A 72,089-nucleotide genomic window follows, 5' to 3' on the forward strand; every position below is an offset into this window, starting at 1 on the left:
ATTCTCCACATTACATACCAGAAAGATACAAAATTCACCTGTTTGAATTTTATATAATTCTGCAATAGTTGCTGTTTCCCATCAGGTGTTACATATTGAGAATTCGATGGAAAAATACCCACATTGTTGTAGAGGATAAAACTCTGAAACGTGTAATAATTCCTCAAGAGTAAGCTCTTGTTCATTAGAATAAGCTATTGTTTATCTTTTTTTTAATTGTGAAAATCATCACATAGGAGTTACAATTACATGGGAAAAATAAGAAGTACATTTCTTATCCAGCATTGTTGACTCCTCCTTTGTTTCTCCTTCCCATCCCTTCACATTATCCCCCACCCCCGCCATCCTACTTGAGCATCTCCCCCACCAAAGTTGTGAAGTTCGCTTTTGGGAACAACAAACCCTGAAATATTACTTTTTTCTAAATTTATAAATTAATATCCATGTGTTGGAAACTCTGTCTAGATTCTTCACATTATCAACTCTTACATGAACTATTTAAATTATCTATTAACTAAGTTCGAATTTCTCCTCTCTTGAAAGAAGATTCTAGGCAAATAGCATGCCAGAATCATTTTTGAATTTGTAAATTAAATCTGCTACTTAAAAAGCATTTTGTAGTGTCCTATATAATACCCAATTACAAACAAAACCAAAATATTTATTTAAATCTATATTCTAATTTAGGAAGGTCTACAAAGTCCTACATTAGATGAACTTTGCTTTTTCTCCAGGCTTCAGCTTCTGTAATCCATCATTTATTTAAATACAACAGAAGGGTGCTTAGGTTTTCCCAATTTGGTTGGTAACCATGAGTGATATTACATCTACAAATATTAGCTAATGAAGAGAGCATTTAAAACACAAATGAGGATCACATATGAATTGCATTGCAATAGGAAATTTGACTTCCAAAAAATAATGACAAAATCAACCCAAACTTCCAACTCTGTATCCCTTTCTAGTTGTTTGGTTTATTTTATTGAGACAAAATCATACTACCTTATTCCAGGGAAGGTATCAATATGTAATTCCAATCTCTAATCTCCCGTCTCAGACTCTCTGCTAGAATTCCAGGCTTGTATTACATTGCCTTGCCATAGTTTGTTGCTGTTATTTAATCTAGATACAGTGTAGCAATTCTGAATTTCTCCTATGATCTTATCCACTAGAATGACTGTTCAGGCTTATGTATTATTTTCAAAGATGTTCTAACATTGGACACAGCATATGAATATTTTCAGATGCAACGGCAGAGTTCTCTGATTGATTCCTCCATGGATCTGTTACCTTTAATAACCATTACTCAAATTTCTGACTATCTCTGGTCGCTACCTATGAATTTTTCTGAAACTTTTTGGAGGACAGTTCACATGAGGACTTTCTAGTATTAAAAATTATCAATTGATTCCAGTCTTACTCAGGACATATTTTCTACTGTTTTCTAAAATTTCTAAACATTCGGAGTTGTATCATTTGTGTATGTGTGTTTGCACACATCAGGTCCCTTAGTGTGTATGTGTAGGTTTGTATGTTCGTAAGCAAAAGCCTCAAGCTCTTATTAACCAATTTTGCTCCAGAATAGTATTCCATCATTTGAGCCATTCTTCCAAAGCAGCTTTAGACTTGTTAATTACAGCTTGTGTCTCAAAGACTGTTCTGGCAATGCTGCCTGCAATCTGCATTTCCCATCCCCCTTTATATACTTAGGTTTAATTTTTGAAGGAGTGTCAATTTTTAAACTGTGAGTGTGACATGTAAGTTGTTGCCCCTGATTTTATTTTATTTTATTTTATTTTATTTTATTTGTGAAAATACTGTACAGAGAGGTTACAATTACATGGGCTGGATAATGCGTACATTTCTTACCAAGCATTGCAGCCTCCTCCTTTGTTTATCCTTCACATCCCTTCCCAGTCTCCACCCTCTCCCCCCAATACCAATCCTTCTCCTCCCCCCACCCCCCTCCCGCATATCCCCGCACACGTTGTAAAGCTCGTTTTGGACATAACAACGTGTACTTCTCATTGTTGCAACAGGTCCATCTGTATCCTTAAATGATGTGTTTTTCCCCATCTCCTCCACAAGTTATACTGACATCAAATAGAGTGAAAGCAGGGGTTATACTGTGGGGGAGGGCATACAAAGCAACAAAAAGAAATAATCTTATAAATGCGTTAGAAACACAAGCATGAAAGAAAAAAAAAACATTAAAATACATATCTAAGGGTTCATTTTCCTAACATCACATTATCTGACCTTTTGCGCTTGACTCATCCACATACTAGATATTGCAAATTAGGGAAACAATGGGACCTATGTTTCTTTGGGCCTGGCTTACTTCACTTCACGTAATTTTTTCCAAGTTTTTCCATTTCCTAACAAATGGGGCAATGCCATTCTTTATGACGGAGGCATAGAATTCCTTTGTGTATATATAACACATTTTCTTGATCCATTCATTTACGGAGGGGCATCTGCTTTGGTTCCATATCTTAGCTATGGTAAATAATGCTGCAATAATCATAGTTGTGCTGGTAGCTTTAGTGTGTTTGTAAATATTTGGGTAAATGCCCACAAGTGGGATTGCTGGGTCATAGAGGAGCTCTATGTGAAGTCTTGTGAGGAACCCCCATACTGCTTTCCAAAGTGGTTGAACAAGTTTACATTCCCATCAACAATGAAGTAAGGTTCCCTTCTGTCCACATTCCCTACAGCATCTATTGTTGTGAGAGTTCTTGATTTTTGCCATTCTAACTGGAGTGAGGTGGTATCTCAATGTTGTTTTGATTTGCATTTCTTTTATGGCTAGGGATGTTAAGCATTTCTTCATGTGTCTATTGGCCATCCTACTTTCTTCTTCAGAGAAGTTTCTCTTTATGTCTTTCGCCCACTTATTTATTGGGTAGTTGTTTCTTTGAGGATTTGTTGTTGGGAGATTGAATTTTTTGAGTTCCAAGTATATTTTAGATATGAGACACTTGTCCATTGTATGGCTAGTGAAGATCTTCTCCCAATCCGTGGGCTTTCTATTGATCTTGTAGCTATGTCCTTTGCCATGCAGAAGCTCTGCAACTTTACGTAATCCCATTTGTCCAACCTTTCTTTGATTTGTTGTGTTTCCAGATCTCTATTCAGAAAATTTCGGCCTGAGCCAAGGAGACCTAGGGTTTCTCCTATTCCATCCTGTAATGTTTTCAGAGTGTCTGCTTTCACTTCGTGCTCTTTGATCCATTTGGAGTTGATTCTGGTGCTGGGTGATATATAAGGATCTAGCTTTAGTTTTCTACAAGTAGTTAACCAATTTTGCCAGCACCATTTACTGAAGAGGCTGTCTTTCTTCCATTCTATTGATTTAGCTCCCTTATGGAAGATTAGATGGCTATAGGTCTGTAGGTTCATTTCTGGGTTTTCCATTCTATTCCATTGGTCCTGAGGTCTGTTCTCATGCCAATACCAAGCTGTTTTGATTGCTATGGCTTTATAGTAGAGTTTGAAATTTGGTATTGATATTCCTCTAGCAGTGTTCTTTCTGTTGAGGAGCGTTTTTGCTATTTGGAATCTTTTATTGTTCCATATGAATTTTTGGATTGCCTCTTCTATTTCCTTGAAGAATGAGGTTGGAATTTTGATAGGTATTGCGTTGAATGTGGAGATAGCTTTGGGAAGTATTGTCATTTTCACGATGTTAATCTTTCCAATCCAGGAGCATGGGAGGCTTTGCCATTTTTTAAGTTCTGTGTTTATTTCCTTTTTCAAGATTTTAAAGTTTTCCTCATAGAGGTCCTTCACTTCTTTGGTTAAGTTCATTCCTAGGTATTTTATATTTTTGTGGGGCTATTACAAATGGAGTTGCTTTCCTAATTTCAGCCACACTTTTCTCATTGTTGGCGTACAGAAAAGCCATCGATTTGGGGCGGTTAATTTTTGTACCCTGCTACTTTGCCAAAGTTTTGAATCAGCTTGAGAATTTTGGTAGTGGAGTCTGTGGGATTCTTTAAATACAAGATCATGTCGTCTGCAAAGAGGCAGAGTTTAATTTCTTCTTTCCCTATTTGGATCCCCTTTATGTCTGCATCTTGTCTTATTGCTGTAGCTAGGCATTCTAATACTACATTGAAGAGAAGTGGAGAGAGTGGGCATCCTTGTCTTGTTCCTTAGTTAAGAGGAAATGTAGTCCCAGATTTTAAACCACAGAATTCATCTTAAACCATGTGTCAGTGGCTCATGCTTGTAATCCTATCTACGCAAAAGACTGAGTTTTAAGAGATGGAGATCAAAGCCATCTCCTATAGAAATGTCCTTAAGACTTGTTTTTGTTTTATTATTTTTTTTATTTTTGTTTTTGTTTTGTTTTCCTTGGTCATTTTTGTGGCTAGAACTCTGGGCTTGGTCACTGCCCCTGAGCTCTTCAGTTTGAGTTATCACTCTACCACTTGAACCTCAGTGCTACTTCCTGTTTTCTAAGTGGTTTATTGGAGACAAGAGTTTCACAGAATTTCCTGCCCGGACCAGCTTTGGACAGAGATCCTCACTTCTCAGCCTCCTAAGTAGCTAGGAATGGAGGCATGAGCAACTGGGGCCCAGATCCATGAGACGCTTATCTCCAATTAATCACAAGAAACCTGGAAATGACACTGTGGCTCAAATGGTAGGACTTTGGTCTTGAGCTGCAGAGCTGAGGGACAACTTCTTAGCCCAGACTTCAGGCCCCAGAACCAACAAAAGGAAAGGGAAGGAAAGAGATGAAAAGGAAAGGAAAGGAAAGGAAAGAAAAGGAAAGGAAAGGAAAGGAAAATAAAAAGGAAAGGAAAGGAAACGAAAGAAACTCAACTCATTGCTAGTATAATCCCTGTTTTCTCAATATGGGCTTTTTTACAGTTAAGTGCATGCTCTTATATCTGACTTGCTTTGGAACCAGAATTATTCTTCCTTTCTACTTTTTACCAATTTGTGTTATTAGAAACCGTGATTTAGAGCCAGGAGATGAAAGAGGGTGGCTTCATCCTTCATGTTTCACTTAGTAATGCTTTCTCTATATCACTCCCATAGATGAACATACTGGCCTGGACTTTACTGTTTCAATATTGTCTCATGTATAGTGTCTTCTATAGTGTATTGAGCCCTTATACTTAAAGACAGTACTTCTCTTTCTTTTATTCCTCTTGTTCCCCTACTGTTAATTCATGTACACTTGGGAAATAATGCACAACACACTCACACACTCTCTCTCTCTCTGTCTCTCTCTCTCACACACACACACACACATACACACACACACACAATTTGCTGAGAATCTTCTTCCTACTTAAAATTGGCCTTAATTTGTGGAGCACTTACAAAATTTGAACTCAATGTACTCCTGGTTAATGTTTTTATAAGCCATTTAATTTCACATTTTTTCTTTACTAAGTTGTCTCTGAAACACATGTTATCTCATGTCCATGATATTCTTGTGCTATTTCAGGGAAGCATGAAAACATTCATTGTATGTTATCACCTTTAAAAGTGCAGCACCATAGATTCTTATTGGAAGTAACTGGAAGGAACTGTTACTGGAAGTGGAAACTGATCAAGGAGAGGAATTGAACATAGAGGATGACAAAGTTCAAGGTAATTTGTGTTCTCCTTTTTACTGTACATGAAAAGAATCGAAGGCTTAAAGGAAACTTTGTTCCTGACTTGTTCGAGTGTGTTCATTACTCATATAAAACTTGTCTGTAGCCCACTTATTTATTGGGCAGTTGTTTCTTTGAGGATTTCGGTTTGGGGGATTTAATTTTTTGAGTTCCAAATATATTTTAGATATAAGACCCTTGTCCGTTGTATGGCTAGTGAAGATCTTCTCCCATTCTGTGTGCTTTCTATTGATTTTGCTAGCTGTGTCCTTTGCCATGCAGAAGTTCTGCAACTTCATGCAATCCCATTTGTCCAACATTTCTTTGATTTGTTGTGTTTCTGGGTGTCTATTAAGAAAATTTCGGACTGAGCCAAGGAAGCCTAGGGTTTCTCCTATTCCATCCTGTAATATTTTCAGAGTGTGTGCTTTGACTTCGAGGTCTTTGATCCATTTGGAGTTGATTCTGGTGGAGGGTGATATATAAGGACCTAGCTTTAGTTTTCTACAAGTAGGAAACCAATTTTGCCAGCACCATTTACTGAAGAGGCAGTCTTTCTTCCATTCTATTGTTTTAGATACCTTATCGAAGATTAGATGGCTATAGGTCCGTAGGTTCATTTCTTGGTTTTCAATTCTATTCCATTGCTCCTGAGGTCTGTTCTTATGCCAGTACCAAGCTGTTTTGATTATTATGGCTTTATAGTAGAGTTCATGGTTTCCCTTATTGCAATATCTAGTATAAGTATGAGTCAAGCAGAAAAGGTCAGATAATGTGATGTTAGGAAATGAACCCTTAGATAATGTATTTAAATGTTTTTTCTTTCATACATTTGTTTCTAACTCAATTATAAGATTATTTCTTTGTTGCTTTGTCTGTCCCTCCCCCACAGTATAACCCCTGCTTTCACTATATTTGATGTCGGTATAATTTGTGGAGGAGATGGGGAAAAGCAAGTCATTTAAGGATACAGGTGGACCTGTTGCTACTAGGAGAAGTACAAGTTGTAATGTCGAAAACGAACTTTACAACTTTGGTGCGCGGGGGGGGGGGGGAGATTTCGTGGAAGGGCGGGGGGAGGCTGGGAAGGGATGTGAAGGGTAAACAAAGGAGGGGGCTGCAATGCTTGATACAAAATTTACTCATTACCTTGCCCATGTAATTGTAATCCCTCTGTACAGAATGTTCACAAAAATAAAAATTAAAAATTAAAAAAATTATCTGTAAAATTCTAGTTGAGAGTATTACAAAAGAAACTTTATGCAATTTGAAGGCCAACGTTGAAGAAAAGATATAACTTTTTTTTCAAAGTGTTCTATTGCAGAGAAACAAAAACTTGAAGGTTTTAAAATGCCTTATGCATTTATATTTCATTCCTGAAATGATTCTCTTGTGGCAGGAATCAGTTATTAATTCCTATAGTCTGGCCCTGGCTTGTCCATAGCAACAAGGATTCCAAAAAAGCAGGATACAGTGAATATAATTAGCAAAAGGGGACTCTTTTCAGACTAGTGCTGCTTTAAGAAGGGTCACAAAGATATATCTGATGGGTTTTCTGTTTTTGTCTTTTGTTTGATTTTTTAGGTTGTGCTGGTTCTGAGGTTTAAACTCAGACTGTGGACCCTGTCCCGGAAGAGTTGACTTCTCTGTCCACCTGCCCCCAAAGCTAGTACTCTACTGTTTGAGCCACAACTCCACTAATGGTTTTTTGGTTTTAATTACAAGTATGAGTTTCACAGACTCTCCATCCTGAGTTGGCTGTGAAATGAGATAATAACTAAGACAATTGACACCAGTTGTATCAAGAGTTCTGTTTTGAACTGAGAAATATTAGTAGAAATTTATTATAAAGCTAATATTTGACAATTTTTGAAAGGGAATATATCCAGCAAAGAAGACATAGCTTGGAGCGCTCACACAGAGAGTCCAGTATGAAGGAGCCAGACGCAGAGGGCAAGCGGATTCTACTCAACACCAGCAAGAACCGACAAGGAGCAGACATCTTCATCCTGCAGTTTGCAGACCAGAGATGACCCAGGATCCAAGACTCGACGTGAGTAGAAGCCCGACGTCCTCACTCCTCCTCAGGGAGCAGAGGAGGGAAGGCCACCCCTCCCCCCCAGCACTGGTGATCTCCATCTTGGATACCGACAAAGCTCAGAGGAGCTGCCAGTTCCAACTCAGGCCATGGAATAAAACGAGTCATTTAGCAGGTCACAAGAACTTAACGGCGAATTGACCTGCCAGACTCAGCTCCATCCAGGGAAAAGTCAACCTGCTCAGGCACCAGCCATTGGAGTGGCTTTCCTCACTGGGTAACCAGAGCCAGAGGCTGCCTCTCCCTCTAACAGCCTCAACAATCAATTTCAAAACAGAAACCCTGAGAAAGGCTCCAGGCTGGGCTCTGTAAGTTTTTTTTGTTTGTTTGTTTTTTTGTTTTTTTCACAAAATAGCCCCAGGAAAAAGCTACTGATTGTTGAAAGGCCTCAACTCTACCCAGAACCTAGACTTACCACTGCATCCCCCTCTTTTGTGATTCTCAAAGCAGATCACCCTCCCAGTAAACTAATCTGGGAGGGGGATCTCAAAATCTTGGGTAAAGCAGAGCATTTTTCTGCCTGTTCGAACAAACTGACTTAAGAAACCAATCAAGCCACAGGACCTCAAGCTGACCAGAGACTCCAACAACAGGCTGTTTACAGACAAAAGGGAGATACAGAATTCTTCCCACCCCTCACAAAAAATAAAAAAAAAAATCAAAGAACTTTTTTTTTCTTCTCTTCCTCTTCTTTTCTTTTTTTTTTCTCTTTTTTTTCTTTTTTTTTTCTTTTTGGTTCCTTAAATATATATATAATTTTTTTCCTTTTCTAAAAATTTTATTAATCTTTAATTTTTGCTTTTTTTGAAAAAATAATTGTTTTCCAGTAACTTTTTTTTCCTCTTATAATTTTTATTTTAGGAATACATGGATGTACGTTTTCCTTTCTTTTCTTGTCTTCTTTCTCTTTTTCTTTCTTTCTTAACTATCTTTTTGTTTTTTTGTCTAGCTCTACTGAACTTCTGATCTTTTTATCTCCCTTTCTAATCCTTTTCACCTTTCCTCTCCTTTATCTTCTGTATTGACTTAACTCTTGTCTTGCATATCCTCAGATAAACCCGTAGTTAACTAGTAGACCCTATCCCGCATTGTGTACACACTTAATCCACGAATTTATTACTCAATTCAAAACCTCTGAGACTTAAATTCCTTAATAGCAGTACTACCTCTTTATACCTATATAATATTTTAAGCATTTTCTTAAGTTTTTCACATCTCCTCTATGTCCCTACCCTTCTATTAATATACTCACATTCCTCTCTAAATAGATGGTCTTTTAATCTCCATAATAATATTAATTTTTACGTTTCTATTTTTTTCTGGTGTCTTTTCATTTCCCTTTCCCTTTCTTCCTTTTCTCTCTCTCTCTACTTGCATCTTACCCAATCTATTTCCTTCATTGAGATTAGGACATAGTTAACTCTCCCTGTGCCTCCCCACACCAATCTATTCCTATTTTTTACCTACATCTCTCCCTAACCTTAAAAATTTCTGGTTTTCCAAATTCTTCTCTGCGGTTCGAAACCCATTAACATATAGTTGTTTGATGTTGAATAGATGTATCTGTTGAACGAGATTGTATCTGTAGACTATTGCCTGTATAAATTCAAACGTTGGTTGATGGTTGCCTTAAGATAGTGTTCTAGCAGAAAACTGGTGCTATTTTCATCGCAATGGGCAGAGTAAGCGGGAAAAACACAAGAAAAATGGCAAATCCGGGTATCTCAATTCCCAATCTTGATAATCAGGGGTCAGATCAGATAATGAACAACCCAGAGGAGAGTTCCCAAATACCATACAAACACTGGTTGCAAACATGATAAATGAGAAGTTTGACAATGTACAAAGGATTCTGTATGAGCGAGATAGGGAGAGAGAGGAGGCATCCCAAAAGTTTATACAGGAATTTCATAAGCGTGAGGAAGCTACTCAAAAACTGATACAGGATTTGCGTGAACAACTTGAGAATACTCAAAGAGAAAGGGAGGAATGGCGCGAGCAGGCTGAGAACACTCAAAGAGAACTGCAGGAATTCCATGAACGGGAAGAAAGAGAACTGCAGGAATCCCACAGACGGGAGGAAGCTAATCAAAGAGTAATTCAGGAATTGAGAGACCAGGTAGAGAATACACAAAGATCACTAAAGGCATTCATGGAATCCATTAACAAAGAGCTGAAGGAAGTCAGGGAGACCACAAAGGGAATGCTGAATGCAACCCAACAAAAGGAATGGGAGTCCAAAGAAACCATAACCAATCAACTAAGTGATTTGAGAAGAAACACTGAACACCAAATTAAGGAAGTAAAGAAATTCATAAAAAAACTAATACAGAGCTTCAACAAAGAACTTGAAGCCATCAAAGCTGACCAATTAGAAGGAAAAGAGTTAAAAAAACAAAGTAGAGAGTCTTGACAGCAGGTTAGACCATGCAGAAGATCGAATCTCAAGGATTGAAGACAGCCTAGATATTATAGAGAAAGAACATACAACTGTCCAAGACAAGTCCAAGAAATATGATAGATCTATCCAACACCTGGAAGACACCATCAGAAGGCCTAATCTAAGGATAATGGGTGTAGAGGAGCACCTAGAAACAGAAGTTAATGGTCTAGGAAATTTGTTCAACAGGATCCTAGCAGAGAACTTCCAAAACATGCAAAAAGATAGGCCTATTCAGATACAAGAAGCTTTTAGAACCCCAAATAGACCAGACCAGAATAGGACATAACACCGTCACATTATAATCCACACAGGATCAAATCAGACCAAGGAAAAGATCATTAAAGCTGTCAAGGAGAAAAGGGTAATCACCTATAAAGGGAAACCAATTAGAATCACCTCAGATTTCTGAGCAGAGACAATCAAAGCAAGAAGAGCCTGGAATGACGTATACCATGCCCTAAAAACAAACAACTATCAACCAAGAATACTGTACCCAGCTAAACTCTCCTTCATAACTGAAGGCCAAATAAAAACCTTCCATAGCAAAGAAAAATTGAAACAATACATCTCCACCAAACCATGCCTACAAAAGTTTCTTAAAGATGTCCTACACATATAAAACCAACAAGACCGCAACAAAGGCCAAGAAACTGCACCCAAACCAGGAATCCAAGAACCATAGGAAGAACCCAGTTTTCCCAGCTTCCAAGAAGGTGGATAACATGGGAGGAACTCCCAAATACCTCTCAGTTCTATCTCTTAACGTTAATGGACTGAACTCTCCAATTAAGCGACATAGACTGTCTAGTTGGATTAAAAAACAAGACCCTTCTATCTGCTGCCTGCAGGAGTCACATCATGCCTGTAAAAACAAACACATTTTCAAAGTTAAAGGCTGGAACAAAATCTACCAAGCAAACGCCCCCCATAAACAGGCAGGAGTTGTAATCCTAATATCAGATAAAATAGACTTCAAATTAAAATTCGTGAAAAGAGATAAAGAAGGTCGCTACATCCTAATTAAAGGATCTCTCCTTCAGGAGGATATTACAATTCTAAATATCTATTCGCCAAACAATGGAGCACCCAAATATATCACAAAAACACTACTTTCCCTCAAATCCCATATAGATCCAAAGACATTAATTGTTGGGGATTTTAACACACCACTCTCCCCACTAGATAGTCAACTCGGCAAAAACTCAACAGAGAAACCGCAGATCTAAACAGCTGCATACATCAACTAGACTTAACAGACATCTACCAAACATTTCACCCAGCAGCATCAGAATACACGTTTTTTTCAGAAGCACATGGAACGTTTTCTAAAATAGACCACATTTTAGGCCACAAAGCAAACTTGATTAAATTCAGAAACATTGAAGTTACACCTTGCATTCTCTCTGACCACAAGGGAATAAAATTAGAACTCAACACCAAAAGCCACCAAAGAAAGTCCGGTATCACATGAAGGCTGAACAACACACTACTGAATCTAGAGTGCGTCATGGAAGAGATTAGAAAGGAAATAAAAATGTTCATGCTTTTCAACAAAAATGAACACACAAATTACCAGCTCCTCTGGGACACAGCAAAGTCAGTACTCAGAGGCAAGTTTATACCTCTGAGCTCCTACATCCACAAATTGAAGAGATCTGAAACTAGCAATTTAATAACACATGTAAACCTCCTTGAAAAAGAGCAGCAAGATAAACCCCAATCCACTAGCCGGAAAGAAATAATAAAAATTAAATCAGAATTAAATGAATTAGAATCCAAAAAAACTATAGAAAGAATCAACAAAACAAAGAGTTGGTTCTTCGAAAAACTTAACAAAATTGACAGACCCTTAGCAAATCTTATCAGAAAAAGGAGAGAACACACCCAAATTAATAAACTCAGAGGTGAGAATGGAAATATCACCACGGAAACAACCAAGATTCAGAACATTATAAGGGAATACTTCTCAAAACTTTATGCTAATAAGTTTGAGAACTTGACAGAAATGGTCCTTTTCCTAGCAAATATTGACATGCAAAAACTAAACCAAGATGAGTTAAACCAGCTCAACAGGCCCATATCTGGCATTGAAATAGAAACAGCAATAAGAGACCTCAAAGGTAAGAAAAGTCCAGGACCAGATGGTTTTTCAGCGGAATTTTACAAGGCCTTCAAAGCAGAGCTCACACCAATACTCCTCCAACTCTTCAATGAAATTGAAAGAGAAAGCTCACTACCGAACACATTCTATGAAGCCATCATAACCCTCATCCCAAAACCAGGCAGGGACTCATCAAGAAAGAGAACTATAGACCCATTTCTTTGATGAACATTGATGCAAAACTTCTCAAAAAAATTTTGGCCAATCGACTTCAACAATTCATCCAAAAAATCATACAACCTATACAACCTGATTAAACAGGATTCATTTCAAGGATGCAAAGCTGGTTCAATATACGCAAATCAATTAATATTATTCATCAAATCAACAGGAGCAAGAATAAGAACCACATGGTTATTTCAATAGACGCAGAAAAAGCATTCGACAAGATCAACAACCCTTTATGATGAAGGTTTTGGAAAAATTAGGAATCCATGGAACATTCCTCAATACAATAAAGGCTGTATATGACAAACCTACAGCCAGCATTATACTCAATGGTGAAAAACTAAAGCAGTTTCCTCAACTCAGGAACAAGACAAGGATGCCCACTCTCTCCACTTCTCTTCAATGTAGTATTAGAATGCCTAGCTACAGCAATAAGACAAGATGCAGACATAAAGGGGATCCAAATAGGGAAAGAAGAAATTAAACTCTGCCTCTTTGCAGACGACATGATCTTGTATTTAAAGAATCCCACAGACTCCACTACCAAAATTCTCAAGCTGATTCAAAACTTTGGCAAAGTAGCAGGGTACAAAAATTAACCGCCCCAAATCGATGGCTTTTCTGTACGCCAACAATGAGAAAAGTGTGGCTGAAATTAGGAAAGCAACTCCATTTGTAATAGCCCCACAAAAATATAAAATACCTAGGAATGAACTTAACCAAAGAAGTGAAGGACCTCTATGAGGAAAACTTTAAAATCTTGAAAAAGGAAATAAACACAGAACTTAAAAAATGGCAAAGCCTCCCATGCTCCTGGATTGGAAAGATTAACATCGTGAAAATGACAATACTTCCCAAAGCTATCTCCACATTCAACGCAATACCTATCAAAATTCCAACCTCATTCTTCAAGGAAATAGAAGAGGCAATCCAAAAATTCATATGGAACAATAAAAGATTCCAAATAGCAAAAACGCTCCTCAACAGAAAGAACACTGCTAGAGGAATATCAATACCAAATTTCAAACTCTACTATAAAGCCATAGCAATCAAAACAGCTTGGTATTGGCATGAGAACAGACCTCAGGACCAATGGAATAGAATGGAAAACCCAGAAATGAACCTACAGACCTATAGCCATCTAATCTTCCATAAGGGAGCTAAATCAATAGAATGGAAGAAAGACAGCCTCTTCAGTAAATGGTGCTGGCAAAATTGGTTAACTACTTGTAGAAAACTAAAGCTAGATCCTTATATATCACCCAGCACCAGAATCAACTCCAAATGGATCAAAGAGCACGAAGTGAAAGCAGACACTCTGAAAACATTACAGGATGGAATAGGAGAAACCCTAGGTCTCCTTGGCTCAGGCCGAAATTTTCTGAATAGAGATCTGGAAACACAACAAATCAAAGAAAGGTTGGACAAATGGGATTACGTAAAGTTGCAGAGCTTCTGCATGGCAAAGGACATAGCTACAAGATCAATAGAAAGCCCACGGATTGGGAGAAGATCTTCACTAGCCATACAATGGACAAGTGTCTCATATCTAAAATATACTTGGAACTCAAAAAATTCAATCTCCCAACAACAAATCCTCAAAGAAACAACTACCCAATAAATAAGTGGGCGAAAGACATAAAGAGAAACTTCTCTGAAGAAGAAAGTAGGATGGCCAATAGACACATGAAGAAATGCTTAACATCCCTAGCCATAAAAGAAATGCAAATCAAAACAACATTGAGATACCACCTCACTCCAGTTAGAATGGCAAAAATCAAGAACTCTCACAACAATAGATGCTGTAGGGAATGTGGACAGAAGGGAACCTTACTTCATTGTTGGTGGGAATGTAAACTTGTTCAACCACTTTGGAAAGCAGTATGGGGGTTCCTCACAAGACTTCACATAGAGCTCCTCTATGACCCAGCAATCCCACTTGTGGGCATTTACCCAAATATTTACAAACACACTAAAGCTACCAGCACAACTATGATTATTGCAGCATTATTTACCATAGCTAAGATATGGAACCAAAGCAGATGCCCCTCCGTAAATGAATGGATCAAGAAAATGTGTTATATATACACAAAGGAATTCTATGCCTTCGTCATAAAGAATGGCATTGCCCCATTTGTTAGGAAATGGAAAAACTTGGAAAAAATTACGTGAAGTGAAGTAAGCCAGGCCCAAAGAAACATAGGTCCCATTGTTTCCCTAATTTGCAATATCTAGTATGTGGATGAGTCAAGCGCAAAAGGTCAGATAATGTGATGTTAGGAAAATGAACCCTTAGATATGTATTTTAATGTTTTTTTTCTTTCATGCTTGTGTTTCTAACGCATTTATAAGATTATTTCTTTTTGTTGCTTTGTATGCCCTCCCCCACAGTATAACCCCTGCTTTCACTCTATTTGATGTCAGTATAACTTGTGGAGGAGATGGGGAAAAACACATCATTTAAGGATACAGATGGACCTGTTGCAACAATGAGAAGTACACGTTGTTATGTCCAAAACGAGCTTTACAACGTGTGCGGGGATATGCGGGGGGGGGGGGTGGGGGGAGGAGAAGGATTGGTATTGGGGGGAGAGGGTGGAGACTGGGAAGGGATGTGAAGGATAAACAAAGAAGGAGGCTGCAATGCTTGGTAAGAAATGTACGCATTATCCAGCCCATGTAATTGTAACCTCTCTGTACAGTATTTTCACAAATAAAATAAAATAAAATAAAATAAAATAAAATCAGGGGCAACAACTTACATGTCACACTCACAGTTTAAAAATTGACACTCCTTCAAAAATTAAACCTAAGTATATAAAGGGGGATGGGAAATGCAGATTGCAGGCAGCATTGCCAGAACAGTCTTTGAGACACAAGCTGTAATTAACAAGTCTAAAGCTGCTTTGGAAGAATGGCTCAAATGATGGAATACTATTCTGGAGCAAAATTGGTTAATAAGAGCTTGAGGCTTTTGCTTACGAACATACAAACCTACACATACACACTAAGGGACCTGATGTGTGCAAACACACATACACAAATGATACAACTCCGAATGTTTAGAAATTTTAGAAAACAGTAGAAAATATGTCCTGAGTAAGACTGGAATCAATTGATAATTTTTAATACTAGAAAGTCCTCATGTGAACTGTCCTCCAAAAAGTTTCAGAAAAATTCATAGGTAGCGACCAGAGATAGTCAGAAATTTGAGTAATGGTTATTAAAGGTAACAGATCCATGGAGGAATCAATCAGAGAACTCTGCCGTTGCATCTGAAAATATTCATATGCTGTGTCCAATGTTAGAACATCTTTGAAAATAATACATAAGCCTGAACAGTCATTCTAGTGGATAAGATCATAGGAGAAATTCAGAATTGCTACACTGTATCTAGATTAAATAACAGCAACAAACTATGGCAAGGCAATGTAATACAAGCCTGGAATTCTAGCAGAGAGTCTGAGACGGGAGATTAGAGATTGGAATTACATATTGATACCTTCCCTGGAATAAGGTAGTATGATTTTGTCTCAATAAAATAAACCAAACAACTAGAAAGGGATACAGAGTTGGAAGTTTGGGTTGATTTTGTCATTATTTTTTGGAAGTCAAATTTCCTATTGCAATGCAATTCATATGTGATCCTCATTTGTGTTTTAAATGCTCTCTTCATTAGCTAATATTTGTAGATGTAATATCACTCATGGTTACCAACCAAATTGGGAAAACCTAAGCACCCTTCTGTTGTATTTAAATAAATGATGGATTACAGAAGCTGAAGCCTGGAGAAAAAGCAAAGTTCATCTAATGTAGGACTTTGTAGACCTTCCTAAATTAGAATATAGATTTAAATAAATATTTTGGTTTTGTTTGTAATTGGGTATTATATAGGACACTACAAAATGCTTTTTAAGTAGCAGATTTAATTTACAAATTCAAAAATGATTCTGGCATGCTATTTGCCTAGAATCTTCTTTCAAGAGAGGAGAAATTCGAACTTAGTTAATAGATAATTTAAATAGTTCATGTAAGAGTTGATAATGTGAAGAATCTAGACAGAGTTTCCAACACATGGATATTAATTTATAAATTTAGAAAAAAGTAATATTTCAGGGTTTGTTGTTCCCAAAAGCGAACTTCACAACTTTGGTGGGGGAGATGCTCAAGTAGGATGGCGGGGGTGGGGGATAATGTGAAGGGATGGGAAGGAGAAACAAAGGAGGAGTCAACAATGCTGGATAAGAAATGTACTTCTTATTTTTCCCATGTAATTGTAACTCCTATGTGATGATTTTCACAATTAAAAAAAAGATAAACAATAGCTTATTCTAATGAACAAGAGCTTACTCTTGAGGAATTATTACACGTTTCAGAGTTTTATCCTCTACAACAATGTGGGTATTTTTCCATCGAATTCTCAATATGTAACACCTGATGGGAAACAGCAACTATTGCAGAATTATATAAAATTCAAACAGGTGAATTTTGTATCTTTCTGGTATGTAATGTGGAGAATTTGAAAATAAGTAGTTAGTAGTGAAAGAAATTATGAAGAACACATATATTCTGTCCTCTTAACAACTTATCTACTTTTTAAAGATGAATTTCCAAAGAATTAAACTGTTTTCTGGTTTACAATGAGACAACACTAAATAATCATTTTTTTCTAAATAATGTCAAATGTGAAAATATTGTGCAAATATTTTATAGTTTGATACAATTCAAGTTGATGAGCCTCTGTTAAAGAAGGGGTGATTAATTAAAATTAGATGGCAAATAGTATTAATTTTTAGTAGATAATACCCTTAGAATAATATTTACTAAACCAATAGAGTGAAATTAAATTTTATGTACCTAATTTTTTAACTTTAATTTTGTCAAGTTGATGTACAGAGCGGTTACAGTAAGAAAGTTTGTGAATACATAACTTTTTAATTTTGTTATCCCCATCCTCATTTTTCACACTTTTCCTTCACCCTAAGACCCCTCACAATTTCTACAGTAAATTTCCAACATATTGTCTTCTGAATATTGTTATTGCATTGCTTTCCCCTTTTTCCTTTTTTCACGATTTTGTTGTTCTTCCCTTCTCTAATTAAGATCAATGTATATGCCATACACAGTGTACCAAAATCAAATACAACAGAGGATAAAGCAAAGGGGCAAACACACTCACACACACACACACACACACACACACACACACACACACACACACACACACACACACAATCACATATTACACTAAAAACAACTGCAAAGATACACCTCGGTTAACCTATCTTGGAGTTCATTTTGCTCAGCATTATATTATCGCATCATATATACATAGGTATGGAGCCATTCTGCTAGACTCTCAAACATTTCCTAATTAAGACAATGAGGAAAACCATGCAATCCGTTTCTTTGTGCCTTGCTTGTTTTATTCAATAGGATTTTTCCATGTCTTTCCATTTCCTTATGAATGGTGCGATATCATTCTTTCTGATGGAAGCATAGAATTCTACTGTAACTATATATACCACATGTTCATGATATTCAATAAAAATGAACACATAAATTAACAACTCCTCTGGAACACAACAAAGGCAGTATTCAGTGGCAAATTTATCACTCTGAGTTCCTACATCAACGAATTGGAGAGATCTGAAACCAAAAATTTAATGAGACATCTGAACCTCCTTGAAAAAGAGCAGAAAAATAAACCCCAATCTAGTACCTGGAAAGAAATAATTAAAAATCAATCAGAATTACATGAACTAGAATTTCAAAAAAATACACAGAAAGAATCAACAAATCCAAGAGTTGGTTCTTTGGATAAATTAATAAAATTGACAGGCTCTTAGCAAATCATATCGGAAAAAGAAGAGAACACACCCAAATAAATAAACTCAGAGATGAGAATGGAAACATCACCACAGAAACAACCAAGATTCAGAACATAATAAGGGAATACTTCTCAAAGCTTTATGCTAATAAGTTTGAGAACTTGGCATAAATGGACCTTTTCTTAGCAAATGTTGTCATGTCAAAACTAAACCAGGATGAGTTAAACCATCTTAACAGTCCCACATCAAGCAATGAAATAGAAACAGCAATAAGAGACCTCCCAGCTAAATAAAGTATAGGACCAGATGGTTTTACAGCAGAATTCTACAAGGCCTTCAAAGCAGAGCTCACACCAATATTCCTCCAACTCTTCCGTGAAATTGAAAGAGAAAGTTCACTACTGAACATATTTTATGAAGCCATCATAACCCTCATCCCAAAACCAGGCAGGGACTCATCAAAGAAAGAGAACTATAGACCCATTTTCTTTGATGAAAATTGATGCAAAATTCTCAAGAAAATTTTGGCCAATCAACTTGATCAACTCATCAAAAAAATCATACACCACGATCAAACAGATTTCATTTCAGGGATGCAAAGCTCGTTCAATACAAATCAATTAATATAATTCATCACATCAACAAGAGCAAGGATAAGAATCATATGGTTATCTCAGTAGATTCTGAACAAATAAACGTTTGATAAGATCCAACACCCTTTTATGATGAGGGTTCTGGAAAATTTAGGAATCCAGGGAACATTCCTCAATAAAATAAAAGCTGTATATGACAAAATTGCTGCAAGTATTATACTCTGAGTTGAACAACTAAAGCCATTTCCTCTTAATTCAGGAAAAAGACAAGGATGTCCTCTCTTTCCACTTCTCTTCAATCTAGTATTAGAATGTCTATCTACAGCAATAAGAAAATATTTGAACATAAAATGTTTCCAAATAGCAAAGATGAACTAAAACTCTCCCTCCTTGCCGATGACATGATTTTGTACATACACAATCCCAGGAACTCCACTCCCATATTACTCAAGCTGATTCAAAACGTTGGTACATGGCAAGATATAACATTAACCCTCAAAAATCAATGGCTTTACTGTATGCCAACAATGAGAAAAACGTGTCTGAAATCTGGAAACTCTATTCGTAATGGTTCAAAAAAAAAATACCTAGGAATCAACTTAACCAAAAGAATGAAGGACCTCTACAATGAAAACTTTAAAAACCTAAAAAAGGAAATCCATAGAATTTAGAAAGTGGCAAAACCTCCCATGCACCTGCATTTTTTTAAAAAATATGGAACTCTTCACGAATTTGCGTGTCATCCTTGCGCAGGGGCCCTGCTAATCTTCTCTGTATCGTTCCAATTTTAGTATATGTGCTGCCGAAGCGAGCACTGCACCTGCATTTGAAGGATCACCATCATGAAAATGGCAATACTTTTCAAGGCTATCTCACATTCAGTGCGATACTTATCAATATTACAACCTCATTCTTCAAGGAAATAGAAGAGGCAATCCAACAATAAATATGGAACAATAAAAGACCCTGAATAGCAAAAATGATCCTCAACATAAAGAATTTGCTGGAAGAATATCAATACTAATTTCACACTATACTACAAAGCCAGAGTAATCAAAATAGCTTATTACTGGTACAAGAACAGACCTCAGGACCAATGGAATAGACTTGAAAACACAGAAATGAACCTACAGACCTATAGCCATCTCATCTTCCATAAGGGAGCTAAAAAAACAGAATAGAAGAAAGACAGCCTCTTCAGTAAATGGTGCTGGCAAAATTGGTTAACTACTTGTAGAAAGCTAAAGCAGGATCCTTATATATCACCCTGCACCAGACCTCGGAGTCAAAGAGACACTCTTAAATCATTAGAGAATGGAATAGGAGAAACCCTAGGTCTCCTCGGCAAAGGTTGAAAATTTCTTACTATTGAAACAGAAACACAGCAAATCAAAGAAATGTTGGCCAAATGGGATTGCATGAAATTACAGAGCTTCTGTATGGCAAAAGTCATAGTTTACAAGATCAAGGAAGCCCAAGGACTGGGAGAAGATCTTTACTGACCATACAATGGACAAGAGTCTCATTTGTAAAATATATCTGGAACTAAAAAAAATAAATCACCCAACAACAAATCTTCAAGGAAACAACTGTCCAATAAATAAGTGGGCTAAAGCCTTAAAGAGAAACTTCTCTGAAGAGGAAAGAAGGATGACCAATAGTCGCCTGAAGAATTGCTCAACCTCTCTACTCATAAAAGAAATTCAAATCAAAACAACATTGAGATACCACCTCACCCCAGTTAGAATGGCTATAATCAACAACTCTAATAACAACAGATGCTGGAGAGGATGTGGAGAGAAGCGAACTTTACTGCATTGTTGGTGGTAGTGTAAACATGTTCAACCACTTTGGAAGGTAGTACGGAGATTCTTACATGTTCAATCACTTTGGAAGGTAGTATGGAGATTCTTAAAAGACTCCACATAGAGCTTCCCTATGACCCAGTAATCCGACTTTTGGGCATTTACCCAAATGATCACTAACAAGACTCTACTAAAGCTACCAGCACATCTATGTTTATCCCAGCATTACATACCATAGCTAAGATATGTAATTATCTCAGATGTCCCTCAGTGGATGAATGGGTAAAGAAAATGTGGTGTATAAACACAATGGATTGCTATGCCTCCATCAGAAAGAATGACATTTCCCCACTTGTTAGGAAATGTAAAGACTTGGAAAAAAGTATGTTAAGTGAAGTAAACCAGGCCCAAAGAAACATAGGTCCCTTGGTCTCCCTAGTATATATTTGAGACAAGCAGAAAAGTTCAGATAAATTGATTGTAGGTGAAATGAACCCCAAAGTAAGCATTCAAATATTTTTTCTTTCATGTAATTGTTTCTAACATATTTATAAGATGATTTCTTTTCTGTTTTGTATGTCGCTCCCCTCTGTATAACCCTTCTTCTCACTCTATTTGAATTTGGTATAATTTGTAGAGTTGCAGGGAAAAAACAAATCGTTTAAATAGGAATACATCTGGACCTTTTGCATCTATGAGAGGTACAAGCCATTGTGCAAATTTGAATTTTATTTTCTTCCTTGGTCGGGGGTGGGCATGGTGTGATGGGGGTGTCTGTGGGGATTAGCGGGGGAGATGCGAAGGGGAAACAAAGAAGAAGGCCACTATGCTTGATAAGAAATGTAGTCATTTTTTCCCCATGTAATTGTAACCCCTCACCCATTTGAATGAAGATATTCTCAAGACACTAAATGGAAAATAAACTTTGCAGCTTTGGGGTGGAGGAAGAATTGTGAAGGTGGATGAAGTAAAAGATAGAAGAAAAAAGAAAGAAGGGATAATAGTGCTTGAGAATAAATGCACTCATTACTGACATGAATATAGTTTTTCTATAAAGCATCTTTTGAAGAAAATGGTTTTTAAAATACAAGGCAAAACAATAGCAACAGAACACAAATAAAAACATTGATTATGGTTTTCAAATGCCCTATTATCTGTATGAAGTTGAAATAGCTTTATCACATGTGACTATCATTGCATTGAGAGATTTTTGTTCTTTTTAAGTTCCCCAAGGAAATTAGCGTTTCCTGAAGGATACTGAAAATATGAGCAGGAAGTAAATTTGATATAAATATACTGTTTGACATTACACAGTATTACCCACTAAATGCTAAATTGACCAAACTGTGTTAAAGAATGATGATTCTTTTATATTCTCAAGGTTGGAATTTGATTTATGAAGAAAAGTGAAAAGCAATTAATTCAAATATAATAACTTCACCTGTATTAATATTCAGAATGACTTAATCCCCTGAAAACTTCTTGTCGCATATATTCTGATTTGAAATACAAAACAAATGTTATGAATTGAGAAGATTACATTGTTGTTTGGAAACAAAAGTGGCCTAAGACAAAAAGAAAAAAAATGAAAACAATTATAATACTAACAACAATGATACAATTTTATTAGAGTGGAATGTTCATCCAAAATTGGTATAGTTTATCATCTTTAATATAAGCAGTAATTCATTCAAGTGACAATAAAATGAAAGAAAGTAACATATAGTGTTAAAATCGAGATTCATACTTGGCTAAAGAACTTCTCAGGAACTTTGTTTTATATACCATTCTCTTTTGGTGGTGTGTGTGGGTGGAAGTTGAACTTGCCTATAGTTGTATTGGGCTGTAAAATGTTTTCTAAAATTTATGAATTTCACAATATACTATAAATATACATATTGCTAGGTTCAATGGAGGTTTTTACAAATCACCTTATTAAAATATTTCCAAGGTTTTCCATTTGTAACTCGTATTTTACTAGGAGTAATTACTGCAATCTAAAGCGATCATACAACTTTCACCATTTACTCAGTGATCACCTGTGATAGAATAATTCTGTCAAAACCCTGGCAGTTTATTCATGTTTAAAACTTGTGTTGAAAGTTCTCATTCCATTATCAGAGTGCATTGAGAGTGGAGCATACGTATGCATATGACATTTCTGTACAACTTCAAATTTTTAATGGGTAATTTGGTACGAAACAATAATACATAAATGGAAGAATACTGTTCACTGTTAACAAAACCATATTTTTATATGTGTAAAAGACCTTACCATAACTTCTGTATTCAGGAAATAACTGATAAAGATATTCATAGAGATTGTTATAGATACAACAATTCTAAAAATAACAGTTGTTTAATTAGGCTAAATTCTTTTTTCCTCTGTTCATGTTGTATATGCAAAAAGAAGCTAAATCATCTGTATCAAAGTGTGAAGAGGTGATATGTAAAACTAGTGTTTCAATCAATTCTATTATTTACATCGATTTTTTCTTTCTTATTTAAATTTTCTTTCTTAATTAAATTTTATTGTTATAGTGACCAATCCTTGTTGAAATTGTTACCCCCTTTCTCATTACATATCCTATACAACACATTGTCTTGTGAGTATTGGTGTTACACATGATTCCCCGTTTTTATTTGTCATGCAATATTATTTTCACACTAATCATTGCATAAGTTTAATATTTTAGGTCTAAATTTCACACTAGTATCATGGTGAACACACAAGCCTCCACAGAGTTTTATAAAACTTTTGGAAATACATCACATTGATAAAACAGAGTGTATTCTCAGCAATTACAGACTTTCAAAAATCAGGATGTGATGAAGAAATACAATACAACTTTACCAGCTTTGGAAGTACATCATTCATGATTTTATGTGACTACTGTACTCATTTGCTCATTTCCTAAGCTCTTGCACATCACAGTGTGAAGCGATCTGTGTACTTGGATGAGAATACTAAGATGAATTCACCAAGAATTATATCAATATTCAAAAAATTTTGAAGTGATATGATCCAAAGTCTTTAACATAATGAAAACACATGTGTCATATATTAACGATGCCCCTATGTTTAATCTTTATACATGTGAAACATGGAAATTATTAAAGTATTAACTTCACATACATAGTAATAATAGGGAGAGATATAGAACAGTGTAGAATTAATTTTATTTTCATAAATATATTAATGGCTGTCGATGTGAGTTTTGCAATTGGACAGTGAAACATTAGGAGTTTCAAAACAATGGCTCTTGTTAAAAATTGTGTTTAACTTACCTGTATCATCAGAACTCTGGTGAAAGGGAATATCAATATGTGTAAGCTCTCTATGTGTTAGAGAAATTAATAGTTATTCGAATTGCATGATCAGAAGTGAGGAGAATAGGCAGAAGTCATGCAAATAATGATTTACTTTAAATTTTATGGCAAGGTGCCAAATTGCATATATGTACGTTTGGGTTGATCACATTAAAATAACGGGAACATTCATTCTTCCTAAACTACTGTAACAAAATTTTTGTTTTTACAACCAAGGAGGCATAAGTTGAAACAACATTGCACCATGTCCAACCAAATGCTTCAGAAATCTGCATGAGAGAATTACATGAAGAAATTGACACATAGAAAGGTTTGAATATAGGGGGCTGGGAAGTTGGCTCAGTGGTAGAGCGCTTGCCTTGCATACCTTAGGCTCTGGTTTCGATTCCTCAGCACCACATAAGCCAAAAGGAAAAATCCGGAGTTGTCACTGTGGCTCAAATGGTCGAGCACTAGCCTTGAGCTGAAGAGCTGAGGGATAGGGCAAAGGGCCAGAGTTCAGGCCCCACGACTGGACTCCACACCCCCCCCCAAAAAAAGAAAGGATTGAATATATACACATTAACACAGTAAACACCTTGTCAGCAATTTTGCTTTGTACGACATATCTTTGAAGGGGAGGAGGATGCTTGTTGGGTGGGGCAACAGGCTGTGGAATATTTTCTAAAATTTGTGATTTCACAAATTTCACCAGGCAGTATAATTTTATGTACTTCTAGGTCCAACAGGAGAAAAAAAAACACAATCTTAAAATACTCAGCGTATGTTTTTTTTTAAATAAAGTTTTATTTTAAAGTTACTGTACAGAGGAATTCCATTTACATGAATAATGCAATGAGAAGAGTACTTTTTGACCAATTTTGCACTTTCACTTGATGTCCCACTATCCCTTCCCAACTCAACTTCACTCCTCCGCATGCTCCTTCGAAAGTTGTAATGTTCATTTCTAATATATTGTCTTGTCATTATCCTACTTGCAATGTTTCCTTATTTCAGGGATTTATTACACCCTTTCCCTTCCCAGATCAGACAAATATATATACAAGATGCACGGTACCAAAATTGAGTACTGTGTCAGCAGGGGATATGCCATAGGAAACAACAATAAAATAAAATCATGGAGCATATTTTAAACAATAAACATAAAGAGAGATCTCTTGTCTTCATTATTGGAATTCATTTCAATTAGCATTATTTTATATGATCATATATACATCACTTTTGATCTTTTCAGTTCATCTAACAAGATTATCTTATATGTATATAATTATTGCAAATAAGGGAAATCATGGGACCTAAATTCTTTGGGACTGTGTTACACAACTTAATATTATTTTTCCAAGTCATTCTATTTCCTATCCAAAGGGACAGTGCTATGTTTTTTGTTGGAAACATACAATTGCTATCTCTACACATATTTACATACAAATGTTTATATTTACCATATTTTTGATACACTCATCTAACTCATTTATTGAGGGTCATTGGTGTTGGTTCTATATCTTTTCTGACAGATTGTCATTTTGTGGTCTAGACATTCTATTTAAAATATGTGATTAATAAGAAGAGATTATCACCTCATGTATGATTTTTATGCAAGTATTTAGTCACAGTTCAATCCAAATTATTGCTTGTGTTTAGGAAGGAAGAAGCTAAATTTTTAGCCATTGTATATTTTCTTTTGCAATTCAAATAAGTAAAAGAGTTCCAAATGAAAACGGTATTTCTGTTGCCTGTTGTGACAGTACTTGATTATGTCCACAAATTTTGGGGCAAATATATTCTCAATCATAATTACTATTAGAGATAGAGATATTCATTTCAGGTGCATGATGAGATTTGAATTCAGGCCCTAGGACAGCATATTTTACTTTGAGCCAGGTATAAGGAAGTATATTGAAGACACTAATCTATTTCCATAAAATGATTAGCGAATTAGAAAGAAATTACATCAATGTGGGTGCAGCCTCAAGGAGAAAGTAATTATGCCACTTTTTGACATGTTTTGTTCACTTCAGTTCAATTGCCATAATTCATGTAAAAGGATAGATAGGATTTTAAAGATTTGCACTTAAAAGGAAGAAAGGATTGACCAAAGTACTTGGTGTATAAACATGACAAAAATGGTGTCATCACTGAAGATAGATTGATGCCTGATAGAATGCAAAACTGAAGGAGCTCTATTTACTAAACTAAGTCATTCTAAGAGAAAAGAAAATACCATGTTACCAAGAAATGTTGACTACACCATCAGAGAGATAATACATCTAGCATAGTAAAGGACTAAAAGGTCAACGTTATTGTAGGACTTGTGCTACAAATGAAGCTTAGCTACAATTTCCTAATTAGACTTTGGTTCCATCAAAATTAGTATATGATGATTGGTTTGATTCCATGGGACAAATTCATGAATATTTTGAGGACACACAGCCATATTGACAGAAATATCGGCTTGACTCTATGCAACCAATGTCTCATAAAGAAAAAAAAAATATTTGAGCATTTTATATTCTGATGAATGAACCTTGTAGAATATTTCTAAATTATGGATAACAGCACTAAATAATTGAAAATTACCACAAAGTTATCAATAACCCACTGTGGCCTAGTAGACCTAGAAACTATAAAAATTCCTTTATCAATTTCATGTCATTTAATGAAAATATAACATGGTCTTGCAACTTGGTTAACAGCTAGTAAATATGACTTAACAAGTCCTTATGAAAGATTTAAAATAAAAATATGAGGAAAGTGAGGAAATATTGAGGCTCATATTGCAATATTTCAACTTCAGTTGCATAGGTAGAAAATATCTTAACAAGTATGTAATTGCTTATGTAGTTGCTTGGAGTTAGAATAAATACAGTAACGTTTAGGACAATTAATTTGTGAAAAGTCAAACCACTAATTTTAGAGGAACGAAGGAATATGTATGTTTTTTAGAGCTAAGAGAGAAGTGAAGAAAATAAACTAGTACATGCTACAAGATTGAAAATAAACTGAACCTGTCATACATGTGACAATATAAACAGTTTCACCAAGGAGAGTAAACACCTTACCCTCTGAAGAAAGAAGTCTACATTAAGAAAGTATGTGAACTGCTGTTGTCCCTTTCTTCCAGTGTGCCTTCGGGATGGGGATCTATGTATTCTATTATTTATATAACCATAATTTCTTTTTTTTATTTTGAAAACACCAGACTCAGGGGTTACAATTACATTGGCAAGTTAACGAATACATTTCTTATCAAGCATTGTTGCCTTCTTTCTTTCCCATTCCCATCCCTTACAATCTCTGCCCCCATAACCATAATTTCTTTGTCAAGGTTACTCAGTTTATTGAACACCACCCCACATTATGGCATGTGAATGGCTCCCAGAAAGAATTAATTTCAAAAGCGAAGATACCACAGCACGCCCTAACTTTGCCCTTTCAGACTTCCTGAGAATTGTGCTGTGGTTGAGTAGAATTGAACTCTGGGTGGAATTCTTACCCTTTTTAACTCACATATAAAAATATCCTACTGCTTATATTTATTTGCCCTTGCCTACCCATTATCTAGGTTAGATTGGTACACTCATTTTATGTGAACTTTTCATTCTTTTTGATACCAGTGTTCATATTAATAGAAATCATAAATCTGGACATTACATATTAGGTTTCAATCAGGGTGATTCTAGGGCAGTAGAAGAACCTTCCTCAAATGACCTTTCAATATTCACGACTGCCTATTGAAGAAATGCTCTCCTATGAAGAAGCATTTACCACTTCATGTCATTTATCCAAATCTTACCATACCAACAGGCATTACTTCAGAGTTTGTTACGGAGGTTTTGATGGATGAATTGAGTGATAGTAAAATTTGTGAATTAGTTTTTCCAGACCCCGTGAGTAAAAGTACATGCTTACAAGAAATTATCTTCAAAAACAGAATATTAGTTTCGGAAATATTTTACTGTGTACAAAGGAAACTGTACACAGTAGAAAGTGTGTCTAACCTAATAAAAATAGGCAAATGATATCATACTTTTAGTGGTAAATATCTGTTCTTTTAATGCAATCGTTAAAAAAAGAAAATCACTGGCTTCAAAAACATTCTTACTTCCATGAATGAATCCAATTCAATACAAAGGAATAATTTTCTACATGATTTTTTGCTCTATGGATTTCTGAAAATTTTCATTTCCCTTCCTAACTGATATCTGGGTTTGCTCTTCAGGTGGAAGCAACATGAATGTTGGAAGGAAAACTTCCATGAAAGTCTTCTCTTTGGAAATGATGCAAAATTACTTCAATGTTATTTAAATATTTCAGCATGATTGTAAATTTTCTATTTGGTATTGTATTTTTTTTTTTTGGGTCCGGTCGTGGGGCCTGAACTCTGGGCCTGGGCGCTGTCCCTCAGCTCTTCAGCTCAAGGCTAGCGCTCTACCACTTGAGCCACAGCACCACTTCCGGCTTTTTCTTTTTGCTTATGTGGTGCTGAGGAATTGAACCCAGGGCCTCATGCATGCAAGGCAAGTGCTCTACCACTGAGCCACCTTCCCAGCCCCTGGTATTGTATTTTTAAAGTAAGAAGAGCCAAGTGTTGGTGGCTGGTGGCGTTTGCCTGTAATCCTAGCTACTCAGGAGGCTGAAATCTGGGGATTTTGATTCAAAGCCAGGCTGAGCAGGAAAGTACATGGGAGTCTTATGTCCAAATGACCCCCAAAACCAAATAACCGAAAGTGGCCCTGTGACTCAAGTGGCAGAGCTCAGGCTTTGACCTGAAGAGGAAGGGACAGCCTCCAAACCCCGAATATAAACCCTATGACAGGCATATTACGAATAAAAATAGCAAGAACAAAGCATTCACCATATTTCTCTGTAACATTGAAAGTCTACAAACCTTGTATTAGGCATAAATGCTTCCACATACTCATTGGCTTATGATGAGAAGCCATTTCTTGACGGCATTATATTGTTATGCCAAGTTAGATGTCAAAATCAATCAATTCAAAATTTTCCTTCAAAAATTTCCAAAGACATATCACAGATTTGTTTCCCTATGTAGGAGAATGTGTGAGATCAATGTTCTTTGCCTACATATGCCTAGATTCTTACCAGTTTGTTATATATTATCAAGAGTCTTCCATGAATGCCTTGCTGACAAAAGATATTTACTATAGCACAAAGAAATCTTTGTGAATATTGAAAATACTAAGTACCCATTACTTAGCAGGCCTAGGTTGCTCAAAGAAAAAAGAAAACTGAGGAAAAGGCTTTCTAAGTGTAAGTGGACCCATCGAAAAAGTACATTTGCCTGGGAATAATATCTTCCTTGTTATTAATTATTTCGGCAGAACATAATAAAATATGAGAAAAATATAGTGATGTTTTATCTCTCATATAAATTTCCTATCAACTTCTATGGTCTAAACGGAAGAATAGGTAGCAAAATTTTGTGGGTTGTGTAAATCAAATAATTTTGCAATGTATTTTTCAAACTAAAAGAGACTGATATATCTCAAGGCCTGTGGCATGGCAAAAAATATTATCTTTCATGTATCCCTCAAATATCAGCCAATATTTATTAGTTTGGCAGGTAAATATACACATTAGGAAGACACCATACTTTTGCACAGAGAATCTGCCTTTTATAAGGCAAGAACACATGAATCATTTCAGAATTTCCCGTTATATTTCTGAAATGTTCAAAGAAGATTAAGCTGTAATTGTTTACTATAATTTACGACACTTCATGAAACCATATCCAATGAATCTAATGTTGTTTTCAACTTGTGTGTAATTTTCCACGCATATTTAAGTCATGAAATGTCATTGTATAGCTGATTTTACATTCCTTGTCTACAACATTCCTACTCTAAATAAAATAGTCTTTGTAGGATATTTTACAAAAATACACTTTGCAAAAACTACATTAGAGGTCTGGATTCCAATTTAATCAGTAGATTTGAAGTATTTGACAACAGAAAAGGAAGTTTCAAAAGTGAGAATCTTGCTCATATTTAGGATAGGTGTGGAAAGCTGAGGGTTTCTAATTTTGGACATATTTGGGCACCAAGATTTCTCCTATCTTATAATTTCATTCATTGTGAAGAATTCGACATAAATATCTGAAAAAATGATTTCAACATCAATTTATAAATGTTGGCTCGGAACCTGGAGACTGAGGAAAACCTGTGTCTTTCGAATGATGTAGGGATGTATAGAAAAGAGAACTATATCCACAGGTCAGTATACCGACTGCAAACCCATCAACATAATATCATTGTGAAAAACATACTTTCAGAGAGTGTATTTATGAACAGTCTTCTTATTTATAGAATCTTATTATCAATGTGATTCATAGAGGGATTAGTTACATATGAAAGGCCGTGAGTACATTTCTGGTCATATGTTCTTACCCACTCGTCATTTCCTCATATTTTTGTCTTGTGCCTCAAATCTCCATCCCCTCCCACAATGTATAAAGTTTATTACAAGAGGTTGTTTTGTGAGTATTGCAGTTGCATTGGTTGAATCTTAGTCCTTTGTCTGAGATATTCTTATTCCCTTCCCTTCCCTAACTTAGATTAATGTACATGTAATATACCAGATAAGAATATCAAATACAGTGACAACCCTGGATACGCCATGGGAAAATAAAGGAAAAACACAAGGAATAGCTTCACATAGTATACTTTAAAAAGAAGCAACAAGGAGATACCTATTATTGCTATGTCTTTGAGTTCTTTTTGCTTAGCCTAACCTTCCCTAAAAATATATATGTATGTATGTTTATATATATATATATATATATACATATATATATATACAAACCCTATATATGTATATATATATATATATATATATACTATTAATAAATATGAGTAACATTCTCACATCCTTAACTTCCTTACCTGTACCCAAATGATTCAAAATATTTGATTGCTTAGGAATTCTACCAATAATTTTGTACATGTTGGATTTATGTAAAGTCTATTCCAATTTTCATTAGGATTATTGTGGACCACAGTGCCAAATCAAATATTAATATTTGGGGGCATTTATGTGAGGCAAATTACACACAACAGTAAACAAAGATAGAATCATCTAATATAGTTTCCTGATAGTGTCTTTTGTTACACTTGACAGTTACAGTACACTCTTCTTTCAACATTACAGAATACATACTGAGAAGTTATTAAACGATGCATATCCTCTTACCTATAAATACCAGATTCTCAGCAGAAAACTATGCTGTCTTCACAAAGTGCATGTTTTCCAAAAATAGTTTTTGATAATATTTTGTTTCTACATACAAAACCTGCTATTTCCCTGCCAGCAGTGTAGCAAAGAAGTCAGTGTCCTTCGACAGATGAGTTTACACCTGAAAATTATTGAGATGGGTGAGAAACTTGCTTGGTATCAAATATATTTCAGAATCTTTGGTTGAAACAAACCATCAAAATTGGCGTGGGCATTCTTTTTGGAACAAATAAGTTGATGTAAAATTTGTTAGGAATCCAATATCATTGCACTTTTGTTACACATTTATTACGCTCTACAAGTATAAGAAGAAAAGAAATGGAATATGATATTCACAGGAAGACTAGTACAATGATATATGTAGTGTGATTTGTTCTCTATAGGGAAATATACACACATTTCAATTTGATGATTGAGGTTTCTATACTCCAAAGTTACTACACATATATGGAAAAGGACATGGTGAATTCCCATAAAGATATAAAACATGAGTTTATTTCTGCATTCAAAGAAAACCATGTATAACCTAATAAAATCAGATAGGGTCATTTGGCAGTTGAAATAAAAATAAATTCATTTGGTTTAGCCAGTGTCACAGTGTATTTATTAATGTAAGATATAATTGAAATGATGACAAATACTTTGAACTCATGTTGTGTCGCCTGAATGGTTCCTGTAAAGAAATAAGAGGAAACAATAGTATATATATGTATATATTGTGGAAAAGATGAGGAACTATATTTCTGAATTCTGCCTATGTTCAACAAGAAACTTTACTGGTTGTCCAAGAGATAATCAAAAATTAATATTAGCTATTGCAAGTAATTTTGAAGAAATTTCATTCCTGCTTCGACTTTCTCCTCCATTGAACCTTGCTGATTGTCTACACAGCTTCTCATAAATTAGTCTTGGACACTCACACCACATTAAATGCATTGAACATTTGAAATCTTACCCTAGTCACTCTATTAATTTAAGGATAATGGCCCACTTATTCAAACCTTAATGTCTTATACAATATTTATATCTATCTATCTATCTATCTATCTATCTATCTATCTATCTATCTATCTATTCATATCTATATAAAGATATATCTATACATAGATATATATCTATACATATATTTATATACCTATATATAGGCATATCTATGTATACATACATATACATATATAACTATAGATATACCTATATACGTATATAGATATACAGCTATATATATCCAGGAAAATAAAAAAGATATTTTTCACGTGGTTATTTAGAAAGAAAAACTATAACAGATTTACTACATGTTATTGTTATTAACTTAAAACAACATAGTTTTAATCTCCATTTCATTTTGTGAAAGGATGCATCAAAGCAGGGCACAACCATTGATTATGTCATGAGAGGTATCCTATTAATGGATACATGCATAATCTAATGCATGAAAAAGGCTTGAAGGGATAGGTACAATTAAGAGGAGTGTGCCATGGACCTTTATGTGCATAAGCTCCAACAAAAAACTGCTTATCCATTCTTAAGTGTGGACAAAACAAATGCCATAATGAAGTGACAATTACATTATGGAGTGATATCTAGTCAATATGTTCAGGGATCAGGAAATAAAATTAACATTTAAGACACATGCTTGTCACTCTCTGTATGAACACTGAAATATTGGATTTTGATAGCAACATTGAAAAGATTACCATTAACGTAGGTAGCATTTCTTATTTAATACTACTTTCACAAATATACATGCCTTGGAGAATTCTCTTCAATAGGCACACCAACATTGGGAATACATGACTGAGATCAAGCCCAGCATAAAAGGCTTCGATACGAATGGCACCATCATGGTATCAATCCTCCTGACCAAGGAAAAATATCTAAGAAATAAAATCCAGAAAAACCTGTCACAAAAATTTATCAAAATTGAATTAAATCAGGAAATTAAGAAAGGCAAAAAAATCACTCAATTTTGAATCGAAAAACATAGTAATGTGCCCTGACGCACTGTATGGATGTTGAAACAGAGTAGGGAAAAATTGTAACATAATTTCAGTTTGTTCACACAACAGAAACAATTATTGCCTTTACAAATGGACCGATAACAGAAATATATGATTAGACATAAAAAAAAAACTGCTCACATATGTATAATGATAAAGATACGGTTTGCAAAATATTAGCCAACTATAAGAGACAAATCAGGAAAGCATAGCATGTGTCCAAAATTGTCACAATTATCTAATCAATTCACAAGTTCTCTAGTACCATCCTCTTCTTAGAAGACAGAATATTATGATTCCATAAGTAAGACATATTAGCAAAAGGGATCAGGATTCATATCACCATGGGGTCATATTAACTGATTTAACAACTTTTGGAATTAGGGAAATATCACATATCACATTACTCTGTAGTTGTCAAAGAGAAAATGCAAGACGTTCCATATAGGGAGTGAATAACATCTTACAGGCTCTTATGTGGGCAGAAATAATTGAGACACTTTTTCTAAAGTAAGTGTACCAGTGAGTATTGTGAATTGTTGGTGAACATTACATTATTTTGTGTCTATTTTTCCAGTTGTTTTGGTCATTGGCCTAAATCTCAGAGGTTGTTGCAGTCCCTGAGTTCTTAAGCTCAAGCAAAATCCTCTACCACTTGACCAACAGGGCCACTTTGAATTCTGAGGTTCTTAATTGGCCATGGGGGACTCATAGAGACTCCTGCTGGGCTTCCTTGAAACCTGATCCTCAGATCTCAGCCTCCTGAGTTGGTAGGATTGCAGGTTTCTAAGCCACCCGCATTAGGTTTTTTTTTTTTTCCTGTTTTTTCTTGGTGTGTTGATAGTTTTTTGTGTTTGTTTTTTAGGACATTCATCCACACCGCAGTTGTATGATGTATCTATGATTTTTCTCAAAGATAAGACTCTATAATGTTGAATTTTGTGGGGATTCATTCTAGAAATGAATTTTAGAGAAAAAAAAACTCCAGTTCATGAATCTGTATGGAGATCCTCATACGTTAAATGCCTGAGATACTAGGATTACCATCAAGTTCATCTGGCCTGGCTCAAGTGGGGTTTTCAAACTCAAAAATCCCATGTCCTCTTCATTTTCTTCTGCATGTAGGTTGAGAAACTCCTAACCACAAGGATAAACATATAATATTGATTGAATTTTGTATTAACCTTACAATTTGAAAGCAGTATGAGTTTTACTCTTCCCTGTAATCTTCATGAATGAGAAAAATAGTTATAGGATGGAAAGGTCTAGTTCCCATTCCCATTAGTCCTCCTCAGTAAGCACATCCTGCATTATATAAATGGCAAAATCATCATTCACATAGCATTGAAATACTTTTGACATGAAACAGAGAATTGAATTCAATTTTTCTAGTATGTTTATTACTTTTCAGGGATAGTATACATGAAGCCCATTGCAGCGACAGGCTAACGTAAGTGCATCATAGTCTGAAGTAGAAAAGGCTTGTGGTTTTACCATTGAGCTGAAAAGAAAATAATTGAATGAATAATAAATGAATCTAGAATTGGTTGTCCTGCTCAGAAGAAAGTTGAGGGCCAATATTGACAAGCAACACAAATTTCATGATTACAAATATTGTAAATGCTTACAAGAAATTCCTAGGAAGTCCAATTTGCTGTTCATTGTTGTTGTATTTGCCATCTTACTATTTCAGTAAGAGAGACTATTGTTTGGTCATTCCATTAACTAAAATGTACAAATAATTTTGTGAGCCTAGTTGGACAAGTTCATTATTGCAATTACAGTCCTTTGAATAATTTCCTAAGTACTCTAATTGAGATGCAGTAGCTTTTGCAGTTTTATATCTTCTTTTGATTTTTCTATCTTCATCTAATTAAATGCATTTCATATTTTATTCAGAAATGTGTAATTTTCAATCTATGTATGTATAGCTGGTTAAAAATAAACTCTAAATGCATTTCATTAATAGAGATATTCAAGGATTTATTTCACCAAATATTTTGTTTTTGTCGGTGTGGAGCTTGAATTCTGGGCTTGGGCACTGTCCCTATTCTCTTCAATGTAAGGTGAGCACTATATCACTTGATCCATAGCACCACTTCCGGCTTTCTAGTGTTAATTGGAGGTCAGAATCTCACAGATATTCCTGTCCAAGCTGTCTTTGAACCGTGATCCTCAGTTCTCAGAGACCTGAGTAGGTAGGATTACAGGCAGGAGCCAACAGCACCTGGCTTCATCAAATATTTTTATAAAATTGCCATGGTAGAATTCAGCCAACTAGTTATATATGCAATATTTCATTAATCACTTTGAGAATGATGGTACCCATCTCAAGTGTATATATTGATCAACTATCAGGAAAAGATTCTGCAATTCACATCTCACTATTTATGAGATGAGTGAATGTGAAATGATGAAATGGGCATAAACATTTTTATCCAAAATAACAGTGTCATTTATTCCTTCCCAGAATTGAAATTGAGAATAAGGGAATGAGAAAATTCAGATAAGATAATTCTAATTTGACATATTTTGGGTGAGGAAGTTTCTTATTTTTACCTAGTGAAGCCACACCAATTAGAGTGTGGCTAGGTCAGAAAGCAATTCCAAACCTCCTTTGTAGTAGGCAAAATATATGGGTATGTAGACCAGAAAGTTGGTTGTTCATTTAACTTATTTCCTTACTTTCAATTTTGAAAGATAATAGCATGTCATTGGAAAACAGCATTTTCTTTACATGTTGCCAGAGGATTTGATTGTGTCCCAAGCAAATCTTGGGATAGGATGTTCCAAAGATTTTGACAAAGGGAGAAATACATGCTTGTTTGAGGTGCTAGATTAGAGTGGCACTAACCTTATACATGGATTAAAAAAAAAAAAAGGAAGAAAAAAACAGGAAGATTGACCAATGTATGAGTGATACAGGAGTTTGTGTTCAGTGCTTGTGCATAGTTTTTCTGTGGGCTAGTCTTCTAAGAATTTGGCCCTACCACCTCTTATACCTTTTTATTTGATAATGGAGATAAGAGGCTCTGTAACTCTTAAGCCCTGGCTGGTGACAAAATCCCTTACCCAGATTTTAAACTCTTGCATTGATCAACTATCTTACATGAAGAACAAGTGCTAGGCTCTATAAACGTATTTTATCAAAGTTTAAAAACTTGCATGTATTCGAAAATTTGGCCTCCGTTTACTAAAATATTGAATCCTCATACATAATTGATCAATGAATACAAAGGATGATTGAAAGTATATTTGAATCATACGGAATGTCGGGTCATCGTATCTGTATTTTTCACAAAATATAAAAGCAGAACTATATGTCCTACAGCACTAAAACTTTCATTGGATTAAATTAGGAGACATTTAATTTTCTACCCACAATTCTGTCCATCTTCAAATATTGTGAAGTTTTCCATCAAACTAAGAGGAACCATTTTGTTATCAGTACCCTGTATATAGAATAGGGACACATTGAATCTCTTCATATTATCAGGTTATTACCACGGCAAGAAAGTTAAAAGATTCAAGCTGCATTCCAGGTCACATAATAATACAGTGGATGTCTTAATATAATAATTTAACATTTAAGAATACAATTAATTTACATTTTGGCCATTAGGTAATAGTGAGTAAAAAGAAACCACCTCTAGTGTTTGAGAAATATGGCACACACAGTGTGACATACTTACCCATACAAAACATCTTGCCTATGCTCTTCTTGGAATACAATTCCAGAAATACACTAGTTGGAATTCCACTGCCATATTTTCCAATACATGCTGCTGAGATTCTAAAAGAAATACAAAAATCTGTCCATGACTTTTCTGCCCACACTACTGTCACATCATTTGAATATATTTCCAAAAATTTACCTTAGCAACAATACAGAAATTAATCATGAATAACAAAAGTTTTGTACTGCCAACATTTTCTAAGGAAACATAGGTTTCTGTATTTCACCATAGGTATGGCAACTTGCACTATATGATCTTGTGATTTTCATCATAGAGACACTGCATAACCTGTCAGGATCCATAGAATTAACAAAATAATACCTCTGGAACAAGCAATATACTTGGAAATATATAAATCTTTACTGTTCTTCCTTTATGATCTATATATTACCTTACGAATCCCTCTTCGAGAATGAAGACACAAAACGTGAGAGTATTACTGTGGAAAATACCTTCTGAAATATTCCCTATTCTTATTAGATAGTTCTTTTTAGTATTAAGAAAAAATGTTTATTCTATTTAAAGAATTTCTTATTTTCGTCCACTGTTATCTTCGGACATGATACATCCATTGAAGTTCTGCTTTCTTACATTTCAATCTAGAAAGCGTCCATAATTTACTTGCTTGCTTACATCTCAATCTAGCATATCTAAACTTAGAGGCTGGGAAGTTAGCTCAGTAGAAGTGGGATTAACTAACTTGTATGAGGCTCTGAGTTCCATTCTTCGGCAACCCATGTAAAAATTTCGGAAGTGCCATTGAGGTTCAAGTGGTTCAGCATAAGCTATGAGGTCTCGAGCAGAGAGAGAGCATCAGTCCCAGATTTGAGGACCGAAAACATATACCACCACCACCACCAGAACAACAGCAACAAGTACTCCTGTCAATATGAAATAAGACCAGTTGAAATAATTTCTCAAGTCCAAAAATACCCTAGAAAGAATCAAGACATCAAAGAGTTGGTTCTTTGAAAAAATTAACAAAATTGAGACCCTTAGCAAATCTTATCAGAAACAGAAGAGAATACAGTCATATAAACAAATTCAAAGATGAAAATAGAAACATCAACACCTAAAGAACCAAGATTGAGAACATTATAAGGAAATACTTCTTATAAATTTATGCTAATAAGTTTGGGAATCTGGAAGAAATGAACACATTGGTACCTAATATTGACCTGACCCAACTCATCAAGTTTATTTAAACCAACATAATCGACTCATAACAAGCTTGAAATAGAAAGAGCAAAAACAGTCCTCCTACCCAAGGAAATCACTGGACCAGATGAATTTACAATGCCTTCAAAATAGAACTCACATGAATAATCCAACTGTTCAATGACATTGAAAGTGAAAGTTCAGTGCCAAACTCTATGAAACCATCAAATCCTCATCCCCAAACCAGTCAAGGACTCATTAAAGAAAGAGAAATATAGAACCATTACTTTGATGTCTATCGGTGACAAATTCCACAACAAAATTTTGGAAAATAGGCTTCTACAATTCACCAAAGAATGATACACCACTATCAACAGGATTAATTTCAGGGATCCAAAGCTGGTTCAATATATGCAAAATAATTAATATAATACATCACTATAACAAGAGAAAAGATAGGAACAAATAGATTATGTCAATGGATGCAGAAAAGCATTTGAAAATTCTGGAAAAGTTCTTGAAAGTTCTGGAAAAACTAGGAATTCATTAAACATGCCTCAATATAATAAAGCCTGTGTATGATTACCTACAGCGAAGATTATACTTAATAACAAAAAGATAGTCATTTACTGTACACTCAATAATGAGACAAGGATGTCCTCCACTTCTCTTTAATTACAAGGCATAGAAAGATGCAAATATAAAAGGGATCTATGCAGGGAAAAATGAAGAAACACTCTCATTCTTTCCAGATGACAAGATCTTGTATTTAAGAATTCTCAAGTATCTACTTAGAAATTACTTGAGCTGATCAGATATTTTGGCAAAGTAGCAGGATACAAAATTAACCCTCAAAAACAATGACCTTTCCATATGGAAGCAATGAAATGAGTCCAGCTGAAATCAGGGTAAAAAAAACTCCTTTTGAGTAGCCCCATAAATATAAAGTACCTAGGTGTTGAGTTAAATGAAGAAGTGAAGGACCTCTAAGATGAAAACTTTAAAAACTGAAATAGAAAATTAAACAGAAGTAAGGAAGTGGAAAATAGCCTCCTATGCCCCAGGATTCTGAAGGTTAATGTGAAATGACAATACTCTCAAAGGCTAGTTACAAGTTAAATGCAATACTGGTGAATTTTCCAACTTCACTTCATTCTTCAATGAAATAGAAGAAGCAACCCAAAAATTCATATGGAATAATAAAAGACTCTGAATAGCAAAAACACTCCTTAGAAGAAACAACAGTGCTAGAGGAATAACAACACCTGCCACGCTGACTCCAGTGGAGTCTGCTTAGCATGGGAAACCATCTATCAGACCAAGATAGGGGCTTCAGAGACCTATCTCTGAGTTTTGGGACTTCACCGAAGTCTACCTCAGAGAATGGGGCTTCACAGAAACCTACCTCCAAGTTTTGGGACTTCACCGAAGTCTACCTCGGAGAATAGGGCTTCTAAGAGGCCTACTCCTGGGAAAAGGCTGGAAAAACCCCTGGGAAAAGATGTGTCTCTGCCTTTCTTCACTGTATGTATAAGAGTGCCTATTAATCTTTTACTGCTTCTACTGCTTTTTGTACTTGCTCATTGTCAACGTTCCCTTATTCAAAGCTCTTTCTTAAGAGTGTTGAAGACTCCAATATCTGATGAGTGTCTTAAAAAATATGACAGACTCACCAGAGTTAAGTGCTAACCTGAAACCCCTCTTATGAAGGCTAGTAGACAAGTTATAAGTAAATATAAAAGTATTGGGGGTTTCACAAAGTCACTTCAGCAGAAGGAATTGTTTGTAAGGGACTTACAAGAAGCTATAGGCTCAGTTAAAACAGAAAGAATGTATGGCAATTGCTGAGATAATTATTTAGGAGAGAGAATTTCCTGCTATTTACTAAGAGAATTGCTAGGTCTCCTTAAAGTTTACTATTAAAGAAGAGACAGGAAAGATCTTATGGGAAAGTTAAGGCCTCTATAAAAATAGGTAATGGTTAATTGGTGACAAACATCGAAACCCAAACATATTGTATTCCTTAGAGATAAGCCGGAGACAAATGCCTATCAGGCGACCAGCTGGTGACCACCCAAGAAAGAAGCCATGCAGCAAGATTGTGTAACCTTTTGCCCTTTCTCATGAAGACTTCTGTTATAAAAGGTTGCTATCCTCTGCATTAAATCGCACTCAGCACTCAGCACTCAGCACTCAGCACTCAGCATCCACTCCTCTTGTGTGTGAGTTGTCTGTTTGCCATCTCCCCACCTATTCCAGGTTCCTCCCTTAGGTGTCCTCCGTCGCCCCGACAGAACCCGGTCCGCGGCAAACACCAAATTTCAAACCTTACCACAATGCCATAGTAATGAAAACAGCGTGGTACTGGCACAAGAACCAACCTCAGGCCAATACAATAGACTTAAAAACCCAGAAATGAACTCACGGATCTATTGTCAACTAAATTTCCCTAAGGGAATAAAAAATAGAATGGAAGAAAGACAGTCTCTTCTGTAAATGGTGCTCACATAGTTGATTAATCACATGTAGAAAGCTAAAGCTAGATGCCCATATATCACCCTGCAATAAAAACAACTGCAAATGGTCAAAGACCTAGAAGTCAAAGCAAACACTCTGAAAACATTGGAATAAGAACTAGGAGAAATTCTAGGACTCTTTGGCACAGGTCGAAATGTTTTTTTTTTTTTTTACTAAAAACTCAGTAACTCAAAACCTCAAAGGAAGTTTGGACATGAAAGTACAGAGCTTCTGCAACGCCAAGGACATAGAAACACCAGTAGAAAGGCCACTAACTGGAAGATCTTCACTAGTTATACAACGGACAGGGGTCTCAAAGCCAGGCGATGGTGACTCAGCCTTTAATCCTAGCTATTTAGGAGGCTGTGATTTTAGGATCACAGCTCAAAGCCAGCCTGGACAGGAAAGTCTGTGAGATTCTCATCTCAAAAAACAGTATAAAAATTGACTTTGGCCCTGTGGCTCATTTAGCCCACCTTGAGCTGAAAAGTGCAGAGATAGAGTCCAAGTCCAGAGATTAAGCCTCTTGATGACAATTTAAAAAATACAGAAATAAAAGAAATATATTAGAATTCAAAAAATTAAAACCCCAACAGAAGATCCACAAAGAAAGAATTGCCCAGTAAATCTGAAAGAGCAGAATCTCTTAAACAGAAATAAGAATGTCCAATAGACAGAGGAATAAATGCTCAACTTCTCTAACTATAAAAGAAATGCCAATCAAGACAAAATTAAGAATCGACCTCATCCTACATAGACTTTGTATAAATAAGAAATCTATGGAATCTTCCTCAATACAGTAAAGACTGTATATGAAAAAATTACAGCCAGCATTATAATCAATGGAGAAAAATTAAAGCCATTCCCTCTTAACTCATTAATCAGACAAGGATGCCCACTCTCGACACTGCTCTTCAATGTAGTATTAGAATGCCTAGCTACAGCAATAACACAATATACAAACATAAAGGGGATCCAAATACTGAAAGAAGAAATAAAACCCTCCCTCTTTGCAGATGACATGATCTTGTATTTAAAAAATCCCATGGACTCAGCTCCCAAATTACTCAAGGTGATTCAAACCTTTGGCAAAGTAACAGGGTATAAAATTAACCCTCAAAAATCAATGGCTTTTCTGTATGCCGAAAATGAGAAAAGAGTGGTTGAAATTAGGAAAGCAACTCCATTCATAATAGCCTCACAAAAATTAAAATACCTAGGAATTAACTTAAGCAAAGAAGTGAAGGATCTCTATGATGAAAACTTTAAAAACCTGAAAAAGGAAATCAACCAGAACTTAGAAAGTGGAGAAAACTCTCATGCTCCTGGATTGGAAAGATTAACATCGTGAAAATGGCAATACTTCCCAAGGCTATCTACAAATTCATTGTGATTCGATCAATATTGCAACCTCATTTTTCAAGGAAATAGAAGAGGCAATGCAAAACTTCACAAATAAAAGACCCTGAATAGCAAAAGAGTTCCTTAACAGAAAGAACAGTGCTAGAGGAATATTAATATCAATTTTCAAACTCTAATATAAAGCCATAGTAATCAAAACAGCTTGGAACTGGCACAAGAACAGACCTCGGGACCAATGGAATAGAATTGAAAACCCAGACATGAACCTCCAAACTTATAGCCATCTAATCTTCAAATAAGGGAGCTAAAAGGATAGAATCGAAGAAAGACAACCTCTTCGGTAAATGGTGCTGACAAAATTGGTCAACTACTTGTAGAAAACTAAACCTAAATCCTTATATATCCCCTTGCACCAGAATCAAATCCAAATGGATTAAAAACCTTGAGGTCAAAGCAGTCAGTCACTTTGAAAACAGTACAGGATGGAATAGAAGAAACCCTAGGTCTCCATGACACAGGCTGAAATTTTCATAATAAAGACCCAGGAATACAAGAAATCAAAGTTTGGACAAATGGGATTGCATGAAATTGCATGGGATTTCAAGATCAATAGAAAGCCCATGGATTGGGAAAAGATCTTCACTAGCCATACAACAGACAAGGGTCTCATATCTAAAATATAATGGAACTTAAAAAAATTAATCCCCCAAAAACAAACCTTCAAAGAAACAACTGCCTAATAAATACGTTGGCTAAAGAGTTAAATAGAAACTTCTCTGAAGAAGAAAGGATGGCCAGTAGACACATGAAGAAATGCTCAACTTCTCTAGCCATACACACAAACACACACACTCACAATGTATTTCTGCCTCCATTAGAAGGAATGGCAATGCTCCATTTCTTAGAAAATGGAAATTCTTGGGAAAAATTATATTAAATTAAGTAAGCCAGGAACAAAGATACATAGGTCCCATGGAGTCCTTGTTTTCAATAGCCAGTATGTCTAGGACATGCAAAACATCTCAAAAGCTAAGTACATATGACAATATAGGATAATGTTAAGAAATGAAGTCCAAAAGAGGGACAAAAGTGCTTATATTTTTCTTGCTATTTTCTAATAGATTTATAATATACTATGTCACTTTTTTGTCTTTTGTATATTCTTCCCGTGGTGTATAAATCCAGTTTTCACTGAATTTGATGCAGGTGCCCTGCAACTTGTATATATACACCTGTATATGTATATGTATATATATATATATATATATATATATATATATATATATATACACCTGTATATGTATATATATATATATATACATATACAGGTGTATATATACATATATATGTATATATTTCTAATTTGAGAAGGAGAAAGCAAATAACAAATTGCTTCTATAATGATACATATCAATCCATTGTAACAATGAGATGTACAATACACTATGTTGAAAGGGACTTTCCAACTTCAGGGAGAAGGAAGGAGTTGTGCAAGTGGTGGGGGGAAGGAATTGTAGGGTAAAAACAAAGGAGGAGGTAACAACTGTCAATAGGAACTGTACTTACTACCTTACTCATGTAATTGTAATTTCTCTGTTCAGATTTTTTATTATATATATATATATATATATATATATATATATATAATTGAAAGAGGGATTTGTACTTGGCTAAACATACTCCGAAACTCTATTTGTACATCAGATTTTTTTGTATAGTTTGGTGTGTGATGGGTTACCTTGCCACTAGCTGAAACAGGCTGTGGCAGGAGGTTTGCAAGTTCAGAGACAGACTTGAGTATATCAAAAGTTAGAAAGAGGGAAGGAAGGAAGGAAGAAGGGAATGAAGGAAGGAAGGAGGGAATGAAGGAAGAAAGGAAGGAAGGAAGGTAGAAGAAAGGAAGGGATGGAGGGAGGAAGGGATGGAGGGAGGAAGGAAGGGACGGAGGGAGGAAGGGACGGAGGGAGGAAGGGAGGGAGGGAGGAAATAAAGGAAGGACAGACACAATTAAGGGGGAAATTAGGTAGGAAGAAAGAAAAGAAGCAAGGAGATCCAGATCTAGATGATGATGGCTTACAAATATATTATGTGAAAGTTAAAATAACAACAACAAATATTAAGCAACGAGGCATAGTTGTGATTCCTATAATCCCAGCTTTTGGGAATTAGGCAGGAGAATACTGGGTTTAAGTGAATCTGGGCTACTGGAAAAGTTCAAGATGAACCTGGCATATGAAATGAAGAGATTGTTACCCCAAAGTTATAATTGAATGCCCCTGACTGTTACCTATAATCCAAGTTTCTTTGAAGGCATAGAATGGAAGAATCAAAGTTCAACACCATTCTAGACAGAAATGTCCTTGAAACACTGTCTTGACCAAGGGAAACTGGAAGTGATGACCTGTGTCTGTCATCCCAGCCACAAAAGGATGCCCATAAAATATAAAATTGTAATCTCTAGATATGTGCTAGGATAGCAAACAGAATCCTCTCAAAAATAAGTAGGAAAGTGGGCTGGGAAGGTGGCTCATTGGTTGAGTGCTTGCCTTGCATGCCTGAGGCCCTGGGTTCGATTCCTCAGCACCACATAAGCAAACAAACAAACAAACAAACAAACAAAAATAATTATGAAAGTATAGAGTGAGATCTACCTCAAAAACAATCTGTGGCAAAAGAGGCTGAAGATGTGACTGAACACATACCTATTAAGGGAAAGTGGTAGAGAACTTGTCAAGTAAATGTGAGGATCTAAATTCACATACAGAAGCATCAAAAGAACATAAAAGAAAGCTGAAACAGGCTGCAGAATATTTTATAAAATTGAATTTCTCAATGGAGTAGAATCTTTAGTATTGCTAGTTCCAATGGAGTTTTGAACAATCATGTTTTAAAATGTACAGCAGAGGTTTTCTCTTCGTATAGGTCCTCCAATACGAGTAAGTACTGGAAAATAAATCTTTCATACCTACTTGAGTCACTTTACTCAATAATCACCTCTTACAAAATGATTCTGTCACAACTCTGTACAGCAGTGTAGTCATGTCTAAAAATTTACTTGAAAGTGCTCATTAAATTGTCATTGTGCGTCTTGTGCATGGAGCATATAGATCTCTATAACAGTTCTATATGATACCAAATTTTCTAATGATTTATTTAGTATTAAAATTCATATATACAGTGAAAGAGATAATCATATAATCACTGGTAAATCTAAACCAGTGCAGATGATTTTTACTGTACAGCAAAGCATACATACATTGCAGTAATTTTATTGAAGATTCATTACCCTTACATTACAATTCCTATGAATGATGAATTAACTTATTGTGAGAAAAAAAGGAACTTGATTTTTGCTGTGAAGCAATTACGATGAACGATTTTCTGGCTCCCTGCAAATGAGAAACATGCCCTTTCAAAAACTTGTTCAGATTGAATGGGAGGGAAAAATAAAACTTTTTTGATTTTAATCATCACATTTATTTACTTTTTTTAAAAACTCAGTTTTGGAAATGAGAAATTGCCTAGAGGTTTTTATGCAAAAGATTATGACAAAATCCTATTTATATATTTCCTAAGCAAACGACCTTAACATACATCTTGTAATGTGGAAATAACGAACAAGGATATTCAGAATTGATCTAGATATCAAAATTTAAAAGGTAGCCTTGGCTAATTAGCCTAAAACTCCTTTGGTCTATATTTGTTTTTTATATCCATCAAGGAGGTAGTGGCACCAGTAGTACTCAAAGAATTACTAATAGATATTATCATTCTCATCTATTTCAAAGGCAATTGTTATGGAATATGTACTACTAGTCATCGCATCTTTTGTAGGATTTAGGTATTTTATTTTTATTTTTATTTTATTGTCACAGTGTTGTAGAGAGGGTGTATTGTTACATAAGAAAACCAATGAGCACAATTCTTGGTGAATATGTTACCCTTTCCTTATTTGTGTCTCTCTTTCCAATCATAATCCCCTATCCAAGTTTTACAGGTCATATCCAGCATATTTTCGTATTAGTGTTTCTAATACATATGTTTCTCCATTGTCATTTCTTACCATTTTCTTGTTATGTGAATCATTGCAGAAGTTCTATAGTTTCAGTCTACTTTTTCAAATTTAATGTCATGGTAAATGCATAATCTCCACAATTTTTTGTAACATTTTTAGAAATACATCTCACTTATTAACCCATGTACTATCGGGAATTACAGAATATTCAAAATTCATCACAGGATGTGATATAAAAATACAGTAAAATTTACTAAATTTGGAAATAGTTTATTCATGATTTTATATGAATCCATCACCCATTCTGTACTCTGTTGCTGTTTTCCTAAACTCTTGCATTTCACAGTGTCATGCAATATGCCTTGAGTTGTTGCAAAGACTATCATGAACTGATAAAAATTATAGCCATATATGCAACATATCATAGTGATGTAAAAAATAATCTTCAGTACAATTATAAAAGAAGTGTCATAGATAAAACTTCACCTATGTTCAAATACAGAATAGTCTTGATTCCATTAGGATGTGTGAAATATGCAAATGTTTGCAACATAATAACAGTCACAGAAGCTAGTGCTCTTAGGGACAGATTCAGAATGATGTGGAATAATTAGCTATCTGTTCATAACTATATAAATGATTCATGTCTGTGAGAATAGTTCAATTCTACATGTTAGAGTAGGAGATTCTAAAGACTACTCCCATAAAATTTCATTATCATATCTGTATCTTGAGAACTCTAGTGTTGGGGGACATCAATATTTACCAACCGTGCAGATGAATAGAGCACTTTTTGGTTATCCAAATTAGGTGATAGGAGAGCAATAGTGTAGGATGGTGTAGGGTAAAACTATTATTTTTAAATATTATTGCAATGTGCCATATGTGATTAGGTTAATCTCTTTAAAGTAATGGGAGCACTGATGATTCCCTAATTAATATAACAAAATTTTTGTTTTTGCAAGTATGGAGGTATAAGGTGGAACAAGACTTCACCACATCAAAACAAATATTTCAGACACATGCATATGAGACACAGATAAATTGGCATGAACATACAAAGACTTATTAAGCATACACATATTTACACAGCTCATCACTAAGAAGCAAACAATTGCTTAAACAGTATATCAAGACAAAATAGAAAGTATTGATTTGACCTCAATATTTTGAAATGTTCTCTCAAGACAAATCTCTAGAATATTGAAATTTTCCCTCCCAGAAGAATTAAACAGCAAGTCATATTCAGTATGAGGTTTAAAGCTTTGAGCAATCATGTAGTAATTAAATAATATTGCCAAAGTTTATAACTTGTAAATATCCTATATTGATGTGAAGAAAATTGCAATATTATCTCAGGATATAGTACATGAGTAAAAGTACTAAATTTGCTTCAAGTAATATTTTAGATATGAAGAATTTACAGAATTCACAGTGACTAGTGTTTCCAGAATTAATCCAGTTACATTGTGTATATGAATTATATGCAGCCAAATTCACAGAAATATTAAGACGGCATTTACAACAAAATTTAGTATAAAATTTATTTCAATATATGTATTTTGTTTACTGAATTTCATAATGCTTTTATACATTGTGCATCACAGTTCAAAATTATGCCTGAAAATTCTCTGGAAGCTACAGAAAATATATTTTCCCAGGAAAGTTCATGGGACTGGATAATACCATTTTTCCAAAGTATATTTTAATACTTACTTGCCTTCAAGTAAGTACTGCTAGGAGGGGTTGGGAAGGTGGGTCAGTGGTATTGCGCTTGCCTTGCATGCATGAGACGCTGGGTTCAATTCCTCAGCACCACATAAGCAAAAGAAAAAAGCCGGAAGTGGTGCTGTGGCTGAAGTGGTAGAGCACTAGCCTTGAGCTGAAGAGCTAAAGGACATCATCCAGGCCCAGAGTTCAGGCCCCACGACCGGATAATCCCCCTGCACCCCAAAAAAGAAAGAGCTGCTAGGAAATATTCCTGAAGAGCATCCTACCAAAGACTACAGTGTAAATTTCCTAAGTTGATAGAATATTCAGACAGAATTTAATGATTGGTGCTATCATTCCATGATACAAAACAAATGCTTCAGAGAGTAGTGTCGTGGCATTTCAATTAAACCTAGAAAACTCTACATAACAAAGAACCTGTATGAAGACAACAGCTGATACTCAGAAAAATTCTGAATCTGAGTAATGTTTAGCTCTAAGAATAAAAGTAGTAACATAAACGGGAAGAATGAAAAGAATTGTGTGCACATTAAGGTATCTGCTAAAGATAAGGAGACCCATCAAAGACAATAGGAAGCTCTTCCATCAAATAGACGTGTCATTTTCAGTGGTCACTTCTGATGTCTCCTCTGTTTGGTTCCATACTTAATGTAATCATTTCATGTTGAGGATTTTGGGTCCTTCATCATTGCTCTAGGTGTCTCAATTGAAATGCTCCCTTCTGGCGCAAAGACTGAAGGGAAGATTCCATTTCTGAGTGCTATGATTTTCGTCATAGAATTCACTGGAATTGTGCTAGGCTTTGATAGAAGTGTGCTGCTGGTGTCTTCTTAGCATCTAACTCACCAGAAATATGATCATACTTTTTATAAATATATAGAAGTTACATTACATGGCACTTGTTTCAATGTTCTGTTTCATCTAGGGAAGTGTATATATATATATATATATATATATATATATATATATACGCTAAAATATTCCCAGCAAAAAATAATAACTGCATTATATTTCAGGCACTGAAATAGGGCTAATGGAGGGCAGTGTACTTTTCTCCTCAATGAAGTTTATCCAGCAAGGAATGAAGTAACTGCTTGCAAATATAAATACCTTAACGCTCACGATGATTACTCTACCACTTGAACCACAACACCACTTCTGGTTTTCTAGTGCTTTATTGGAGATTAAATCTCATGGTCTTTCCTGCCCAGGATGGCTTTGAACCGTGATCCCCAGATCTCAGCCTCCTGAATAGCTAGGATTACAGGTGTGAACCACCAGTGTCCGGCCTTGTTTCAATTATCTTAAACCATACTATATTTTTCTATCAATAGAAATACTGAAATGCTTCAGTTCAGCTATTCAAAACAGACAAATTTGTAGAATAACCTCCTGTCCTCATTATTCTATCATCAAATAGTTTAATTTACAATAATTTGTTCATATACACTAGTTATTTATTGAAGAACCTTGCCACTGAGAATACATAATTCTCAGTTTCCTTAGGGTACAACAAAAATCATTGGCATATTTTTAAAAAATTACTTGGTATTTATGAAAAGTAATGATATGAAATCTACATAATGCTAAAAATGTGCCATATGTACAACCTCATATATCACAAACATTTCATCTTACCAAACTTGCCATAATAACTTCATATTTTATTAAAATCTAACTGAATTTCATATATCCTACATGAACCTGTCAATAGATTCTTGAGTTGCAAGTTCTGTAATCAAAAGTTATAGTGCACGAAATTTGCATGTAGTTTATATTACTGGTGATTAAATAATGCAAAGGCATTCCTAAAGCCAGACATCCAAAAATATTTTTGTATAGCTTTTATATGTTTATTTTATGACATTAATGACATTATTTAATAACAATATTTGTATAAGTAAAAATATATGGTATATAAATGAAGAAATTCATCTGTGAACTTGTCTCTCTCTTGCTGTTTTCATTTAATATTTGTGACTATTTGCTTTCAGAAATCCTAGAGTACATTAATATTACATTACATGAATTTTAAATAAAAATGTGAATTAAAAATACCAATCATATTTACAAGGAAGGCTAAGGAACGTGATTAAGTTCTAGAGGGGTCTTTTTGTGAAACTGTCTCCTAATAAACATATTGATGAGTAAAGAAACTAAACAAGGAAAGAATACTATGTGAAGAATGACTTATTGTGTCTATATATACAATAGTAAGTGTACAGATGTCTAGGCAGAATAATTTACATAAAACCAGTAGTTGATGTGACACATCAAACATGTGACACATCCATTCACATTATTGTTCTACTGAATACTTCCACATTTCTATTATACTGAATTGGAGTCCACCAATGCATACCATAGAGAAATGTGATTTTATCTTCCGGGTTCAGGCTGGAAGTCAGCACTTGCGTTATCATATGCGGAAGTATGACTGAGTTCCATCAGCTGGTAAAACAGAAGTGAGATTTATGAGATACATCACAATAACGGTGGCCCCATGCAGAGTAGTCATTATACAGGAGTAGCTGTTGCTGTTTAAAACCTACTAGTGGGACATCTTCTGTCATGGAGAGGAAGAGATCCTGACTTCTTTGGTGAATCCAGTTAACTGAAGGAGACAGGTAACAGTCCCTTGCCCTCTTTTCATACTTTTATGTCTTGGACATGGAAATCATCTTTTTAGCTAATGTATGTGACTGGGACAGTTCTTACTGACAAGGTTTGTAGTTCTTATAATTTTCTCCAAATAGGCAGTATTGTTTCATTGGTAATATAATGAAAATTCATTACTTCCTTAGTCTTCAGAAAATACCTATTTCCATTCTGGGGATTTAAAATTAACTTTTATTCCCGTCACTTTTATGTGTGTCAAAATAGTCATAGGTTTAATGACTTCTGGCTCTGCTTCATGGCCACTAAATACTGTAGTACTGAAATTTACTCCCTATTGAACGATAGCACCTGTCTCAAACTTTGACTCTAACTTTTCTCAATGAGTCCTTTGCTTTATAATACATATCTTCTCTAAGAAGCAGTTACCTTAATAATACTCCATACTGACCTTATAATCTGAATGAGAACAGCAAATCCTCCTTCAGAGAACTGCATATTTTCAATGGTTATTAGATATTTGTAAAATGGAATATGGAATTTGTTAATTCAGACATCAATAATTTAGAAAGCTTTTTCCACATTCGTTTAAAAGTTGTCACGATACATCATCCTGTGTTTTAGTATGTTGAAGAAAAATGCTTGAAATACATGAAATATTTTGAGTTAAAAGTTATACATTTCTACAGCTTGCTACAAGTGACCATAATTTTTGAAGTAGACATATATCAATATATTTCAATTCAAGTGTGTCTAGCAACAAAAAGAGTTGAGATGAATTGGTTCTATCAAGTTGTTTCTCATATTGCTGATGAAATCACAACATTTAAGAAATGTGGTTTTGAAGTATTTCATCATGTTTTCTCTCAGAGAATTTTTTTATCAGCAGGACTTGCTGATATTTAGCTGTCTGTCAAAATGGAAAAAGGTAAACATGTTTATGGATTTGTTATGGGAAATTACTTTAAATGGTCTAGTTCATGCTATTTTTTTCTTGTTTGGAATCACCGAAAGTATATTGACAGGAATCGAGAGAATAGTATAGTAGGATTCGTCTTGATTGAATCTGAAACTTTAGACATTTTGATAAGTAAAACTTTGACTTTTGATGTGCTAGATAGAAAGGTGAAAAGAATGTAAATTATGGGAACATTCTAGATTGAAATGTAAGAAAGCATTTAAATCAGGGACACTAAATGTATGTATGCTTTCAGAAGATAAAAACAAAATCTGAGTTCGATTGGAGTCAAATCAATAATTTTTAACTATAATATATATATTTACTAATAAAAATTAAGAACTACCTAATAGGAACTGAGAATATATCAAAACTCAAATACCAGAGTAATACCATTTGTCATATTTTGAATCTATATTCCCCAAATATGGATTCTTGAGCTAAGGTAGAGTTAATATGGGAAACAACATTGAAGACTTGCATGTTCCCCAATATATTGATTTTCCCGAAGTATTTGTTCTCTTTCAGAGGAATCTGTGGATCCTGAGAGGTTATTGCAGTGTCCCTATGATAAAAATCACAAAATCAGATCATGCAGGTTCCCATACCATCTTGTGAAATGTAAAGAGGTAATGATTCATTGGAACATGTTGATATTACATAATTTCTTTAGTTCATGGATGAATTTGAGTATTGTTTTTGTAATAAATTGTTGAAAATGTATGTGAAAATATAAGAGAGACTATGGACATAAATATCATAGTGAGATATTTGTATTTCTTCTAATATCTCAGCAGCATGTAATGGAAAGTAAGACAATCTTAGTCCAACTTTACTTGTAGACACGTGTTTCTAGATCCCTATTCAAAGCAGAACAAAGGCAAGATGTTTTGTGTGGGCAATTATGTCAAACTGTGTGTGACATATTTCACAAATATTAGAGGTGGTTCCCTTTTCCTCCACATTGCCTAATGGCCAAAATGTAAATCAATGGTATTCTTAAACATTAAATTATTTGGTTAAAACACCCACTCTATTATCATATGGCCTAGCATTCAGTTTGGGTACTTTACTTTTCAAACCACGGTTATAAACATAACATGGGAGGTGCATTGTCTCTTTTCTATATAGAGGGTATTTAATACAAAATTGCTCTTATTTTCATCAAAAACTTCACAATATTTGAAGATTAACTGTACTATGGGTAGAAAATTACTATTTTTCTTCATGTGACACTGCTACAATGAGTTCCAAAACGTTAGGAGAGGCATAGTTTCTGCTATTTTGTTTGTAAAAAAAAAACACATGAGATTACCATCGGTTTTGGATATTTTCAAATATGTTTTCAATCACCTTATCTATGCATTGGTCAATTGTATATAAATAATCAATATTTGAGTAAACATAGGCCAAATTGAGCATATATTTATGTTTCTACAGGTCCATATACAATTTATGGATACTGGCACTGTTTCCTCATTAAAGAGAAGGGTTTGAGATCACTGTATCATTTTTTTTAATGCCAATTCAGGCAGGAGAGCCATAAACCTTCTTCTCTCCACTATCAAATGAGAATAGAAGAAGTGCTGTGGCTATAATTGTAGAAGTGTATCTCTGTGCAAAAGGATGCCCTTGTTTTTCTCTTCCTCACCAAAATTAGGTAAGTGTATATGCACAATGCATTGCACTAGAATCAAATGCAGTGAAAATAGGGTTTATACCATGGGGGAGGAACAAACCAAAGGAAAAAAGAAATCACATAATTTATTACAAATACGTTAAAAACTATAGCTAGAAAGAAAAAAAAACACTCGAATCTCTATCTTTGTGTTTATTTCATTTAACATCTTTTTTTAAAATGAGTTTTTTTATTGTGAAAATACTGTACAATTACAGGATGAAGATAATGAGTATTTTTCTTAACAACATTGTCTCCTCCTCCTTTAACTTTCCCCTTCCATCCCTTCCCTGGTCTCCAGAACTACATTCCCCCTCCCCCCTGCTTAAATTACAAAGTTCATTTTTGACATAGCATATTTTTAAAATAATTTTTATTGTGAAAATACTGTACAGAGGGGTTACAATTAATAAGTACATTTCTTATCTAAAATTATTGCCTCCTCCTTTGTTTTTCCTGTACCATCCCGTCCCTCCCAACTTTTCAACTACACATCATCACCCCATCCTTAGCCCTGCCTAGATTGTCAAGTTGGTTATTTCAGTCTTGTACATACAATTGTTGCAATGGGTCAATCTGTATCCTTAGTTAAGCATTTTGTTATTTCTCTTCCCCTTCCCAAATTATATGTTTCAAATACAAAACAGGGGTTTTACCATGGGGCATGGACATACAAAAAAATCACATACTCCCTTAAAACTACGTTAGAAAAAATAACAAGGAAGAAAACAAAAACCACCCTGTGTCCCTATCTTTGGTTCATTTCGCTTAACATGATCTTATTTGACATCTGCTGCTTGGGCCACATATATACTTGTTGTTGCCAATAAAGGAAACTAAGGGACCTATGTTTCTTTGGGCCTGGCTTACTTCCCTTCATACAATTTTTTTCCAAGTTTTTCCATTCCCTAACAAATGGGGCGATGTAATTCTTTCTGATGGAGGTACAGAATTCCATTGTGTGTGTGTGTGTGTGTGTGTGTGTGTATGTGTATATTCATATATATATATACATACATATATATATATATATATATATATATATATATATATATATATTACATTTTCTTGATCCATTCATCTATTGAGGGGCATCTGGGTTGGTCCCGTAAATAATGCTGCAATAAACATAGTTATACTTGTAATTTTATTATGGCTTTTTTTGTGAACATGTGGGTAAATGCCAAAAGTGGGATTGCTGGGTCATAAGGTGGCTCTGTGTGGAGTCTTTAAAAGAAACTCCATACCAGTTTCCAAAGTGGTTGAACAACATTACACTCGCAGCAAGAATGCAGTAGTATTCCCTTCTGGCCACATCCCTCAAGCATCTGTTGTTATTATAGTTCTTGATTATAGCCATTTTAATGGGTGAGGGGGAATCTCAATGTTGCTTTGATTTTCTTTTCTTTTATGGTTAGAGAGGTTGAGCATATCTTCATGTGTCTATTTGCCATTATTATTTCCCCTACAGAGAAGTTTTCTTTCTGGCGTTAGCCCACTTTTTGATTGAGCAGTTGTTTCTTTGAGGATTTGTTGTTGGGGAATTAATTTTTACAACTTAGTATATTTTCTATATGAGACCATTATCCATTGTATGTCTAGTGAAGATCTTTTCCCAATGTTTGGGCTTTCCAATTGATCTTGCCAGGTATGTCCTTTGCCTTGCAGAAGCACTGCAGCTTCATGCAATCCCATTTTCCAAATTTTCTTTGATTTGTTGTATTTCTGAGTCTCTATTAAGAAAATTTCTGTCTCGGCCATTACAACCTGTAACGTTCTCAGGGTGCCTGCTTTTACTCCAAGGTCTTTAATCCATTTGGAGTTGATTTTGGTGCAGTGTGATATTTAATAATCTAGTTGTAGTTTTCTACAGGTGATTAACCAACTTTTCCAGAAACATTTACTGAAAAGGTTATCCTTCCATTATAGTTTATTTAGATCCCTTATCAATGATTATGTGACTACAGGACTGTGGGTTGATTTTTGGGATTTAAGTTCTGTTCAATTGTTCCTGAGGTCTCTTCTTGTGGCAGTATCAAGCTGTTTTGATTACTATGTGTTTTTAGTAGAGTTTCAAATTTGGTATTGGTATTCCTCCAGCATTGTTCTCTCTGTTAAGACTTGTTTTTGCTATTCGGGGTCTTTTATTGTTCTATATAAAATTTTGGATTGTTTCTTCTATTTCCTTGTAGAATGGCGTTGGAATATTGATAGCTATAGCATTGAATTTCCAGATAGCTTTGGGAAGTATTGCCATTTCCACGATGTTGATCTTCCAACCGGTGAACATTGGAGGTTTTTCCACATTCTAAGTCCTGTTTTGATTTTCTTTTTCAGACTTTGAAAGTTTTCATCACAGAGTTCCTTGACTTCTTTGGTTAATTCCTAGGTATTTTATTTTTTGTGGGGCTATTACTAATGGAGTTGCTTTCCTTATTTCAGCTGCTCTCTTCTCATTGTTGGCATACAGAAAACTCATTAATATTTTGAGGTTTGATTTTATAACTTGCTACTCTGCCAGAGCTTTGAATCAGCATGAGTAATTTGGGAGTGAAATTTGGGATTTTTTAAATATAAGATAATGTCCTCTGCAAAGAGGGAGAGTTTTACTTCATTTTATACTATTTGAATCCCCTTTATATATGCATCTTGTCTTATTGCTCTAGCTCTGCAATCTAGTATTAAATTGAAGAGAAGTGGAGAAAGTGGGCATCCTTGGCTCCTTTCTGAAGTTAGAAGAAATGACTTCAATTTTTTCAACATTGAATACAAATGTGAGCCTTTATTGTTTTGAGGAAGGTTCCATGGATTCCTAGTTTTTCCAGCGCCTTCAACATAAAGCAGTTTGGATCTTTCAAATGCTATTTCTGGATCGATTGAGTTAACCATGTGATTCTAATCGTTGGTCTTATTGATGTGGTGAATTATATTAATTGATTTGCATATATGGAACCAGCTATGCTTCCCTGAAATAAATTCTGATTGAGAGTGGTGTATGACCTTTTAAATGAATTGTTGAAGTTGATTGAGCAAAATTTTGTTGAGAAATTTTGCATCGATATTCATCAAAAACATGGGTCCATAGTTCTCTTTCTTTGATGAGTTCCTGCCTGGTTTTGGGATGAGACTTATGATGGCTTTATAGAAAGAGTGGTAGTGTACTTTCTCTTCATATTCATTGAATAATTGGAGGGGTATTGGTATGAGTAGTCCTTTGAAGGCCTTTTAGAATTCCTCTGGAAATCCATTCAGTCCTGGGATTTTCTTAGATGTGAGGTCTCTTATTGCTGTTTCTATTTCAATACTTGATATGGGCCTCTTAAGATGGCTTAACTCATCTTGGGTTAGTTTGGGTATGTCGATGTTTATTAGGAATAGGTCTATTTCTGCCAAAATCTCAAACTTATTAGCATAAACATTTCAGAAGTATTCCCTTATTATGTTCTGAATCTTGGTTGTTTTTGTGGTGATGTTTCCATTCTCACCTCTGAGTTTATGTATTTGGCTGAGTTCTCTTCTTTTTCTGATAAGATTTGCTAAGATTCTGTCAATTTTGCTATTTTTTTCCCGAAGAACCAACTATTTGTTTTGTTGATTCTATATATGTATGTATATTATTTTGTTTATATTTTATATAATTCTGATTTAATTTCAATTATTTCTTTCCATCTACTGGATTGGGGTTTATCTTGCTGCTCTTTTTCAAGGAGGCTCAGATGTCTCATTAAATTCTTGGTTTCAAATCTCCCCAATATGTTGATATAGGAACTCAGAGCTATAAACTTGCCTCTGAGTACAGTCTTTGCTGTATCCCAGTGCAGCTGATAATTTGTATGTTAGGTTTTGTTGAATACATGAATATTTGAATTTCCTTCCTAATCTCTTCAGTGACCCACTGGTCATCAACAGTGTGTTGTTCAGCATCAATGTCTTACAGGATTTTCTTTGGTGGCTTTTGGTATTGAGGTCTAATTTATTCCCTTATGGTTTGAGAGAATGCAGGGCATAATTTCAATGTTTCTGAATTTGGACAAGGTTGCCTGTGATCTACAATGTGGTCTATTTGAAAATGCCCCATATGCTTGAGAAAAACGTGGATTCTGGTGTTGCTGGGTGAAATATTAAGTAGATGTCTTTTAAATCTAGGTGATCTATGTAGGTCTTTAGATTGGCAGTTTCCCTGTTGAGTTTTTGCTAAGTTGATTTATCTAGTGGGGACAATTGTGTGTTAAAGTCCCCAAGAATTAATGTTTTTGGGTTTATATGAGACTTGAGGGAATGTAGTGTTTCTTGGATGAATTTGGGTGCTCTGTTTTTAGGCGAATATTTAGAATTTTAATATCCTCCTGAAGGAGAGATCCCTTAATTCGTATGCAGCAACTTTCTTTATCTCTTCTCATTAATTTTAATTTGAAGACTATTTTACCTGATGTAAGTAGTGAAATTTCTGCCTGTTTATGGGGGCTCTTTGCTTGGTAGATTTTATTCCAGCCTTTTACTTTCAAAATATGTTTGTTTTTATGGGAAGGTGACTCCTGAAGACAGCAGATACAAGATTCTTGCTTTTTCACCCAACTAGTTAATCTATGTCATTTAATTGGAGAGTTAAGTCCATTGATATTGAGAGTTAGGACTGAAAGGTGTTTGGCAGTTCCTGCCATGTTATCCACCTTCTTGTGGGCTGTGACAACTGGCTTCTTCCTATGTTTCTTAGATTCTGAATATGGGAGCACATTCTTTCGACTTAATTTTGGTCTTGTTGGTTTTCTATGTGTAGGACATCTTTAAGTATCTTTTGTATGGCTGGTTTGGTTGAGATTTATTGGTTCAGTTTGACTTTGATGTTTGCTTATGTATAAGTTTTACAGTGTTCTTGGTTGATAGTTGTTTAATTTTAGGGCATGGCACACATCATTCCAGGATCTTCTTGCTTTAATTGTCTCTGCTTAGAAATCTGAGGTTATGCTAATTGGTCCCTTTTATAAGGGATTGATATTTTCTACTTGATAGCTTGAAGGATCTTTTCCTTGGTCTGAATTGCTCCTGTATGGATTATAATATGACAGTGGAATATCCTGTTCTGGTCTGGTCTATTTGGGGCTCTAAGAGCTCCTTGTATCTAAATAGGCCTATCATTTTGCATGTTATATAAGTTCTCTTCTAGGTTCCTATTAAATAAATTCCTAAGACATTAACTTCTGTCTCTAGGTGTTCCTCTACCCCCAATATACACAGATTAAGCCTTCTGATGACTTCCAAACGTGGAAAAGATCTCTCATGTTTCTTGGGTTTGTCTTGGTTAGTTGTGCGTTTTTCTCTCTGTTATCTATGCTGTCTTCAATCCCTGAGATTCATTCTTCTGCATTGTCTAACCTACTGTTAAGTTTTTGCACTCCATTTTAATCGTCTTTTCTCCGAATTTATCGACTTTGATGGCTTCCAATTCTTTGTTGTAGTTTAATTTTTCATCTTTTATGAACGTCTTTACTTTCTTAATTTTGTGTATAGTGCTTATTCTCAAATGACTTAGTTGATTGGTTATGGTTTCCTTGTACACCCTTTCCTTCTGATGGCCTCCATTCAGCAATCCGTTTGTGGCCTCCCTGGATTCCTTCAGCTTGATCTTTATGGATTCCATGAATGACTCTATTGATAATCTATTCTTATCCTGCTCATCAAATTCCTGTTTTTGTCTTTAATTAGTTTCCTCAAGCTCACACTTCCTGTTTTTCTCTTTGGATGTCCTCAGCCTGCTCACACAATTCCTGTCTTTATCTTTGATATTCTCCACTATTCACACAATGCCTTTCTCTTTGACTGTTCTCAGCTTGTTCATGCAATTCATGTTTTAAACTTTGAGTGGCTTTCTAACACTGTGGAGATTCCTGTATTATTCTCTGGTTTTCCTCCTCTTGGTCCTTATCTTACCGAGTCCTTTGCAGGTTTTCAATCTTTTCATTCACCACATTTACATGTGTTGTTTTTAGAGCTTTTTGGGATCTCTCCTCTGAATTATTCATTAAAAGTTTGTAACCCGCTTATCCTGGATGGGAGATGAGATACCCAGACTTGCCTTTTTTCTTGTGTTTTTCCTGGTTTTTCTGCCCATTTTGTATGAAAATAACAGCAATGTTTTTTTAGAGCACTCTTAAGCAAAGCATCAACCACAGTCCTGTAGATGCACAATCAAAATGGCTGTTGATACAGTATAGTTCAAGAGATACAATCTACTCAACATCAAGCAACCATGGATTAAAGTACTAAGAAGAAAAGAGAGGGATGTAGCAAACCAAAAATTATTAGTTTTAGGGACAATTTGGGGAAAATAGGATTAGAGATATTGAGAGAGGTAAAAGGAGAGTGAAGTTAAAGAACCCCTAATCTCAGAGGGGAAATTGATTTGACAGAATGATAGGAGGGAGACAAAAAAGCAAGAAAAATCGAAAAACAAAAATATACATCTAAGAAATGAAACAGTTCAAATTATGTAACTATGAGGAAATGATATTGATAGAGGAAAAGTATAGGATGAGAAGAGGCAAGAAATAAAAACGAACATGAAAAGGAAAAAAAAATTCTTAACATTGGGATAATTGAAAGTTACATAGGTACAAAGAGGTAATATGACTTAAAATATTAAGCCTAAGAGGTTGTGAAATGAGTAATACTTTCCTTGATTAAGTATGTACAGGATGGTAAATTAGATCTTATAAATGATTAGGGGTATATATCTGCGGATAAGGAGAACAGCAATTAAGTCATGTAAAAAAGAGAGAGAAAAGAATAAAAAGCAAAAAAACAATAGAAAAATAAAACAAAAAAAAACTCCATAAAATCAAAGGAGATTACAAAAATATAGCAAACTACATATACACCTAAAATAAAAATTATGTGATTTAAAAATAATAGAAAATATTTTTAAAGAAAATAAAAATAAAACAAAGTTGACAAAATGTTTTTTGTTTTTTTTTTGGGCGGAGGAGGAAAATCTTGTAGCTCCTGTTTGTCTGGATGAAGCCTCTTGTTGGAATTTCTGGACTGCTTGTGGTGTTTGCTTTTCCTGTTGCTTGATTGGTTTCTTGTCAGTTTGTTTGAGCAGGCAAAAAAGGCTCTGCATTGCTCAGGATTTTGTTATCTTCTTCCCCCAGGCTAGTTCAGTGAGAGGGAGATCTGCTTTGAATATCACAAAAGAGGAAAATGGCTGTTTCCTTTAGCTTGGAGTTGATATGATAAGGCAAGATTTGGGTAGGGGTGAGGCAGCAATCAGTGGGTCTTCCCTGAGAGACTATCTCCTGAAAAACTCACAGATCCCAGGTTGGAGTCATCAGGGTTGATGTTTGCTGACTTTAAATTGTTTGTCTAAGCTGCTGTGGGCCAGGGGCATGTTCTGGTTCTGTTTACCCAATGAAGCAAGACAAGCCTACAGGGATGAAGCTCCCTCTGCCTGGGCAAAGTGAATTTCCCTGGGTGGAGCTGAGCCTGGCAGGTCAGGTCAGGTTCTTGGGACCTGCTAAATGGCTGTTTTTGTATTCTTCCAAGGACTGAGTTGGAGCTAGATGCTATGTAGGGCCTTTGTCAGTATCAAATATGATGATCTCTGGTTGGGGGAGGGGCAGCCATCTCACAGGAGCTCCATGAGGAGTACAGATGTCACGGTTATAATCCTGCCACACTCTTGGTTTCTGGGCCATCTCTGGACTGCGATTCTCAGGATGGAGATTTCTGCTCCTTTTCAGTTCTTACTGGTGGTGAGTAGAATCCACTGGCCCACAGCATCTGATGCCTATATCCCAGACTCTCTCTGTTGGTATGGTGGCCACGGCTGCCTCCTCCACTGCAGCCACTGAAGCTGCAGCTACCTGCAAGGCTCAGATCTGTCCCTGACTGGGCTTTCCCGCTCTTGCCAAACTCTCTGTACTGTAAAAGCACACTTGTTGTGTTTCTCCAGCCTAGGACTGTTCACTGGAACACTAAAATTGCATTCTATGTTAGAGCTTGTATATCCTCCAGCTTCTCTTCCACCATTTCTTCAGGTCTTCCTCCATACAGGAGTTATACCATGGGGAAGGAACATTCAAAAAAAATAAATAAAAATCATGGAGTGTGAATACTCAGGGTTTATGTTGAATGGTCAAAATGATGCAAGCTCTGCCCTCAGGATTATCTGAGTACTGTGTTCATATATGTGGAAAGCTCTTGGTATGCCGGGCTAGAGAGGGAACGTGTTCTCTCTCCCTATGCCGAAACACATGTCACAGACTCCTGGGAGCTGAGGAAGTAGCTCTTCTGCTTGCTTTAGCATAGATGAACAGCTAGTCAAGCATTTTCCTGAGATTGGGGAAGTGGTTTGAGCTTGCTCTAAAATAGTTTAGATAATAATATACAAAGACATTGTCTCATAGGTTAAGTAAAAATGTATCTGTTGAAATTTTTTTTTTGTGAATGTCTCCTGACTAAATCTTGGCAAAGAATCATGCTTGCTTGCCTTTAAATACACACTAACAATAAAGAACAGCCTGCAGTGGCAATTGCTGTTTTCACTATGCATCCCCTGTGTCCTGATTTTGTGACCCTTACCCAGGGACCCCAACTTCTTAGACATTGACAATGGGAAACCTTATAGATATATTAGAAACAATAGAAAGAAAAAAACTTCTGTGCTTATGTAGGGGTTCTTTGCTCTTAACATCATCTTATCTGAGCTTTTGTGCTTGTCTCAGATATATACTAGTTATTGGGAAAAAAAGAAATCATAGGAACTATGTTTCTTTGGGCCTAGCTTACTTCACTTAATGTAATTTTTTCCAAGTCTTTTCATTTCCTAACAAATGGGGGAATGTTATTCTTTCTGATGGGGTCATTGAACAATTTCCCTCCTCTTTTATTTTTTTCTCTACCATCCTCTCATTTCCACCTCCTCAACTACAAGTGACCCATGCCATAACCACCTCTTTAACAGTATAATTCATTTTTAATTATCCTATATACATCACTTTTGAACATTTCTGCTTGTCTTAAATATATACTAGTTATTTTAAATAAGGGAAACAATGGACCTATGTTTCTTTGGGCCTGGTTTACTTCAATTAATATATTTTTTTCTGAGTATTTCCATTTCCAACAAATTGAGCAATATCATTCATTCTGATGGAGGCACAGAATTCCATCTTAATATATTTACCACATTTCTTTAATCCATTCATCTACTGAGGAACTTCGGGGTTAGTTCCATATCTTAACTATGACAAATAATGATGCTAACTTTAGTATGGTTTTGTATGTGATCATTTGGAAAAAGCACAAAAGTTGGATTGTTGGGTCACAGAGGAGCTCCATCTGGAACATTTTGAGGAAACTCCATACTGCTTTGGGATACTGATTGACCCATTTTAAGAATGAAATCTACAAGATATTATGTTGAAAAAGAACATTACAACTTTATCTGTGTGATCGGGAGTGGTAGAAGAGAGGAGTTGGGGAGATGGGGAGGGAAGAGATCATAGGGGAAAAACAGTGGAGGGATTACCAATGCTCTATAAGAAATGTTCTCATTACCTTATTCACATAATTGTAATCCCTCTGTACAGTATCTTTTCAATAAAAATATGTTTTAAAAAATAGGATGTAATAGCACAGTACCTATACCGTGATGTCAGGTCCATGGTAGATATACTGCCCAAAGTAATCTAAAAAGAGAAAATTTGAAAATGTTTCTTCATATCTGAATTTTGTTATACAGAATCATCCTGATATTGATGCTAAATTGACTACTTGTCCCTTTAATGCTCACCACCTGGTTCCACGAGATCAACTCAGTGAACATATTGCAACTTGTATGCAAAAAACTTCTCTTGAAGATGATGTAGCTAAGCCTGATAACTAAAACACAATCCAGATCAATGAAGGCCATTTGCACCTGTATCCTACTGTGATACTAGTTTTTTCTTTGTTCGTAGATAACATCATATGGAACGAGAAACAATACAAGAGTTCTGAAAGTACATGGCAATACGTTTCCTCTGAGGAAGACTGGGATAAAGGTAAAAACTGGTTGAATTTTCTGCATTTTCCATTATTGAATCTCAACTTACCTTGGGCTGTTGTATGATTTCTTCCATTAGGAGTGAAGTTAAAAATTCTTTGTTCAACTTGGATTGTCTTGTATGCTAATATCAATAATATATATGAAAATATGCAGTATTAACTGATTAAAAACCACGTCAAACATTTAAATGATATGGGTTTGCACATGGATAAGAACTCATACTTTTCAATATTTATTATCCAGCTAAAAGTTTCTAGGAAGGCTCTCGAGGCCTTCAACTTTGTTGTTTTTCTTTATCAAAAAAAAAAAACTTGTTTTTCTTTATCATTGTATACGTTTGAGCCAATCTAATCTAGCACCTCAACCAAGAATGTAACTTTCCCTTTGGCAGAATCCTTGGAAGATCCTAGCCCAAGTTTTGTTTGGGGTGCAATCAAATAATCTGGCAACAACAGGTAAAGAAAATGCTTTCTTAATGATGTATTATTGTCTCTTAAAATTCACAGTAAAGAAATAGATAAATGAATAACAAGTTTTCTTTCCTATATATCCATATATTTTGCTCACTAAAAACAAAGTTTTCTATTGCTTTCTGAACTGGTGAACAAAAAATTGGTGGCAAAAGTGAAGTAATGTTTCCCTTGGACCGATAAGAAATGTAAACACTCAAATTATTTCAAATAAGAATTACCTTATCTGAATGTTCTTCTCCTTCTCTTATAATCACTTTAAATCAGGGAAGACATAGATAACAGTATTTTGTTGGGCCAATCTTTTTATAACCATTTTCATGATATAAGGATTCACTTGTCACATCAATTCTGATAGTGTAAATGGCAGTATCTTCAGTTGGTAATTGATAAATGTACTGACTTATGGGTTTGTTACCATGTATACCTTCTGAAATTCGTTAATGAATAATATAGGAATGACTGATTTAAATTTTCTCCATGAATTATTATAAGCTATGTGAGGAGATTCTTGAGATGATTTACAAATTGCACTTTGCAAATATACATATAGTAAAAGGTATTTAGAGTTTTTTTAGCAGCCAATACATACATGGATTTCAAATTTTACAATCCTGAATAGAGTATATATACACATTGGATATGGTATAAATTGGAAATTCCAAATTAAATGTGTAACTACAAAAGATATGCTATCTCTTAGTGAGTATTTATGAGATTGTTTAAAGAATTTTAATTGCTAGTATGAACTTGTCAGAAAATAGATTACATTTGTGATTTTATGGAATTTGAAAACATTAAGTCTCTCTGACATGGTAAGATGGCAAATAAAAGAAAAAGTGAACAGTAATTGTTTTTTCCTGGAATTCTTCATGAACATTTATTTAATTTGAGATCATGTAATTTGTCTTGCTTGCCAACATGAGACCTCTTCCTTTTTATAAGTGAGACAAGAGATTCTAGATGTATTGATAATGTTAAGAATTTTCTCCGCTGATCAGTATAGAAAACAAACAACAAGCTTATTCAACATAAGACCTAGGTAAATTTATGTGAGCCTGTCATCACGGTCAGGCCTCATATATTCTTCCTATGAAAAGGAATTAAGCATATTAAGTATTTGTATTGAAATGTCTGCTGTATGCCAAACATATTACAATATTATGTGAAGGATGAATTGTCAGATTATATAGTGAAGAAATTGTTGAGGAGGAGTAATAGTAATGGATAAATTCATCCTTGCATCTGATGACAATTTACTAATTCATGAAGATTATAGCAAGGACTAAAACTAATCCATATATTTACAAACTGAACAGAGCAATTTAGAATTTGATCAACAGAATACATTTGTTCTTTGGGTTAGGGAGTTTCTCATCCTCTGTCATGCAAAGGTAAAGGAATATGTTATGGGAAAAAATTTTTAGGGTAGAAAACCACACTTGAGCCAGGCCAGGTGATAATGTTAATTCTAGCATCTCACATGTTTAAAAAATAAGGATATAATCATAGATTAATGAATTGAAGGCTTTTTTCAGATTCATTTCTGGAATTAATCCCCTCAAAATCAAAGACTATCTAGAGCATTATCTTTAATTAAATCTATGGTTACTCATAGACCGGCAGTATGCATGAATGTTGGGAACAGACAAGCTCAAAAATCATCAGAGCACTCTGGATAACAGAGATAAAAAACGGCCTGATACAGGTTGCTTAGGGACCTGTAGGAGGCTGAGATCTGATCCTCAGAACTCAGTAATATTTGTCACACTCTCATCACCAATTAACCATCTCAAAACTGGAAGTGGCTCTGTAGCTCATGTGGTAGAGCAGTAGAGCTCTGAAGAGCCCAGGGACCGTGCCCAAGCCCAAAGTTCAAGTCCAATGACTAAGAAGAACAAAAACCAAAGACAGGAATGTAATACAATATTCATCAACAATGCCACATACTCATTGGTATTTCCAAAATCTCTGATTTTTTTTCCCTTCCACATAAGAGCCAGTTAGATTTTATTCAGCCCCTATTCATAATATCATATATTTTCTCTCTGAATTTCAGGGAGTTATGTTTGATGGAGCAGTGATATTTCCTTACTTCACTTTTTTTTTGGGGGGAGGGCCTGTCGTGGGGCCTGAACTCTGCACCTGGGCACTGTCCCTCAGGTCTTCAGCTCAAGGCTAGCTACCACTTGAGCCACAGCGCCACGTCCGGCTTCTTCTTCTTTTTTTTTTTTTTTTTTTGCTTATGTGGTTCTGAGGAATCAAACCCAGGACCTCATTCATGCAAGGCAAGTTCTCTACCACTGAGCCAGGTTCCCAACCCTATTTCCTTACTTCATTGGTTATTAGAACACTTAATGTGACCCAATGGGATTACTAGTGCTCTTCCCTTATGCTAATTTGTTTACTTATAAAATCATAATTTTCTGGCATCTAAAAAGTAGATGATACTAAAGAATCTGTAAATTCATGAGAAAATCTGCAACAGCATAGGAGACCATGATACTTATTGATTGGTCTCTTCAAGATTTATTTAATCCTAGCTTTGCCATTTTATAGATAGATAGATAGATAGATAGATAGATAGATAGATAGATAGATAGATAGATAGATAGATAGAAATAGATAGATAGATAGATAGATAGATAGATAGATAGATAGATAGATAGATAGATATGTGAGCTGATTTGTGTTTGTGAACAGATATTTCTGTTACCTGTCCATTTATGGATGCAAATGTTGTGTTTGGGTGTGTACAAACTGAAATGGTGTACATTTTTTCCCACTCTGTTTCAACACCTATAAGTGGATATTTTTTGGAATTGAAAAGTGAGAATAGTTTTCCAGCCTTCAATTCTTGATTTTACTCACTCATGATAAAAATTAATCTCAGGATTTCACGGATTTTTTTAATGTGTCTTCTTTGGCAATTAATATTGAATCCTTGATTGGTCCATTGATATTCAAGCCTCTTACCCTAGGCTTGATCCAAGTGATATATTCCAAATGTTGGCATGTCTCTGGCATATAATTCTCATAAACATACCTATTTGAGAAAGCAGTGTTCATGTAGGAATGTTACCCTGTTAAGTAAATATTCTATGCTCATTTCAAAGTCCAATATTTCAGTGTTCCTACTGAGAGAGGATATGCATATGTGTCTTTAAGGTTAATTATTTTTCAGAACTTAGGAATATATTTACCTGATACCACTTCACAATATAATTGTTGTCTGAAGCCAAAAGTTGAGGCTCTTAACATAATAGGCTTGACTATCTCACTGGAACATCTTGAGGCTGAGTTTACAGACTCCTAACCTCATCCTGCCCTAAGCAAACATCCTACAGCTCCCCCTTTCCCCCTGCCCTAAGCAAACATTCTGCAGCTGCTACGGCCAATGAAAAAGCTTCCATAACAGCCAATGAAAAAGCTTCCTTATTCCAAACATATAAATACCCCTGTGTAAAAAATAAAAATTTCAGCTTGATCAGAACCCCTGTCTTGCTGTCATTCTTCATGTCTCTTGTCCCTTCATTCCTTCTCCCTTAGGTTCACTGCCCTTGTTGACTTCCTGCAGGTTGGGACAATTGTGACTTCACAATAGCATTTGTTTTGTCCACACATAAGAATGGAAAAGCCGTTTATTTGTATGAGCCATGGAATATTTCTTGTACTTGTACCTGAGGTATTTGCATGGTACCTCTTCATATTTTACTTATCTACCATAAAGCATGTATTCTTTGGTGGGATACATCCCATAAAACAATCATTCTTTGTGGTTGGCTTTATTGCATCCGTTCACAAATATTGAAATGGAGTGTTGATTTAAGTTCATTATAATAACATTATATAGTAAAGCCACTATGGATTTTCTTTACTGTATTCCTTCCTATTTTCCTGGTTGATGATACATCCATATATATATTACAAGAGACCTAGTTCAGAAACTGTGCCAAGACATGGCAAAGCCTGAAAGGGTGATATTAGAGTAAATTTTTAAGAACTGAAAAATAATCGCTGAAATAATAGATTGACTAGGGTCACACTTCAATTGTTTGTGAAGTTTGTGTTGAGGCAGAGAGTGTCCACTTGTAATTGGTGTGGTTTGTATACAATGAACGAATTTCAATAGAAATGGAAATGGAAGTAAGCATGATTGTTTTGAAAATAACTGATGTGCTCTTATTAGTTTTTGAATATCGCTTGAACTGCTCGTCAAGTTCTTGTTCATGTACAGAATTCCAGTGTTTTCCACAGAAAGTAAAATAATATATTTTTTCTATTTCTTTGCAGGAATCATTCTATGAACAAACCATGAGATCAAACCATTTCTCATTTTTTCATCTACGTCTTACATTTATTAATATATTGTTAATGCTCATTCAACCAAATGAATTCATTTTAATTTCTACTACCTATTCAATCCCTATTCACCCTTTCCTTGAATCCAGAAGCAAAGACGGGTGTTTATGTCCTTACTGGAATTCACCATGTCACTATCCACATAGACATAGTAAGGTTGAAATATAGAAACTTTAATGATCATTTAGAAGTTAACAAACAGTCCTTACCTCAGATTTCTTTCTTCACCCAACAACCTAGGCATGCTAATGGGCATTAGGCTAAATCCAAGGTGTCCCTGATAGACTTGCTTATGTCTTGTATGCCATTCATTCCCATATTTTGTTTGATTGAATATTCTCCAATTAGGCACAATTATTCATTTTGTAAAATAGTCAAGATTCTTGATTCACCCTAAGATCAGAAAAAAGCTGATTCTTTTATATTTGCCTGGACCATTACCTGTACTTCATGTCCCTGTCATTACAGTACAAAACAGTGTTATAACTTTTGCATTCTCAGGAGAGAATTAATTCCAAATTCAGTTATGGCATTTCAATATTCCCAAAGATTCCTTTGTACATTGGTAAATATCTACTGTCAGTAAAACATTCATGGAAGAGTTTTGATAGTACATACACATTGTTAAGAATGAAAGTATATGTAGGAAACTGCCATTAATATCAATATCACACATTCTCCCTTACATGGAAACCCCTTTGTAATGAGATTGAGATGTTTCTGAAGGAAAATTTTGAATTGATAGATTCTGAACTTTGACAAAGCTCTCTATACAATTCCTGCAAAAATGTCATGTCATCATAAGGCAGTGAATAATTTGAAACACTTCTGCCAAATATATTATCTAATTCCTGCAAAAATGTCATCTCATAATAAGACAGTCAGTAATTTAAAACACTTCTGTCAAATACTATGCTTCCTAGACCTTCAAAATTACACAGAAATATTGCAAATGCTTTTTTTCTAGCTTTTTTTGGTCTGTGTTGGAGTTTGTACTCTGAGGTTGGGTGTTGTCTCTACACTCTTTAGCTCCTGGCTTGCGCTCTGTCCCTTGAGAGAGACTGCCACTTTCACATTTCTGGTGGTCATTTGGAAAAAAAAATCTCATGGACTTTCCTGTCAATGCTGACTTTGAACCTTATCATCAGATCGCACCTTCCTGAGTACTTAGGATTACAGAACTGAGCCTCTGGCGCTCATCTGTTCTTACTCTTCTCTAATAAAATACCATAATGATAGTAACTTAAAAATTATCCACCGGTATTTAAACATCGAAGATTTTGACATCTCTGAAAAGAAAATGTGCATTGAAATGTTCCACTTCATTTTTTATGTTGCTTCATTCTGTAGAGGAAACACAGACATAAAGGAGGAAGGAAAAGGAAAATTATCAGACATGTAGATCTAAAATTAATAACTATACTCACAAAATATTGAAAATGTTGTAGGAAAATCGTCTTTCATTTGCACAGAATGTATTTAAATGAGATTACATTAAAACCCAGTGTTTTTCATTTTTAACTATTGTTTATAAGATTAGACACAGTTTCTACACTCTATTTATTATCTACACAGTAAAATATCTTTCTCATCTAATATTCCCTTTCTAAAGAAAATTACTTTGTAAACAATTACTTTTATTCAAGACGACAAAACTTGTTAATTCACAACATTCACTATCCCTCAATATCCCCACATTTATCCTTCTCACAACATTCACTATCCCTCAATATCCCCACATTTATCCTTTTAACCCTCATTTAGAAATGATTTCAATGCCTCAATCAGAAAGAATGACATCACCCCATTTTTGAGGAAATGGTAATACTTGGAAAAAATTATTTTTTTCCTTTTTTCCTTTTTTTATTTTTTTATTGTGAAATTACTGTACAGAGGGTTTACGATTACATGGGCAAGATAAAGAGTACATTTCTTATCAAGCATTGTAGCCTACTCCTTTGTTCCCCTTCCCGTCCCTTCACAGCCTCCCCCTATTTCCCCACCCAATTCTCCCCATCACCCCCACCAAAGTTATAAAGTTCATTTTCGACATAACGAATTGTCCATCTCATTGTTGCAATGGGTCCACCTGTAACCCTATTTAAACGATGTGTTTTTCTGGAAAATATTATATTAAGTGAAGTAAGCCAGGGCCTAAGAAACATGGGTTCCATGGTCTCCCCTATTTACAATAAATAGTATAAATCGAGAAGGAGCAGAAAAGTCCAAAAGCTATGTACACATGATCATACAAGAAGATGATAAATGAAATGAATCCCTAGATAGGGACATAAGTTGTTTGTAGTTTCTTGAATTGCTTTTATGATTCTAAACTGTCCTATATGATTTGTTTTCCTTTATGTTCTTCTCCAAGTTATAACCCCTGATGACCGTGTCCTGCGTCTTTTATATACATTTTTCTAATTTGTGGAGTTAAGGGACATAACAAGTGCTGAAACAGGATACTGGTTGACATGTTGTAGCAATGAGATGTATAAGATGTTATAATGAAAAACACCTTTACAATTTGGGGGTGTGAGGGAGTTGAGGAGGTGGGGTGGGAAGGGATTGTAGGGAAAAACAAAGGAGGGGGTGATAATGCCTAATAGGAAATGTACTCATTACCTTACTCATGTAATTGTAACCCCTCTGTACACTATTTTTAAAATATTCTTTAAAAAGAAACTGAAGTTGTTCCTGCTGCCTCATAGTCCAGGCAGAAGAGCACAGTAAGTATTGGATAAATGGCATGATAGTGATAAAAGCTTCTTCATATGAGTACAGGTCTTCAGTAGGTGATCAAGCAATTTCAGGGGTCATTATGAAGTAAAGTCTTCTATTACGCTATATGCACACAATTTTAGATCTAATTTATAATGTATAAATTTCTGATTTCCTGTTCTTATGAAACCTGCCATAAAAAATTATAAAACCTGCACTGGCAGGATAGACACATCAAATAGATATAAGCAGAACTATATTTTTATATGTGACTTACAGAGGGTAGGAAAGCCACCAAGAGTTCAATTCTACTGAGCAATAGCAGAGTTCTCAGAAAATCTAAAGGGGAAAAAAATAGAGCATGCTGTGCGAACTTCGCTTTTATCATTTGTACCTGCAGGGAAGCTTTGACTTGCCATAAGGTGGGATGATGTTCAAAAAAGTGAGTAATCATGACAAAGAGATTGTGGTTCTATCAATAACAGAATAACTATAGCCCCATCCTGAAGACACACTGCAAGCAAGTGACCACTGCTCTTGAGATCCCTACTTGATGTTAGTCCTTATATATCGAGAGGGTAACGTTTCTTCCTCTGCTGGCTCTATACTTTGACACACATCAGAAAGGCTCGATTTATTTTCATTTTCCTACCATGTACTAGCTTATATTTTTCACCAACCACTCATACATAAATAACATATATTGTCCTCAGTGTCTCTAAAGTAACTGGTTTAGCGACTCACAGGTTCAGTGTCCAATTCTATTTCCTATATATTACTGTATGTCCAAGCAACTAACTACAAAATTAAAATGTTTTCTCCCTGTGGAAGTACATTTCAAATCTCTGAAAGTGAATATAAATATTCGCTCACTTTCCCCGCATTTATACATTAAATCTTTCATAAGAATTTGCTAATTTGGACTTGATGTTGTTAATCAAGTTAAAAGACTGTGCTAGATATTACAAATAGTCCAGCGAAAAGGTCAGATAATGTGATGTCAGCAAAATGAACCCTTAGATATGTATTTTAATGTTTTTTTTTCTTTCATGCATGTGTTTCTAATGCATTTATAAGATTATCTCGTTGTTGCTTTGTATGACCCTGCCCCACAGTATAACCCCTGCTTTCAATATATGTGATGTCAATATAACCTGTGGAGGAGATGGGGAAAAACCAGTTGTTTAAGGATACAGCTGGACCTGTTGCAACAATGAGAAGTACAAGTTGTCATGTCCAAATCGTGCTTTACAACATCAGTGCGGGTGGGGGGGAAGGGGGGGAAGGAGAAGGATTGGGATTGGGGGGAGGGAGGAGGCTGGGAAGGGACGTGAAGGGTAAACAAAGGAGGAGGCTGCAATGCTTGGTAAGAAATGTACGCATTATCCTGCCCATGTAATTGTAACTCCTCTGTACAGTATGTT

The 72,089-nt window shown here is 35.2% G+C and overlaps 1 non-coding gene across 1 annotated transcript; it reads right to left on the reverse strand.

Moving 5' to 3' along the window:
- Window positions 1-19,620: 19,620 nt before the first annotated feature.
- LOC138830020 (U6 spliceosomal RNA) lies at window positions 19,621-19,727 on the reverse strand. The gene has a single exon (XR_011372822.1). It is a non-coding gene; the product is annotated as a U6 spliceosomal RNA (small nuclear RNA).
- Window positions 19,728-72,089: the final 52,362 nt, after the last annotated feature.

This window comes from Dipodomys merriami, unplaced genomic scaffold (assembly GCF_024711535.1).
Source record: "Dipodomys merriami isolate MVZ:Mamm:240054 unplaced genomic scaffold, mDipMer1.0.p SCAF_18, whole genome shotgun sequence".
In the NCBI taxonomy this organism is placed as follows: Eukaryota; Metazoa; Chordata; class Mammalia; order Rodentia; family Heteromyidae; genus Dipodomys; species Dipodomys merriami.